At 50.0% G+C, this 71,494-nt stretch overlaps 3 protein-coding genes across 3 annotated transcripts in view; all 3 read left to right on the top strand.

Moving 5' to 3' along the window:
- LOC132219393 (phosphofurin acidic cluster sorting protein 2-like) overlaps positions 1 to 2,632 on the top strand; it is a 2,951-nt gene extending 319 nt beyond the window's left edge. The window contains 2 exon segments of the mRNA XM_059671742.1: positions 1 to 587; positions 1,181 to 2,632. The exon segment at positions 1 to 587 is cut by the window's left edge and continues 319 nt beyond it. Of these exon segments, the coding sequence (XP_059527725.1) occupies positions 1 to 587; positions 1,181 to 2,632 (2,039 nt within the window).
- A 13,435-nt stretch (positions 2,633 to 16,067) lies between these two features.
- On the top strand, positions 16,068 to 35,697 carry LOC132219264 (phosphofurin acidic cluster sorting protein 2-like). The gene is given in 5 exon segments (XM_059671643.1): positions 16,068 to 16,233; positions 18,617 to 18,678; positions 24,165 to 24,275; positions 32,528 to 33,655; positions 34,246 to 35,697. Coding segments are annotated over 5 exon segments (2,919 nt in total).
- Positions 35,698 to 39,083: 3,386 nt separating this feature from the next.
- Positions 39,084 to 68,783, top strand: LOC132219263 (phosphofurin acidic cluster sorting protein 2-like). The gene is given in 6 exon segments (XM_059671642.1): positions 39,084 to 39,092; positions 44,687 to 44,707; positions 44,804 to 44,932; positions 47,233 to 47,331; positions 65,741 to 66,690; positions 67,283 to 68,783. Coding segments are annotated over 6 exon segments (2,709 nt in total).
- Positions 68,784 to 71,494: the final 2,711 nt, after the last annotated feature.

Raw genomic sequence — 71,494 nt, 5'->3', positions numbered from 1 at the left:
TCTGGATCTCCTCCCTCTCCAGTCAGCCCATCGACGACAAGGATGGCAGCATGCAGGCCAGCCCCAAGGCCAAGTCCATGGATAGCCACATGGAGGGGACATCTGAAAGCTTCACTGAGCTGGACGCCAGCTACAATCTCACACACAAGCAGGACCTGGGGCAGCCCAAGAAGCAGCACCGATGCAGGCAACAAAACTAGAAGCAGAAAGTCATGGCACTGCTTCCCAGGTCCCACATGTCAGAAGAGGTCCTGGAGTCAGATCAGGACCCTAAGGAGCATGTCCCTGAGGTGGAGGAGGACCTGGACCTTCTCTATGACACCCTTCAGCATCCCAGCGACAGTGGCCCAGACATGGAGGACGATAGCAGCATCCTCAGCAACACCAAGCCCAAGACCAGACAGTACTTTGAAGGCCTGGCACACTGCAGCTGGCAGACGGAGACGAGGAGCTTACACAATGCCCGGAGCCAGAAGGAGCCTCCTCAGCCGGCCAACATGCCCGGGAAGACCCAGGGCCCAGGCAGCAAGCTGTTCAGTGGCAGTGCCTCTGACTCGATGGCCTACAGCACCCCACCCACCAAGGTGGTCAAGAGCTGGATCTTCTCCCAATCGAGCCAGACCATCAACCACCTGGACAAAGCCATGCCGGCCAGCACCGAGGTGGAGACCACGCATAACTTCTCTGAGGGACAGTCTGAGATCGTCTGCTCTGAGCTGGAGGTCAGCTACAATGCCGCCTACAGGCATGACCTGGACGAGGATGACTTGGACCTGGAGAAACCAATAGGAAGGAGGAGGTCCAACATCAAGCAACAGAAGTACCAGCAGAGAGTTGCAGAGTGGCTGCACAGGTACCAAATGACGCTGGAGGTCCTGGACTCGGAGCAGGAGTCTGAGGAGGAAGTCCCCGATGTGGACAAGGACCTGGCCTTTCTGTTTCAGAGCGTGGTGTGCCCCATGGACAGTGGCTCAGACATGGAGGATGATGACCGTCTCTCAACGCCCCCCCCCACCCCCCCATGCCTGAGCTCATGTCATATTCTGAAAGCCTGTCCAGCCCAGATATGGAGGAGGACGACAGAGTCCTCAGGACCCACCGGCCCAGATTATACTGTGAAAGCCTTTCAAGGGACAGTGGCTCCGACTGGGTGGCTCACAGCATGCCCAAACTTGGGGAGCAGCCGGCACAGCCTGGGGACAGCCCGGAGGCAGGGACCTCTGCCCAGGACATGATCACTAAGAGGCGCACCACCAAGACCGAGTCTCTGGTCATCCTTTCTACCAGCTCCAAGGGGAAGCAGCCCGCCCGCCGGGGCTGGAGCAGGTCCCTGAATGAGTCGGCCAACAGCCTGATCAAGGAGCGCTGCCCAGTCCCACAGAGCCAACTGCAGGTCCCCAGCAAGACTGTGTTCGACCAACTGAACCACAGCCTCATCTCCAACGATTATCTGCCCAAGAACATCATCCTCATCAACACCTCCGACAGGCAGGGGCAGTCCCTGTCGGACGTCCTGCAGCAGCACACGCGGCCCGTCGTGTGCACCGGCTCCATGGTGGATGTCCAGGAGGCCTTCAGCTCCATCATCTCCTGGATACAAAGATACCGCAACTGCAATACCGAGGCCACCATGCCAGTGAAGATCGCGGTGGCGGGGGATCAGCACTACTTCAGCACCGTGCTGCGGGTCTTTGTGGAGCAGCTGTCCCACAAGGCCCCGGACTGGCTGGACTACATGTGCTTCCTGGTCATCCCACTGGGTTCCCACCCCTTGGCCAGGTACCTGGGCTCCGTGGATTGCCGCTACCACAAACTCTTACGGGACTTGGCCTGGTGGGAACTGTTCTACCACCTGGAGGCCCAGGATGCTGTGCAGAGCATTGTGTTGAAAATCAGAGAGTACCTCACAGGGGCCAACTGTGTCCTCCAGCTGCCCATCGCAGAGGCCATGCTCATCTCTAAGCCGAAGAGCCCGGACGAGCTGTCCTCGCAGAAGTTCATTCCCTTTGTGGGGGCAGTAAAAGTTGGAAGAGTGGAGCCAATTCCAGCCACGTCAGGAGACTCAGCTGAAGCCATCCCCTCATGCTCCAATGTGCTTCTGTCCACCGCCAGGGAGGCCACACACAAGCTAATTTCCTTGTCGTCAGTGAGTGGGGGCCTGTCCTCCCCCGGCCAGAGTGTGGGTGCTGAGCTGATGGAGCTGCAGGTGGATTACTGGACGGCAGCCCAGCCCACAAACAGGAAGAGGAGCGGGGAGAAGGAAGACCTGCCTGCCACCAAAAACACACTCCGGTGCACCTTCCGGTCTCTCCAGGTCAGCAGGCTGCCCAGCAGCGGCGAGGCTGCAGCCACGCCCACAATGGCCATGACTGTGATCACCAAGGAGAAGGAAAAGAAGGTGATGTTTTTGTCGCAGAAGGACAAAGGCACGGACTTGGAGCCCAACAGGCAGTGCATCCAGGGCATCGGCCGCTTGGTCTGCTCAGCCAAGAACCAGGAGCACAGGCAGCAGGTCCTCATTGACTGCGTGGAGTGGAACGACGTGACGTTCTTCCAGCTGGCAGCCCAGTGGTCCTCCCACGTCAAGCACTTCCCAGTCTGCATCTTCGAACACAACAATTCCACCTTCTAGCCCTGCCCCTCCCCCTGCCCTTCATTCTGCCTGGGCCAAGCCCAGGAGGACCCAGCTGCTTTCTGTGAACAGTTCAGTTTACTATAGACACAGACCCTGGAAACACAGAGAAACTGTTTTGAGTTTGAATGCGCTCACAGCCTGGAACCTAAGGGAGTTGGCCTCACTCAGACCCCCAAATGCTCTGTTTAATAACCAGAAAGCTCCGGCAGGTGGGAGGTCAGGAGATGATAGTTGAGATGGAGAATCATGGAAGGTGTGTTTTGGCCTCAAGATCCCCAGCACTGTCAGTGAGAAGGGTTGTGGCCTTGGAGACCTGCCCTTCCTGGAAACCAGGGCTCAGCTTAACCATGGGCGAGGGCACCAGCTTGTGCCCAGACTCAGAGCTGGGCGGCCAGAGGCAAAGGGCTGGCCTCCCATTGGGGCATCCGGAGCACAACATGGAGGCCAGCCAGCCCAGCCTTGGACACCAGCTGCCAACCAACCAAGTGGCCCCAGCACCATCCACTTATGGTTCCCAATGAACTCCGGTCTCACATGGCGACATAACAAAAAGGAGCTGTACGGTGCAGATCACACAGGCACACGGGGTGGAAACACCGGTGCCCTCCTTGCTGAGCAGCGACCCACCTTCGTCCCTACCTCTTCAGGTTACCACAGAACATTTGCTGCCACCCAACAGCTGTACCAACTATTTACAAGGTGAGCAACCTGCCCCTCCACAGCACAGTGGTCATTTGGCCCCTTGCTGGCTGTGAACTCTCAGATCACTGCATCCCTCTGAGTGTTTGTTTCTAAGAACATGAGATGAATCAAGTAGCAACCTCATAAGGTTTTTGTATGGACACTGTAGAGTGCTCCCCTAAAGCTGTCTCTGGGTGCCCAGATAGGGGATAGTTCTGCAGCAGGGCTGTGGTTGTGCTAATTGGTCCTTTCTCTTACTCATATGTGATGCTTTCGGGACCCAGGTCTAAGCTCTTTTCTCATGTCATAAAGAGACTGGAGGTTCTGTTATGGGTCCCTGTCCTGGCTGAAGCCAGAGCAGAAACCCCAGGGCTGAGCAGTGGGGCCCAGGGTCACCCAACTATCTGTGATTGGGCTGGTTTGGGCTCATTCATTCATCAAATATATCAGAATCTTCCAGGTACAGACAAGTCTCTAGGCACTGACCATTATCCAGTGCACAGAGCAAACCCCAAGCCTGTACCATAGAGCTTCCCTCTAGTCGGCAGCGATACAGTCACAGTAGGCTGCACAGGCTCAGAGTGTCCACAGGACAGCCGATGTGATATCCTCCCGGCTTCCTCTCCCTATGGCTGCATCTTCCCGTATTGTGAAGAGGAAGGCGAACCTCTGTTCCAGCAGAAAACGTGAGTCGGTTTTGGATCAGAGCCGGGATGGGAGTATGGAGAGTGTGAATTCAAGGTGCTGGCAGAACCCTGTATCCCACACATGGTGGGATTTCTGCAAGAGGGCAGAGGTCTGAGGGCTCCTCCTAGAAAAAGGACAAGAGTCAGAGAGCTGTGCATGTGGATTCGGGTGGTGTGGGAGAGGAGTGGGAGCTCAGTGGTGAGTCAGCCTCTCAGAAAATTCATAGTCTTCCAATCCTAATCCAAGTCTGCCTGCACCCCTAATCAGGGATCATGCTCACTAATTTGGTAGGACCTCCTTAGGGCCAGCTTGGCAAGTGTACCCAGCCCTGAGGGAGTTGAGTTTCAGTGGGAGGCGAAGAACCCCACAGGGAGGCTAGTGAATTAGGCAGCAGGTAGGCGCAGGAGCCAAAGTTTGAGGTGATAGGAAGGCCCTGGGAAGTCGAGGATGGAGACAGAGTTCATTTGTTCGCTCATTGCTCAGCGATTTCTGGAGCACCTACTGTGTGCTAATGAGTGACATGAGCAGAGTGGACACCAACCCTCCCTGGCCTGATGGAGTTGACATTTCCGTGGGAAGGCATCAGAGGGGTCTGGAACACTGAGAGAGCATGTCAGATTCCCCTGAAGAAGGGGACAGGTGATTCCCTCATTGATCCAGACTCTCAGTTATGAGGGCTTTCTGCTAGCCACTCTTGGGAGACCAGGCACGTCTCTGCCAGGACTGCCAGGTTGAAGGTGGACAAGGAGTAGGTCTGGCTTCTGGACGGGCAGGAACAGCAGGCACAGGACCCCAGACTCTCTGAGTGGTGCTCTGGGAGGGCCGTGTGGAAGGAAAGGCCAGGCCTCAGACTCTGCTTTCAACTTATCTCTCTCCCCAGGGCCATCTCCTGCATCCTGGGCATCAGGCTGGACCAGCACCGCCAGAATTTCCCAGCCTGATGATGCTGTTGGCTTCCATACAGCTCAACTTTCCAGTCTCCTACCTGCCAAAGCAGGCCCAGTGCCTCCATTCACAGCGGGAGCACCTGAGCCCACTGAGGCCGAGACAGGAGGAGGAGGAGGCCTTTGGGGGGTGGTGTGGGGGAGTGTGCCTTTGGAAGGCACACAAAAGGCAGTGAGGGTGGTAACATGTCCTCTTCTTGCATCTACAGAACCAGCTCCAGAGCAACATGAGGAAAACCTTCAAGAGGCAACACCACCCTAGTGGCTTCTCCAGAGCTAGAGCCGGATCCAGGCCCAGCTTTCACTGAACTTCAAGAGGCAGAAGAACCACCTGCAGCATTGGAGCAACTCACCCCAGTTCCTGCGCGGCCTGTGGTGTCAGATCCCGGGCCACAGCGCGTGTCAGCGGCCATGGCAGAGAGGGCTCTCCCCCTACCCCCATTTAGATGCAGTGTTAGAAGCTTTCTGTTCATGTTACCTATACTTATACTTTTACTATATTTTTATGATATTTAATAACATACAGTGTACTGTAGAGAACATTTACTGAAATACTCCCAAATATTACCTTAATTTAGACTCTATAAAATTTAACCCTATAAACCCTCAAAGCTATGAGCAAGTCTGTTTTTCTGGACCCTGACCCACTCAGGGAGAACTGTCCTCACCTTCTCCACCTGCCCTTCCTGGAGCCAGGACTCTGCTTCCCAGGGAGCTGGCTCCACCCTGTGCCCAGACTCAGAGCTGGGTAGCCAGAGGCCAAGGGCTGGCCTCCCATTGGGGGCATCCTATGCTCATTATGGAGGCCTGTCAACCCAGCCCTGAGCCTCAGCTGTCAGCCAGCCAAGTGGCCCCAGCACCACTCACTCTGGATTCCAAATATTCTTGACCCTCAGAAGGCAAATATATATACATATATCTGTACTATACAAACACCCAGGAACATGGATTAGATAAACTGGTCAAATCCTTGGTGAGTAGCTTCCTGGGCAGTGTCCCCACCTTGATCCCACCCACCCTTCTGTGTTAATACAGAACATGTGCTACTAACCAATGTGTGTGGGACCCACCATGTACCAGGTGAGCCCTGCCCCTCCACAGAACCGTGGTTACTCAGCCACCTGCTGCTGTGAGTCTTCAGGTCACTGCACCTCTCTGAGTATTTGCTTCTCTGAACATGGGGAGAGCCTAGGCCCAGCCTCATAGGGTTATTGGGAGGGAGGCCCCCTTAGAAAAGGCCTGCTGGGAACCTGGACTCTGGAGAGGTGTGCTGGAGGGGGTATGGTTGTTCCTATTGGCCATTTTCTCTTCTTAAAGAAGCTTCTGCCTTATTTGTGATTCTCAGGCCTTAGGCTAAGCTGTTTTCTCTTTTGATAAAGACATTGGAGATTCCATTAGGGATCCCTGTCCTGGGTGAAGCCAGATCAGAAATCCCAGGGGTGAGCAGGGGGACCCCAGGCTCACCCAGCCTTCTGAGATGGGGGTGGTTTGGGCTCATTCATTCAGCTAATGCGCTGCCCCCAGGACCGCACTCCAGCGCTTCCTTCTAGTCAGGAGGGATTCAGTCACACTGGGCTGCTCAGGCAGGTAGCGTCCACGGGACAGTCGGTGTGACTTCTTCCTGAAAGTATCGCTGATCTACATGTATTGTGAAGCAGAAAGTGGATCTCTGGACCAGCAGAAAAAGTGAATGGGCTTTGGATCAGAGCCTTAAGGGGAGTATGGGGACTGTGACTTGGAGAAGGTGGCCACACTCAGGATCCCACATATGGTGGGATTTCTGCAAGAGCGCAGTGTTCTGAGGGCTTCTGCTAGAAAAAAGGGCAGGAGTCAGAGAGCTGTGCATGTGGAGTGGGTGGTGTGGGTGAGGAGGAGGGGATGTGGCTGCCCACACAGAGAAGACCTCCCAGAGGCTGGGCTTAGGCAGGAGCACAGAGCCGCTCAGGTCAGTGCCCAGGGCCTGCAGTAGGAGGACTTCCTGGGGAGGGGGCTTGAACTGGGACTTCAGGGATGGAGATGGGAGGTCCCATCCTTGGAAGGCACACAAAGGCAGTCATGGTGGTAACATGTTCTCCTCTTGGATCTACAGAAGCAGCTCCAGAGCAAGATCCAGAAACACTTGAAGAGGAAAGGCCAATCTGGTCCCCTCTCCTGAGCCAGAGCAGGCTCCAGGCACAGCCGTCACTGAACTTCCAGATGTGGACCCACCTGCAGCTTGTGAGCCACTCACCTCAGCTCCTTCGAAACCTCTGGTCCTGATCCTGGGCCACAGCGTGTGTCCGCTGCCATGGCAGAGAGGGCTCCCTCCCCTCCTTTATATGAAGTTTTAAAATATTTGTGTTTATCATATACATGTTTATAACTTTACTGTATTTTTCTCATACTATTCAGTAACCTAGAGTCTATTTTTTTAAAAAAATATAATTAAATACTCTTAAATAGAAACTTAATTTAAATTCTATAAAATTTAACTCTGCAATCCTTCAGAGCCTTGAGCAAGTCTGTGTCTTCTACGCCTGTGTCGTGTTACTATGAGTCATAGGTTGGGAAGAATTAGTCTCTCAGGAGCCATCTGCTCTAAGGATGTGACGTTCTTGAGGGCCAGGACAATGGGACTTTGGGGGAAATTGACTGAGGAGCTTTGGAGCAAGGACCCTTTAAGTCAGGGCTGCCCCTGGGAACCCACATTTCATTTAACTTCATCTGCCCCCATCACATGGACAAAGCACGGCGTTAAGCGCCCCCTGGCCTCCACGTTGCAGAATGCTGCAGGGTTTAACCAGCAGCAGGCAGTTCCTGAACCCTGACTGCCACCTGCACCTGGACAGAAACTCCACCTGCTCCACGCGCACTGAGCAGCATTCTGAGCATCTCCTCTGTTGGCCCACAGCACTGAAGAGGGGACAGGGAATGTCCCAGGGCCCGAGGTACACACTCATCTCCTCCACAGGCACCGCTTCCAAATCTCAGGGGTCAGAGCCTCTCTCTGCCCTCAGACCCTAGGCTCTGGTTCAGCTGGGCTTTTTCCTGAGGCTCTTCTGTCTCACCAGAGCCCAGCGGCCATTCTTTCTCACGCCCCAAGGCTGAACAAGGTTGTGGAGGCAACCTGGCTTCCCCTTTTACATCAATCCTCTTTGGTGCTCTGAACACCCCTGGTGAGGATGGACTACAGCCTTGTACGGCACCCGCCATCACACAAGCTACACTGTCTCAGGACAAATGGGTATTCACTGTGGACCACACCCAGGGTCCCTGCTCTCAAGGAGATCTGCCCTGTAGGTTGACACAGAGAGAAAGGAAATTTGAACGGAGTCTGATGAGACCTACCACTGGACCTGAGGACCATAAGCACTGAGAATGTGAGCCCATCGCAGGGACATTGCACTGGCTCTCTTTAGGATGGAGATTTCTAAACCAGAAAGATGAATAAGTATTTGTCTACCCTCTTCATCCTGATTTCACAATGGCAGCCGATGAAGGCTTGTGAAATTAAATGAGGTCTGGAAATCAGGGGGGCCGGTCTACCTTAGAGGTCCATGGTGATGGCAGTGCACTTGCGCGCACTAGCAATGGGCCTGGAGATCCAGCCGCCTGCCTTCGTGGAGCGTCTCCTTACCTTGGAAGCTCAGAACTGTGTTTTCAACAGAAGCTGTTTCCTATTTCAAATAACACTTTTCATTTTTGCTCTACTTGGCATGGTCCTTTCCTAAGTTTCACAGCCATCCTACAAACTGGGGGCAGAGGGTGTTAGAAGTGAGTGGTGGGGGCTGGAGGGAACTGGGAGGAGAAAAACGGGGGAGACAGGAGGGCAGGGCCAGGGCCTGGTATGGGACGACTGTGCTAGTGACCTATTGCTGAGAGTTACCCCACACTAGAGACTTAAGCAACACACACTTATTAGCTCACACGTCTGTTACGAGGAATCCCGCAGGGCTCAGCTGGGACTACTGTGGTCTCACCTGAGGCAGGATCTGTGTCACTGAGGGTCTGAACTCACTCGGGGGGGGGGGGGGGGGGCTTTGGGATTCAGTTTGGATGGAAGGCTTGACTTCCTCTCTATCTGTTGGTCTCATTCAGTGCCAGGCCATGTGGGTCTCTCCAGATAGCAACTCACAGCACAGAGGCTAATTCCTCAGTGTGGAGAGAGAGAGAGAGAGAGAGAGAGAGAGAGAGAACACAGGTCAGAGTGAGCAAGTGGGTAGGCACTGAATATTTAAAAAATTTTTCAGGGTGGGAAGAGACCAACCAAAGAACTTGTATGCATATATGCATAACCCAGGGACACGGAGAGTAGGGTGGTGAGGGCCTATTGTCTTCACCAATAGTGTGGGGGACAGGGATTGTCTAGAAGTGGTCAATTGGGAAAAAAGGGGACATATGTAACACTTTCAACAATAAAGATTAAAAAAATAAATAAAATGAATTTGCTTTAAAATTGTTATTCCCCCCCCCCCAAATTGACTGGAGGCAGAGAGAGGGAGAGAGAGAGAGAGAGAGAGAGAGAGAGAGAGAGAGAGAGAGAGAGACATCAATGTGTGAGAGAAGCATCAATTGGTTGCCTCCTGTATGCACCCCGATAGGGATCAAACCCACAACCTAGGTATGTGCCCTGACCAGGAACCGAACAGCAATCCTTCAGTGCACAGGATGATGCTCAACCACTCTGGCTGGGTCAGGCACTGACTTTTAGAACCAAATCATGGAGGTCGAGTTGGATCCCTTTGCCATCTTCTATGGAGTCACTACTGACACCCACACTTACGGGGAGGGCACACATTCACACCACACGATGAAGGTGCAGACCATGGGGAGTCACTGAGGAGGGAACTGGTGACCCGAGAGGTCCATGCCTTGCCCAGGATCCCAGACGGTCAGAATGCAGAGCCTGAGATAAACCCAGCTGTGTCCTCAAAGGTGAGGTCCTAGGTGCCCCCAGGTTTCCTCAGGGCTCTGGAAAAGGCTGTGCTGGTGGAATCGTGTACAGACATGGAGATGGCATGGGGGAGACGGTGTGCACTCGGCAGACTAGACAGTATTTGCTTGAAAAGGCGCCCAGATCTGGAATCACGAAGGTGCACCTCTGTCCACAAACCACCCACAGTGGACAAAGCTGAGCCCTTTATGCTGAGCTCATGCTTAAGTAGTTGTGGATCACACCCTCATTGGATAACTGGGAAACTGAATCCCGTAGTCAAGCAGGGATTGGCCCAGGTACATGACATTCAGAGTCCAGAGTTCAGGAATGCTCAGGCCTTCCAGGCCAAGGCTCCTACCTCCCACAGAGTTGGTCTGGAAATTAGAAATCCTGACACACTGGGCAGCTCCTGCCTGTTCCTCCCTATGTGGAGGCCGTTTTCTTCTGGGATCCAGAAAGCGGGCACTGGCACGTACACACACACACACACACACACACACACACACACACACACACACACACTCTAGATGTGATGACCTTGGGTGAGATTAGAAGAAAAGCAGACACAGAGGAGGTGACAACAGGAAGGAAAAAGAGGTTGGAGGCACGACCTACATGTCACTGTTCTCCTACTTTACAGCTCCTCCCCCACAGGAGCCTGAACAGCCCTAAGAAGCAGTTGCTCCATAACCCACTGTGCAGGCAGGAGATAGATGGGCCTGACAGGCGCAATGACTTATCCAGGATCAAGAAGAGGTAAGAATGAGGGTTTGAGCCGTAACCGGTTTGGCTCAGTGGATGGAGCGTCGGCCTGCGGACTGAAAGGTCCCGGGTTCGATTCCGGTCAGGGGCATGTACCTGGGTTGCGGGCACATCCCCAGTAGGAGATGTGCAGGAGGCAGCTGATCAGTGTTTCTCTCTCATTGATGTTTCTAGCTCTCTATCTTTCTACCTTCCTCTCTGTAAAAAATCAATAAAATATATTTTTTTAAAAAAAAAAAAGAATGAGGGTTTGAGTCTGAACCAAGGTCGGCTTCCTCAAGTCTGGGACCCTGGCTACACCCAGAGCTTCTAGGGGGCTGGGCAGAGGGCTGTGCTGGTGCCACTGTGTAATGATAAGGTGTTTCATGGAGAAGAGGGGTCTGCAGACAGCAGCCCACAGGACTACTTGCATAGCTGTCATGAGATGAGTGGACTCAGGGATGACAATCCCAGGTATGAGGTCACTATCCAACAGGACTTGCAACCCCCGTAACCAGGCAACCACATTTTAGCCCGCCAGGCAGCTCACTTGCCAAGAGGCATTTGCCAGAGCAAGATGTTTACTTGTTGTGCTCCCCGTGATTGGTTCTCTCGCTTCCGGAGACCCCGCAGTGAGAGCTTTTTCGGACGGCTTCGACGTTTGCTCAACCGTCGTCCCCGACGTATCTATCCACTTCCTAGCTTTTGGTCTCAGGTAACACAAGGTGACCGGGGTCAGACCCATTCAGGCCAGGCCACCTCTGTGCGCCATCCCTGTGCAGCCCACATCCCCTCCCCTTCATGTGTGGGGAAGACGGACCAGAAGGGAGAAGCCTGGGGTGGGAACAGCTTTCGGGGCAGTGGATCACCTAGGGGTCCTGCTGTGATCAGACCCCAGGACAGGGCAGGCAGGTGGAGGTGGGGTTCCAGAGGGGTCCCTTATCTGTGCCAATGGGAACCCTAGCCCTCTGACTGTCACCCCTTTTCCTCCACAGTGGAGGTCTGAGTGCATCACGATGTGTGTGTCTGGAATTGAGGGTCACATGGGTTACAGAACCAGCAAAACAGGGCTCAGAGGCTTTTCTCCTGGTGACTGGGAACTGTCTTTACAGTTCCCATTTCCAGTCCTGAGCTCCGAAGAGGAGAACGGAGAGGAGCTGACTGATGGAATCCTCAACTTCATGCCCGTGGAGGAGGCACAGTGGCCCCATACACCTTCCAGCGTGCAGCACGGCTGCAGGGTGAGTGCAGGTGCTGAGGTGACCCAGACTCCAGGGTCCATGTAGTCAAAGGGAGCCCTGGGTTCCAGAAGCTGCCCTGCTACTCCCCTAGGTCCCTCCTAGAGTCCAATTTCCAAAGGAATCTGGGGCCCGTATCCTCCCCACAACCCACTCTCACTGTCCAGCCCCTTTCAGATGAGATGCAAAGTCACTGCCCACAAAGTTTTAGGAATATCAGAAGAGAGACTTTGCTCCATTTCACGTCATGCTCAGTAAGAGTATTTGTGCATTTTTCTACAGACTCCACACCCCCCCCCCCCTTTTTAAATATATATGTCACTGATTTTTTTTTTTTACAGGGAGGAAGGGAGAGGGATAGAGAGCCAGAAACATCGATGAGAGAGAAACATTGATCAGCTGCCTCCTGCACACTCCCCACTGGGGAGGTGCCCCCAACCAAGGCACATTCTCAGGCCAGAATCGAACCTAGAACCCTTCAGTCCACAGGCCGACATTCCATCCACTGAACCAAACTGGCCAGGGCCAGACTATCCCTTTTTAATGCCCATCTCCATATGTCCATGTTGGCTTGACAATCCTTACACACCTTCTCCCACTCTTATACATCATCATGATTAATAGGGATGCTTTTCCCAAAAGGACATGGCGCTCAAGGTACCAAGTCTGTTGCTTTGCCATTTGCTGCCCTGAGGACCACATCCCTGTGGCCCCTCCAGGTCAGGGGTTGGGGCCTCCCTGGGCTGCACAACATACCGGGAGGGGTACCTGTTGTCAGGGCTGGCTATCTAGCTGTTCACTGCTGTGGGACCTGGACGTGATCCCCTCCTGTTGTCATGTCAACAGTGCTGCCCTGAACACCCCACTTGTCCTAATATCCAGACCCTCTCACCCCAGGAAAATCCTCTGTGTTCCCATCTTAGAGTGGGATGTTCTGTCAGAAATCCCAGGGTGACCTTGTTAACACAGGGAGGTGCTGTCCATCCTCTGCTAAGAAATGACTAAGACACCAATGTGTCTCATTATAACTCACCTCCAAGTCTACGTTGCCTGCCGAGAACTTTTTCTCTTGTCCATGTAGAAAACATGGAAACCTGTGCAGAAATTTTATGAGTTTATTTGAGCCCCAGTGTAGACAATTGCGGTGAAACAAAATCTCAACCGAAGGAGATAATAATGCTCTGGAGAATGGCAGCTGTGCACCTCATTTTATACATTACAATCAAAAGTGGAGACTTGTGTGGGTCCCATGAAGTGCATTGTTGATAGATGAGGGAAGCAGGAGAAAGCACAGCAGGGAAACTTCTGTCATTGGATAAAAGGTAAAATGATAGACACACACTTCCTTCACTTAGGTGTGTGCAGGGTAGTTAACAGTTAACAGTGAACTCGGTAAAAATGAGAGATGTGTGGTCTCTGCAGAGAGCAGAGCGGTGCCTGTGCTTTGAGGAGTCTGAATAAAAAGGAAAATTACTTTGACATTCCAAAAATATGTTGTTACTAGTGGCCTGGTGAACGAAATTCATGCATATTAAAAGGGAATTAATTAGAGGCAATATTTTAATATTGCTATTTGCCCTTTCTCTATAATAGAAGTGTCAGAGATGAAAGAAAATTAGTAAAATGTATATGAAAATCTCCCTCCTATCACAGTCTGGGGCGTGCCGCGGGACCCAGAGTCAAGTCCCCGCCCACCCAAGTCAAGTGCACGCCTGCAAATTGTGTAAGACCCAGACCCAGCTGGCCCTACTCCTGTCAAGCCCCAGAGGGCAGGGGGTGCAACTTTAGGTCCCCTATCAAACCCCACCAGGTGGGGGGCATGGCCTCAGGTCCCCTGGTGCAGCCTCAGGTCCCCCGGCCTGGTGCCGGGGTGGCAGACACGGTCTCAGGTCCCCCGTCAAGCCCTGCCGGGCGAGGGGCGCAGCCTCAGGTCCCCCAGCACGATGGCGTGAGGGCACAAGGGCATGACTACCATTAGCATATTAGCTCTTTCTTTATAGGAGAGATTCAAAAAGACAATAGACAGGCTCAGTTAAGATAAAGATTGACCTTTTTCAGGGAAGATGACAGCCTAGGACACCACTGCTTTGAGTTAAAAAACAACCACTTTAATTTCAGACCATCCTTTGTGGTTACTTTAGGTCTCTAAGTATGCAAGGCCGCCAGGTTAGCAAGAGGTCCCTGCAATCACTCCTGCCCCACCTCTTGCACCAATCACTGAGTGCTTGGGGTTTGGTCTGAGCTGCAGCCCCCAACCCACCTGGCAGTTTCTGAGCTGCCTCTGATGGCATGTCCCCCTCTCCCAACACAGGATAGAAATCAGACCCCCATCTCGGCACCCGCGGGCCTGGACAGCATGCCCGCCGCACTCAACACACAGGTGCCCCTGAACTTGTTTTCCACCTGGGAGGTGCAATGCTCCAGCCCCACCTGCCTGCCCAGGCTGTGTAGCCTCAGCTTAACCAAGCTGCTCATCTACAAGAAGCTGGAGAAGGAGCTCAGCGCTGTGGTGATCAGTGTAAAAATACAGGGCTCCAAAATGATCTTGAGGTCAGACGAGATTCTGCTGCCCCCTAGTGGTCATGTGAAGACCGACCTGGCACTGACCTTCTCCTTTCAGTATCCTCACAACCTAAACAGAGCAACAAACAAGCTGGAGATCCTGCTGCAGAAGAAGCAGCGTATTAACAACCAGACCATCCCGGGTTACCAGACGCTTGCCATGGGCACCATCGAAATGGCTGAAGTAATGCAGCGACCCCTCGAGGGTGGCCGGATGCTGAGCCTCCATAGCACCATCACGGAGGCCCCGGCCCCGGTGGCTGAGGTCAACATCGCCTCCCTGTCCAGCCAGCCCATCGACCCCGAGGACAGCACCCAGCGGGCCGGCCCCAAGCCCAAGTCCCGGCTTCGTTATTCAGAGATGGAATATGAAGTATTCTTGGATCAGCAGGGCAACTCTGATCCCGAGCATGGCCAGGACCAAGAGGAGGAGGACTTCGACTTTGAGGAGCCCAAAATGCTGCGCCAAAGGCTAGGAAGATCGCCACTGACCATCAGGCAGCAAGATGCCAACGATAAAGTTGGGGCATGGCTGCGCAGGTTCCCAGAGTGGGAGGAAGACCTGGACCTGCAGCAGGAGTGTTTGGAGAATGTCTTTGCGGTGGAGGACTTGGATCTGTTGTACGATTCAATACAGAACACTGACAGTGGCCCATGAGTGTCCTCAGGACCCCAAAACTGCTACTGAGAAAGGCTCTCACCATCAACACCTGCCTTTCCTGGAAGACAGGACTCTGCTTCCCGGGGAGTCCACTTCCTTGTGTGCCCGACTCAGTGCTGGCCTCCCATGGGGGCACCTGACAGAACACGGAGGCCGGTCAGCCAGCCCTGGGCCCAGCTGCCAACCAGCCCAGTGGCGCCAGCACTACCCTCTCGTGGTGTCCAATACACTCCATCCTCACGAGGCAGAACAGAAGAGAAAAACCAAGGACCAGTGTGGTACCAACAACCTGGGCTAACTGACTGGAAAGACTGGGCAAATACCAGCTGCCCACCTTCCTAGGCAGGGACCCCGCATTTGTCCCCACCTTCCCGTGCTGTTATAGAGCATTTGCTACGACAGGTGTGGGGCAAGCCATGTACCAGGTGAGTCCCTGCATCTGCACAGCACAGTGGTCAATTGGCCACCTGTTTGCTGTGAATCTTCAGGTCACTGCATGTCTCTAAGTGATTGTTCCCCCGAATGTGAGGCCCAATAGGGTTATTGTAGGTTCTCAGTGGGGTGCCTCTGGGTGCCTGGACAGTGGAGAGGTCTGCTGGAGGGGCTGTGTTTGAGCCAATTGGTCATTTTCTCTTGCTGTTGACAAAGTCTCTGCCAAATTTGTGATTCTCCTCAGGGCCCAGGGCTAAGCACTCGTCTCATTGGATAAAGAGATTGGAGATTCCATTATTGGTCCTGGTCCTGGATGAAGCCAGATCTGAAACCCCAGGGTTCAGCTATCTGAGATGGGGCAGGTTTGGGCTCATTCACTCAGCAAATATAGGAGAAGCCCTGCAAGGTATAGACATATCTCTAGGCACTGCCCATAATCCAGTGCAGAGCAGACCCCAAGCTTCTGCACCTCAGAGCTTCCTTCTAGTCGGGAGTGATTCAGTCACACTAGGCTGCACAGGCTCGTAGTGTCCACAGGAAAGCTGATGTGACGTCCTCCTGGCCTCTACCGATGGCTGCATCTTCCCGTATTGTGAAGAGGATGGTGGACCTCTGCTCCAGCAGAAAATGTGATTTGGCTTTGGATCAGAGCCGTGAGGGGAGTATGGGGCCTGAATTCAAGGTGCTGGCAGAACCCTGGATCCCACTCATGCTGGGATCTCTGCAAGAGGGCAGAGGTCTGAGGGCTTCTCCTAGGAAAAAGGGCAGGACTCAGAGAGCTGTGCATGTGGATATGGGTGGTGTGGGCGAGTGGGGAGGTCAGTGGACAGAGTGAGCCCCTCAGAAAATTCATACCTTTCTGCTTCTAATCCCAGCCCAGTCTGCACCCCTATTCAGGGACCTTGCTCACTAATCGGGTAGAACCTCCTCAGTGGCAGCTTGTCTGTTGCTCTCTTCTCATGGTAGTTAAATGTCAATGGAGGAGAAGAACCCCACAGGGCAGCTAGTGAATTAGGCAGCACGTAGGTGTAGCAGCCAAAGTTTGAGGTGTTAGGAGGTCTCTGGGCAGCCAGAGGTGCAGACGGATTATCTTTGTTCACTCATTGGTCAGCTATTCCTGGAGCACCTACTGTGTGCCAATGAGTGACATGAACAGAGTAGACACCAGCCCTCCTTGTCCTCATGGAGTTTTCATTTGGGGGAGAGGGTAGTGGGAGGGGATAGGGACACTGAGAGAGCATGTCAGGTCCCCCTGAAGAAGGGGACAGGTGGTTCCCTCATTGATCCAGAGCTGTCAGTTAGGATGGCTTTCTGCCAGCCCCTCCTGGGTGACCAGGCGCGTCTCTGCCAGGACTGCCAGACTGAAGGTGGACAAGGAGTAGGTCTGGCTTGTGGATGGGCAGGAGCAGCAGGCACAGGACCCCAGGCTCTCTGAGTGGTGCTCTGGGAGGGCTGTGGGAAGGAAAGGCCAGGCCTCAGACCCTGCTCTCTACCTATCTCTCTCCCCAGGGCCATCTCCTGCGTCCTGGGCATCTGGCTGGACCAGTACCCTGAAGATTTTTATTGGCCGCCAGAATTTCCCATCCTGATTTGGCCTCCATAGAGCTCACCTTTGCAGTCCCAGAGCTGCCAAACCAGGCCCAGCATCTCCACTCACAGCTGGAGCACCTGAGCCCACTGAGGCGGAGACACAGGAGGAGGAGAAGTGGGTGGTGTGTGTGAGGGGGACGGCACGTGGCTGGGCCACAATGAGAAGAGCTCCCAGAGGCTGGGCTTAGGCAGGAGCACAGAGCTGCTCAGGTCAGTGCCCCAGTGGCCTGTGGTCTGGAGGACTTCCTGGGGTGGGGGCTTGAGCTGGGACTTCAGTGATGGAGATGGGAGGTTCCTTCCTTGGAAGGCACACAAAAGGCAGTCATGGTGGTAACATGTTCTCTTCCTGGATCTACAGAAGCAGCTCCAGTGCAAGGTGAAGAAATATCTACAGAGGAAATGCCAACTCTGGTGCCCTCTCCTGAGCCAGAGCAGGCTCCAGGCACAGCTGTCACTGAGCTCCCAGATGTGGACCCACCTGCAGCTTGTGAGCCAGTTGCATCAGCTGCTGGGAGGCCTGTGGTCCCATGTCCTGGGAGGCAGCCTGTGTCAGCTGCCTCAGCAGAGAGGACTTCCCCTCCCCAATAATCGCAATTAAAAAATTTGTGTTTATCTTGCATTGTGGGTAAAATTCTAAGAATTTATAATACAATTAGAATTTTAGTGAATTTTTCTTACAGTATTGAGTAAAATAAAATGTATTTTAAATAAAATGTAGTAATATTATATTAAAAATAAATTTATATAAATTTTAACTATGATTCTTCAAAGTGTAAATTCCAACATCGAGTATATTCACAATTTTTCGCAGCTGTTCCATAGCATCACACTCTCCAGCTCCAGAACATTTTCAGAACCCACATCCGAGGTATGTGTCCTGACCAGGAATCAAACCTGCAACCTTTTTGTGTATGGGTGACTCTCCAGCCAACTGATGAGGCACCTGTCCAGGGCGAGAAAGAGCAATATTTTCATTTAATTTTTCATTTTGATTTAAACTGCAGTTGGGTATCTTTCACATACTTTTGGCTGATTTCTTCAGTTTGAGGCCTTTTGCCCTCTGTTCCATTGTATTGTTAGCAAATCTGAATTGTCATGGATGTCAGCTTTTTTTCATGTAAGTTGCAAATGGTTTCTCTAGCTTGCCTTTTGATGTGTGTTTTGCCAAACAGATGCATTACATTTTGGTGTGTTCAAATCTGTCTTCTCTTATCATGCTCTTTGATCTTGTCTCTCACTTTGAGTGGAAAAGATGTTTTCCATCTTATGAGGAAGATAGGCTAGGTTGTATTGTTCTCAGGAAGCCCTAAATCTCCGTGGTTTGCAGCAGCAAAGATTAATTTCATAGTCATAGTTAATTTCAGATGGATTGAAAAAGTGTTCCTGTGTTTTGGGTTGTTCATCTTTTTTTTCTTGTAAGGATGGAAGTAAGGACTTCCAAGCTCTTATATGTCACAGTGGAAACCAGAAGTCAAATATTTATTCAACAATGGCTTGTGGTGGACACGACTTCCATTTCCCCCTTTCTAGCAGCTGCCAATTTCCAGATCCAGCTGGTTCTGGGGGGTGTGGTTCAGGGCCCCAGAGTGGAGGTATCAGCAAATCTAACTGGCCAGACCACAGTGATGATGGTTGTATGTGGACATGTGACTTCAGTGAGTTTAATAAGATTCTTTATACTAGTGACCAGAAGAACATTCTGGATGTTTTCAATGAAATTAGAGCAGCCTGCGAGTGAGAGAAAGAGACAGAGCTGTTAGCCTGGAATAGTTGGGAGCCAGTGGACTGAAGGGTCTTGGGTTTGATTCCAGTCAAGGGTACATACCTCAGTTGGAGGTTAGATCCTTGGTCCTTTTCTGGGTAAGGGAAACTTATCCGTGGGTATGGCTAACAAAAACATTTTTAGTGAGAAGCATGGCACTGCCACTTGCATTAAAACCTCAGGCACGTTAGCTGAGTTCTTTAAGTCTTGTTCTTTTCATGTGAAAAATGAGTTGCAAGGATAATATTGAGTAATACAGTGCTTAACATAAGAGTTGGCATGTGGTGGGCACTCAATATATATTGCCCATCCTATCTAATAAAAGAGAAACATGGTAATTGGCGTACGACCGCTACCCTTCCCATTGGCTAATCAGCGAGATATGCAAATTAACTGCCAGCCAAGATGGCGGCCGGCAGCCAGGCAGCTTGAAACTAACATGAGGCTTGCTTGCTTCAGTGACGGAGGACTCCAACGTTCCCCGCCTGCCTTGCCGGCCTCTGAGCCTGCAGTTTCAAACATTGTAACAAATATAGATGCTTAACAAAACCCCAGAAACCAGCTTTCAGCCGGCTGGGATCTCAGAGCTGGAGTTGATACAGAGTTTCGATTATAGAACCGAAACAAACCAGATACCTGCTTTCAGGAGCGGAGGCCTAAGAGCTGGAGCCTCAGAGCTAAAGCTGGCCCTGAATAAAAAAGAAAAAAAGAAAAAAAGGAGCAGTTGGGAGCTTCAGTCACCCGCCAGCCTGAAAATACCCTTAGCCCCTCACTCAGACTGGCCAGGTACCCCAGTGGGGACCCCTACCCTGATCCAGGACACCTTTCAGGGCAATCAATCCAGCCCCCACCCATGCACCAGGCCTGTATTCTATGTAGTAAAAGGGTAATATGCCTCCCAGCACTGGGACCAGTGGAGCTGAGAGGCCTTCCGGCACCAGGAACAGTGTGACAGGGGGCAGCGCCCAAACCCCCTGATCGCCCTGCAGCTCTGTGTGTAACAGGGGGCGGGGCCACAACCCCCTCACCCCACGGGCCCTGCTCTGTGTGTGACAGGGTAGAGCCATAACCTCCCCATCGGCCCTGCCCTGAGTGTGAGTGTGGCGGCGCCTCAACCCCCTGATCGGCCCTGTTCTGTGGGTGATAGAGGGCGGTGCCCCAACCCCCTGATCCACCGTGCTCTGTGTGTGACAGGGGGTGGTGCACCAACTCCCCTATCGGCCCTACTCTGTGAGTGACAGGGGGGAGGTCCCCAACGCCCTGATGGGCCCTGCCCTGTGTGTGACAGGGGGCAGCACCCCAACCCCCTGATGGGCCCTGCTCTGTCCCTGACAGGGGGTGGCACCACAACCTCCCCATCGACCCTGCCTTGAGTGTGACAGGGGGCAGTGCCCCAACCCCCCAATTCGGCCCTACCCTGAGCGTGACTGAGGGTGGCATCGTAACCTCCCAATCCGCCCTGCTCTGTGCATGACAGGGGGCGGCGCCCCAACTCCCCAATCGGCCCTGCTCTGAGCCCGGCCAGGGGATGCACCTAGGGATTGGGCCTGCCTTCTGCCACCCGGGAGCGGGCCTAAGCCAGCAGTTCGTTATCTCCCAAGGGGTCCCAGACTGGGAGAGGGCACAGGCCGGGGAGCCCCCCCCCCCCCGAGTACACATATTTTTGTGCACGAGGCCTCTGGTTACCATTATAAATACATATGTATGTCAACAATCATCAAGTGGAAATACAAAGTGTAACATCAAAATAATCTAAAGCAGTAAGATGTTAACAGGAATTGCCCAGGGCCTTTCAACGCTCTATTTCTCCATTTAATCATAAATCATGGACTTACTCATTTCTGGATACAAAGATAAACTATTGCAAAGGCACATATTCTCCCGAATTAATCTAAAATTTACTTATCTATCTATCTATCTATCAATAAATAAAAAGAGGCAATATGCAAATTAGGCTGGGACGCCATAACAGGTCACAACCAGACAGAAGGAGGTTGCATGCGCAGGTGAGGCCCAGAGCGGAGACAGACACAGACACAGGGGGGTCGCCCAAGCCAGAGCAGACACAGGCAGGGGGGCCAGGGAGGCCTGGTGCTGGCCGAGCCACTGCGCTGGCTTGGGCAGCCCCAGAGTGGGCACAGGCATGGGGGCAGGGGGGGGCCTGGGGCAGATTCAGGTGCGGGTCCTGGCCGCCTGCGCCATGGGCCTGGCCCAACCAACGCCTGTGGTAGCCTGCAGGGTGCCTCTTCGCATGGCGGGAGGAGGGGCGCCATCTCGTTCGATTTCAATCACACGCTGGAAATGTAGTTTGAAGTAAAAATCATAACAGGATTTTGGGGAAACAAACACTGTTCTGAATTTTATCTAAAAATAAATATGGGAGAAATTGAGATGGCAGCATAGGGAACCACCGAAATTGCTGCCTCCTACAACAACTTCAAAACACAATAAACGGACAGAATGGACATCATCTAGAACTTACAGGAAGGCTGGCAGAGTGGAAATTCTACAGCTAGAAGGAAAGAGAAAAGTGCATTGAGGGTCAGGAGCTGTGGAAGTAAAGTGCAAAGGTACGGAGGCTCGAGAGTGCGCAGAAAGGGGCTGGTACCTGACGATGCGGCTTCTTTTTGAATCGGGAGGGAGTCACAAGCTTCCCGACTGCTCTGAACTCCGGTTCCGGGAAGTCTCTGGGGACCCAGGACTCATACGGGGAGAAACTGGACTGTCTGGCAGCGGGCAGAACTCGGAACGAGAGGGTGGCTTTCCCTCAGAGGTGCTTGCAGCAATTAAATTATCAGGATACTGAGACGCGCAGCCACTTAGGGCAGGGCTGAGAATCCGCCATAGTCCCTTGCTCCCCCCTTTGATTCCCTGAGACCCCGCCCCACCCAGGCTGCAGCAGAGGCTTTTGCATATGAAAGCCCTGGCCCTTTGCAACCTGAAAATTACCTAACAAACTGCAGCTGGGCCACATACCCAGAACTTCCAAGAGAAGGCCCAAGGCCCCACAGCAGCTTGCATTGCTTCACAGCTGGGCCTCATCAGGGCACCTCCAAACTCCAAAAAAGGAAGGGGAATCTGCAGTTCTCTTCATAGCTCCTGCTGGGTACCACAGTTTTTTCCACTCATCTGCTGATGGGCACTTAGGCTGATGAGCACTTAGGCTGTTTCCAAATCTTAGCTATTGTGCTTCTATGAACATAGGGGTGCATATATCCTTTCTGATTGGTGTTTCTGATTTCTTGGGATATCTTCCTAGAAGTGGAATTACTGGGTCAAATGGGAGTTCCATTTTTAATTTTTCGAAGAAGCTCCATACTGTTTTCCACAGTGGCTACACCAGTCTACGTTCCCACCAGCAGTGCACAAGTGTTCCTTTTTTTCCAGATACCCACCAGCATTTGTCCTTTCTCAATTTGTTGATGATAGCCATTCTGACAGGTGTGAGATGGTATCTCATTGTGTTTTTTAAAAATATATTTTTATTGATTTCAGAGACAGAGAAAAACATCAATGATGATAGAATCACTGATTGGCTGCCTCCTGCATGCCCCCTATTCGGGATCATTGCCCCAAACTGGGCATGTGCCCTTTACCGGAATCAAACTCAGGATCTTTCAGTCCGCAGGCCAACACCCTATCCACTGACAAAACCAGCTAGGGCTCTCGTTGTTGTTTTTATTTGCATCTCTCACATGACTATTGACTTTAAGCATGTTTTCATAAGGCCATGAGACATAGGAAAACAGAATTGTTTTTTCTTGTGACTAATAAAAAGAATTTAGTAAACTCACTGAAATCACATGTCCACAAACAACCATCATTACTGTGACAAGGCCACTGAGCTGTGCTGATACCTCTACTCTGGGGCCTTGACCACCATTACCCAGACCACCTGGATGTGGAAACTGGCAGCTGTTCGAAAGCGGGAAATGGAAGTCATGTCCCCCAAAGGCCACTGTCAAATAAAATGTCAACTTCTGGTTTACACTCTGACATATGAGCTTGGAAGTTCTTACTCTCATTCTTACAAGAAGAAAAAAGATGAACAATCCAAAAAAATAGGAACCCCTTTTAGATCCGTCAGATCATGGAAGTCACATGGCTATGAAATTAACCTTTGCTGCTGAAAACCACTGGATCCAGGCTTTGTTAACACAATACAACTTAGCACTACCATTTTTTCGTGCAAGCACACACACACACACACACACACGCGCGCACACACACACACTAGATCAAATGACTCTGGGTGGAATTAGAAGTAAAGCAGACACCGAGGAGGTGACAATAGGAAGAAAAGGAGGTTGGAGGCACTTTTGCCTGTGACAGTCCTCCTCCTACTTTATTGCTACTACCCCTCATGAGCCTGAATATCACTAAGAAGCACATGCTGCAATAATCCATTGTGCTGGCAGAGAGGAGAGAGGCTCTAACAGGCACAATGACTTATCCAGGATCAGGAAGAGGTAAGCATGAGAGGTTGAGTCTGAGCCCAGGCCTGTCTTCTCAAATCTAGTAACCTGGCCGCAGCTAGACCTTGTGGAGAGGGTGTGTTGGTGTCACTGTGTACACTGTGGGTGTTCCACGGAGAAGGTGGGTGAGCACTCAGCATCCCAGAGCACTGTCTGTAGATGTTATTAGGTGAGGGGAGTAAGGGAGGCAATCCCAGGAAGTGAGGTCACTTCCTAGTAGAACTTGGAACCCCCATAACCAGGCACCCACTTTCTAGCAACTGCCCAACCGCCACTCACTTGGCAAGAGACAGTTGACAGTTCAACATGTTCTCTTGTTGTGTTCCCAGTTATCGGGGCTCTGGTTCCCAGAGACCCTGCAGGGAGAGTTGTTCCAGACTCTGTAGACGGTTCAACTCTCATGCCCGACATCTCTGGCCGTTTTCAAGAAGATCCCCTCAGGTAAGAGAAGGTGGCCTGGGTCAGACCCATTCAGGCCAGGCCAGTCTCCTCTGTGGGCCATCCCTGTGCAGCGCACATCCCTTCCCTTCATGTGGTGGGAAGAGGAATCTGAAGGGAGAAGCGAGGGGGAGGAACAGTTTTCAGGGCAGTGGATAACGTCGAGGTCCTGCTGTGGTCACACCCCAGGGCAGGGCAGGCAGGTGGATATGGGCTTCCAGAGGGGTCCCTTATCTGTGCCATTGGGAATCCTAGCCCTCAGACTGTCCCGCCTTTTCCTCCAGTGGAGGTCTCAGCAGATCACACTATGTGTGTGTCTGGAGTGGAGGGTCACAGGGTCAGAGAACCTACAAAAACAGGGCTCTGAGGCTTTCCCCCTGGTGACTGGGAACTGTCTTTACAGAGCTCCGCACAGGAGACTGGACCGGAGCCGACAGATGGAGTCCTCAACTCCATGCCCCTGCAAGAGGCACAGATACCTGATACATCCACAAGTATGCAGCATGACCTCAGGGTGAGTGTAGGGGCCCAGTTGACCCAAACTCCAGAACCCCAGGGAGTCAACGGGACCTGAGTTCCAGAAGGCTCCCTGCTACTCCCCTGAGATCCCTCCTAATGTCCAGTTTTCAAAGGAATCTGTGTCCCCATCTCCTCCAGGTCAGGAGCTAGGTTCTCCCTGGGCTGCACAACATACCAAGCGGGGGACCTGTTATCAGGGCTGGCGATCCATCTCTTCACTGCTGTGGGACCTGGATTTTATAACCTTCTGTTGCCATGACAACGGTGCCACCCTGAACATACCACATGTCCTAATGTCCAGACCCTCCACCCCAGGAAAAGCCTCTGTGTCTCATCTTACATTGGGATGTTCTGTCAGAAATCGCACGGGTGACAATGTTAATACAAGCATGTGCTGTCTGTCCTCTGCTAAGAAAATGACCTAAGATATTAATGTGTTTCCTATTCCTCACCTGCAATTCTACTCTTCCTGCCAAGAACCTTTTCTCTTGTCAATGTGGAAAACTTTCAAAGCTGTGAAAAAGTATTGTGTGTTGTTTTGAACCAAAGTGTCAATAATTGTGGGCGGGAAAATATCAATGGGTTGAGAGAATGCTCAGAGAATGATAATTTTTCATCTTATTTTATAAGTTACAAGCAAAGTGCAGACTGATGTGGGTTACATGAAATCCATGGAGAAAGCAAAGTGGGGAAACTTCTGTGATTGGCTAAATGGTAAAATGATAGGCACATACTTCTTTTGTAATGGTGGATGTAGGATAGTTTCAAGTCAACAATGAACTCAATAACAACAAAGGGATCTCTGATCTCCCCCAGAGCACAGAAGGGTGCCTGTGCATGAGGTATCCAAACTAAGAAAAATTCCTTTGATAATCCAAAGCTATGTTATCATAGATGCAAAAGGGCCGTACACAGGCTCAGTTAAGGTAAGATTGACCTCTGTCAGGGAAGATGCCAGACTGGGACATGACTACCCACCATGAGCTCCTTTCAGTTAGTGTTTTATTTCAGACCATCCTTTGTAGTTACTTAAAGTCTCTGAGTTTGCAAGGCCTCCACGCAGGACTTCCCTGAGCTAGTCAGGTTAGCATGGGGCCCCTTTTTTCGTCCATACATATTCCTTTTGTTCATAAATTAATAGAAATTATGCATTGATGATCCATGTTAGTGTTTTGTCTTGCTGAACAATGGACCATTGGGGATGATGCAAGACTATAACCTTAAATGGCATTCAAGGTGGAATTTTTATTATTATTCAAAATAGAAAGGCAGGTGAATGGGAGACCATGAGATCCTATATGTTCTTGTTAAAAAATATTCTATATCAATTTTAAATTTTGAGCTACCATGTGCAGAGTCCTCTTGCTGCTTGTCTTAGTTTTGGTATTTTGCATCTAGTATAACATTTACATACCAGGAACAAAAGCAACAGCATTAAAGCAGTACCACCATTTAGGAATAAAACATGTCTAGTGCTAGACTGAGGGGAATAACCATCCCAACCATCCAAAAATCACTTTCCAGGTGTTATCATAATTGTTTATTAAGCTAATTATATGTTTTCCTTCTTCATCCACTGTCCCTTGTACTTATGCTATGTTTGGCTAGATGAATTAAGACTCTCTCCTCTTTCGTTATCATAATTGATCATCAGAATGTAATTGTCTAGTAGGTAGGAAAAAGTAGCAGGTATCCAAATTCAACTTTTCATATTTAATACGGGAGGGGTCTGCGGAGATAGTTATTGTTTCCATTAGAAAACCATAAGGAGGGTAACAACTATATAAAATCATCTGATGTACATTTAATCATAACAATGAAGAGATGTAGGAACAAGGTTTGAGCAGCAGTAATTTGTCAGCATCCAGGCCTTGCTGACTTCTTGTGAAAGCTGTAAGCCCCCATGGCCAGTGGTTTCTGGTCCTTGAAAAGTCTTCAATGTCCATGGTGGATGGAGGCCAGTGTCAGAGACAGATGTCCATCTGTGGTTAGGCCTCTGATAAGGTACGGTCCTTTTTAACACGTTGGAGAGAGTCTTTAATGAATGTGTTTCAATAAACAAAAATGTCCTGGTTGTAGGTTTTGGTCTTTGACGTCTTTGTCTCTCGGGAGTACTGTGAAATGAATGTCACTAATTTATCAGTCCCGATAACCTTAGTGAGTCATGGATAGTAATGTGGGATGTCTGCTTCTAGTTTTCCTTATATTTTGAAAACAAAAATTTTAAAAGTCAGCAGTATTTTAGACAGAGTCATAACAACAATAATCATCTTCACTTCATTTAGTCCCATACCCATTTTTTTGTTTATCCTGATTATTTGCCAGTATTTTCATAAATTCAGTTATTCCTTGGAGTTCTATACTTCTTCATTCAGTTCAAAGATGTGACCTGCTTAGAAACCTTAATTTAGAGTAAGTCAGAGTTATTTTCATGGATTTTTCTAAAGATGTAACATATTTGAAAATGCAGTAGAGTAAAACAATAACTTTCTATGAATGACAAAACAAAGTGGCATGGTTATAGATTTGATTATAATGCAATTGATAAAAAAAACTTTGCTTGTTTAGTAAGCTATAACATTTTAAGAGTATAATTTTTGGAAAAGAATAATTACTGTAAAATGAGAGAGCATAATATAAAATATATGTAAGTACATGTATATTTAGATTCAATACATAATTTCAATATAGAGGAACAAATAATATGTAAGATTTTAAAACATTGTCCATGGCTTCTTGTATTGAGCATTAGAAATAATTCATAAACTTCCAATGTTTGCGCCACAAATATCTGGAGTCTCACTGCCAGACGCCCTCACAGGGAACCATCCCTCTTGGCTGGACTGGTGTTGCTGACAAGTGAACTGTTACACCTGAGAGCTTCCTATTTGAACTTTTCTTTGAATCTTGGTGGGTCCCTCATACAGCAGGTTGAAATCTTTAGAACATCCATTTTAATAAAAGCATATGTCCACAAATAGATTAGTCATTTTTATTTTTTTTTATTTAGCGAAGCTTCCCATGTAATTTCAAGCATATAAAATAGGCCTAATTTAGTTTAAGAACATTCCTTCAATAAGGATACAGAACAAATCCTTAAAGTCTTCCAGGGCCCATTGGAATTAACTCAAAGTCATTCTTTTGTCTAAATTACAGTGGTTCTCAACCTTCTGGCCCTTTAAATACAGTTCCTCATGTTGTGACCCAACCATAAAATTATTTTCGTTATACTTTATAACTGTAATATTGCTACTGTTATGAATCGTAATGTAAATATCTGATATGCAGGATGGTCTTAGGCGACCCCTGTGGAAGGGTCATTCAACCGCCAAAGGGGTTGCGACCCACAGGTTGAGAACCGCTGGTTTAAAAAGTCTCTTAAACTGGAAACTTTGTGAAGGTTGCAAATATACATACACAAAAGCTTACAGCCTGGACTGTTTGTAAATCAGAATAAAGCAAACACAGACTTATGGTAATAACTCTAAAAGACATTAATCACACTTAGAAACAGTTTTAATATTAAATATTTTGTCCAGACTACAGAATTCTCCTTAATTTACATAAGTATTTAATCTTTTTAGACCAATAAAAGACTTTATACTAGTAATGCCATCTGGAGGCTGAAAATTCACCATATATACACATAGATGAACACATCACATACACACCATACACATAATTTGAATTACTAATTTTTACAGAGAAAATGCAAGAATTCTTTTTATAAAGTTAAAACTTTCACAAAATTTTATAGCCTGTACCCCCTTTTACAAACCTTTTCTCAACTCTCACAAACCTTCTTACCCATTCAGAAATAACTCTCCTTACAGAAACTTACCTTTGTCCTTTTCCTTCAAATATGACTCTCCCTACCTCAAGCCTTTCATTATCACAACTATGTAATTTCTCCAACTTACCTGGAACTTTTAACTCTTAGGAGCCTTAATTTCCCCAATGATAAGCACAAAAGGGAACAACCAGCATGCCTTAGATTGACGTTAATGAACGTATTTTATTCACAATCTCACTTCCAATAAACACATCTTCAACCAAACACAAGTCATTATATCAACAGCTGCAAATCCATTTTATAAACCTTCTGTATTAAAAAACCCCAAAGCAGGTTAACTTGCCTTGCAATAAATGTTTCAGTATTTCATGTTATTTCAAAATATCTAGTTATTCAATAACTTTCATTAAAATTTACTAATTTAGAAAGAAATAGTTGAAATAAGCTAAAGTGATTTGTGTAGTTGGGGAGGGATTTTTTTTTTTCTTTTGGGATAAGACATACCTTCCAGAGAATTGTAGTTTTATTTTAAAAAATGAACTCAGGTATTATCACTTCAAAGGTTCTGGGACTTTGGTTGCATGAAGCAAATCCTATATAATAAAAGGGTAATATGCAAATCGACCTAACGGCAGAACAGTCACTATGATGCACACTGACCACGAGGGGGTAGACACTCAACACCGAAGCTGCCCCCTTTTGGTCAGTGCACTGGGGGGGGGGGCTGGGGGGAGGTGAGGAGCGGGCCTAAGCCGTGAGTTGGACAGCCCCTGAGGCCTCCCAGACTGCTAAAGGGCGCAGGCCTGTCTAAGGGACCCCACCCCCACCCCCAGTGCACGAATGTCCTACAATGGGCCTCTAGTTATCTATAAGTTTCTGAAATGAATTAGGGGGGTGCTTTGGGGAAGGTAAAAGAATTTTGTGGGCTTTGAATTGCTTCTGCAGCCAAACCTCTGGCCCCTTGAAAACTTCATTCATAAAACAAGGATAGTCATTTTCAATACCCCAGGGACTGGGTTGCCACCCAAATGTTGGCAAGGGACTGACAAATTCATTTGTCCATTTTTGGAATGTTTCTTTCAATTTGGGAACATTTTTCTAGCTCCCAGAAAGCACACACCTCTGAGAGGTATAAAGGCTTTCAGGTATATGAAACCTCTGTCCATCTCCCTTGGGAATGAAATACAGGTTCTAGCTGCATGATAGTCTTAAAACTAATGGTGCCAATCCTCTCTATTACCCACTCTATACTGGGACCAGGTAGGTGGTGTAACAAAAGATTGGCTTCTTTCTTGAGTTTCTCAGGATCAAGTTTCTCCCACTTGGTGAATATGTACTCCATAAGAGGACTCTCAAGTCACTGTGGGCTGGTTCCGCATCTATAGAGAGACATATGAGCAAGCCCAGTGTTAGAGACATGTGTGCATGTCTCTGAGATGTCCGGAGACATTCTGAGTAGGGTGGGTACCCTGTTAAGCCATCTCTCAGGCTCTCGTGGAAGATACTAATAAAGAAAAGATGATTACCAAACCTTTGGTCAGTCTCAAGGTAGTTTCCTCATGGAAGGTTCCTTTAAAATCATTACTTTCCATTTTGGTTCAGTACCTGGTTCATTTATTCTAAATGTATAACTATTCTGGGAAAAGATATGTAGGCATCACTGATTTCATATAAAAGAAAAAAAAAACCCTCACCTATCAGGTGAATTGGGAAAGATTTGATTAGCAAACGATATATATATATATATATATATATATATATATATATATATATATCCATAACAACCCCTTGTTGAAAGGAAACAGGTTTTGATTAAAAAGCAGACATTTTTGTACAGAAGGTTTAGTCAGATGGAGAAAGCAATTAGTGGGTGTGGTTAAGAACAATAAGATAATGCCAGTATCTACAGGAGCCTTAGTAGCTTCCCTTTTTATGATAATTTCAAGTTCTCCCAAACTAACAGTGAGAAGGGGAAACACCCTTGGAGCAACCCTATGCTTCTTATGTTTGTTTACTTTTTCTAAATCCTATTTCAGTTTCCTATAATCCCTAAAGTGGGCAGACTTCTCTATATAAGTTTTCTTACAACCTTATTTAGTAATTCTCTTGCTTTTGCTCCCAGAAACCAGGAGTATATTAATTGCAATAGGTTAGAATAGCCAGGATTACACGTTCTATCAGTGACATTTCTCTGGGAGCCAATCAGGGCCATAGAGAAAATGGAGGATGATTGCTGGTTCCTCTCTGGCTGAGAGCAGCTTTTCTCCAAAGGGAGCTGGTAGAATTCCTATTCTCATTTCCCTTAAGTCAGTAGGGAGGGGTAGTGGAGGAGACAGAAGGGGAAGGAAAAGGGAAGGGAAAGAACACGTGTGGACAAGGAAGCTCAGAGAGCAAAAGATGTAGTGGACGTGCTATAGAAGGGGGAGAATGGGTTGTTAGCATTTATTCGCTTCAGGAGAGGTCAGAGATGGTCTCTAAAATTTCTCATTAATTTATTTTTTAAAAGAATTTCCGTGCTTCTCCTTAGAAGCTTCTAATTTCCATGTGAAGATATGCTTCCTATTCAGTCATTTTCATTTTGGGGCCAGCGTACTTCTAGTTTTCTTTTTTTTCCTGCAAAAAATTTATTTATTTTGGCCATTTTTCAGTTGATATTTTCAAGTTAAATCTGCCCATTTCTGTAAAGCACTTGCAAGAAAAGGCTTCCTATCAGGGGCTAATGAGGGCTGGAGTCTGGGAGGTCCTAGCCCTGGGGGCACAACTTCCCATGTTAATTACAGGTGTGTTTGTTTTTATTGTTATTGTTGTTATTTTATATTTGCAGAATCTGAGCAAGTTTTCCAGGGATGTTATGGAGTGGGTCGAAGTGTGCTGCTCTGGGTTGAGCTCCATTATGCTCACACCCCTCTTATGTGCCTCGGCTTCTCTCCCAGTTATCTAAAGCGACCTGAAGGCCTCTAGCCAGTTTGGCTCCATGGGTAGAATGCAGGCCCTGAGAGGCCCTGGGTTTGATTCAAGGTGAAGGGCATGTACCTCAGTTGCAGCTTGATCCCTGGCCCTTACTGGAGCGCCTGGGGGAGGCAACCAATCTATGTCTCTCTCATTCTCTCTCTCTGTATCTCCCCCTCCCTTCCTCTCTCTCTAAACCCATGGGGAAAATATTCTCGAGTGAGGATAAATAAATAAATAAAAATAAAAACCTCAGGAAGGGCTGGGAATGCTGGTGGACCTAACCTTCTGGGCTCTCCCCCGGAGGAGCCAGTCAATTGAATTACAGTTGAGTTGGAATTTCCCTATGGGGTTTCTGCTTGGCGTGAGGAATGACCTCTGACACCTCCACAAAGATTCTTAGTTGCTTAAGAACAGGCAAGATTCAGGTCAGAAGGAGGATGTGTGCCTTCGGAGCTGAGTAAGTTCAGCTCTCACTTATACAGTGAAGGTTTTTTGCTCAGACTCTCAGAAAGCAAATCCAAATGAAAACCCAGAGTCAAAAACCAGCCACCCATGTTTCCTCTGGTCTCTCCTTAGCCTTGATTCTGTCAACACTTAACCTTAGTTCCACCTTGTGGATTTAAAAATACAGCTGAACTAAAGTCGAACCCACTATCACAAGCAAAGGAAGGTTCTGGATTCAAGAGACAACTTAGCCAAATGCACCTGACAGGCAGGGAACTGGAGGCCCAACGGGCCCTTTGCTGGATCCCAGCACCGGGTCTGGGTCTGCAGGGCGGTCCTGTGTGACCTTTGGAATCCTGCCACAGTAAGCCAAGTAAATAGCAATGTAAGCAGCATTCAACCCTGTGCAGAATTTTTGTGAGTTTATTGGAGCCCAACTGTCAACAGTGGTCGGAAAACAAAATCTCACTGTATTGAGGTAGTGCTCCAAGAATGGCAGGATTGCACCTGCTTTTACACATACAATCAAAAGTGGAGATGTATGTGGGTCACATGAAATCCATTGCTTAGGGAGGCAGGAGAAAGCAAAGCAGGGAAATCTCTGGGATTAGATAAAAAGTAAAATGAGAGACGTATACTGCTCTCATACAGGAGCACACAGGATAGTGAGCAATGAACTCAATAGCAATGAGCAGCTTAGCTGTGCCTGTGCTCGTAGGTGACGAGAAAAAGGAAAATTCCTTTAACAATCCAAAGGTATGTTATCACAGATGCCCAAAGACAACAGACAGGCCCAGTTAAGGTAAAGATTGACCTTTGTCAGGGAAGACACTGGCCTCGCATATGACTACACACCATAAACTGTGTTTAGGTAACAAGTTTTAATTTCAGGCTAACTTTGTGGTTAATTTCGGTCTCTGAGTTTGAAAGGCCACGATGCAGGCCTTACCTGTGCGAGTCACAGATGAGCGTGTGACTATTTGTCATTTACTCTCTCCTTCGATCACCTGTGCCCCACCTCTTGCCACCAATCATGTCCCTCCTCTGTCCCACCACAGGGGGACAAACCAGCAAGTACCTGTACGCTGGAAGCAGCTGCAGCTTCCTCGCCACCTGCGGGCCTGGCCCGCCCGCCCACTGTGCTCAACACACCAGTGGCCGTGACTTTCTTCTCTACCTGGGAGGTGGACTTCTCCAGACCTGGCTGTGTGCCCAGATTGTGCAGCTTCACGTTAAAGAAGCTGGTGGTCTTGAAGGGGCTGGAGAAGGAGCTTGTCTCCTTGGTGATAGCAGTGCAGATACAGGGTGCCAAGGGCATCTTGAGATCCCATGAGATTGTGCTGCCCAGCAGCGGACCAGTGGAGACTGACCTGGCGCTGACCTTCTCCCTGGAGTACCCCCACTTCCTCAAGAGAAAAGGCAACAAGCTGCAGATCATGCTGCAGCAGAGGAAGTGCAATCACAACCGGACCATCCTGGGCTACAGGACACTGGCCACAGGGGCCGTCCACATTGCGGAGGTGATGCAGGGACCACCTGAGGGTGGCCAGGTGCTGAGCCTCAGCAGCAGGATCCAGGGGTCTTCCATCACGGTGGCTGACATCTGGATCTCCTCCCTCTCCAGTCAGCCCATCGACGACAAGGATGGCAGCATGCAGGCCAGCCCCAAGGCCAAGTCCATGGATAGCCACATGGAGGGGACATCTGAAAGCTTCACTGAGCTGGACGCCAGCTACAATCTCACACACAAGCAGGACCTGGGGCAGCCCAAGAAGCAGCAGCGATGCAGGCAACAAAACTAGAAGCAGAAAGTCATGGCACTGCTTCCCAGGTCCCACATGTCATAAGAGGTCCTGGAGTCAGATCAGGACCCTAAGGAGCATGTCCCTGAGGTGGAGGAGGACCTGGACCTTCTCTATGATACCCTTCAGCATCCCAGCGACAGTGGCCCAGACATGGAGGATGATAGCAGCATCCTCAGCAACACCAAGCCCAAGACCAGACAGTACTTTGAAGGCCTGGCACACTTCAGCTGGCAGACGGAGACGAGGAGCTTACACAATGCCCGGAGCCAGAAGGAGCCTCCTCAGCCGGCCAACATGCCCGGGAAGACCCAGGGCCCAGGCAGCAAGCTGTTCAGTGGCAGTGCCTCTGACTCGATGGCCTACAGCACCCCACCCACCAAGGTGGTCAAGAGCTGGATCTTCTCCCAATCGAGCCAGACCATCAACCACCTGGACAAAGCCATGCCGGCCAGCACCGAGGTGGAGACCACGCATAACTTCTCTGAGGGACAGTCTGAGATCGTCTGCTCTGAGCTGGAGGTCAGCTACAATGCCGCCTACAGGCATGACCTGGACGAGGATGACTTGGACCTGGAGAAACCAATAGGAAGGAGGAGGTCCACCATCAAGCAACAGAAGTACCTGCAGAGAGTTGCAGAGTGGCTGCACAGGTACCAAATGACGCTGGAGGTCCTGGACTCGGAGCAGGAGTCTGAGGAGGAAGTCCCTGATGTGGACAAGGACCTGGCCTTTCTGTTTCAGAGCGTGGTGTGCCCCATGGACAGTGCCTCAGACATGGAGGATGATGACCGTCTCCCAACCCCCCCCCCCCCATGCCTGAGCTCATGTCATATTCTGAAAGCCTGTCCAGCCCAGATATGGAGGAGGACGACAGAGTCCTCAGGACCCACCGGCCCAGATTATACTGTGAAAGCCTTTCAAGGGACAGTGGCTCCAACTGGGTGGCTCACAGCATGCCCAAACTTGGGGAGCAGCCGGCACAGCCTGGGGACAGCCCGGAGGCAGGGACCTCTGCCCAGGACATGATCACTAAGAGGCGCACCACCAAGACCGAGTCTCTGGTCATCCTTTCTACCAGCTCCAAGGGGAAGCAGCCCGCCCGCCGGGGCTGGAGCAGGTCCCTGAATGAGTCGGCCAACAGCCTGATCAAGGAGCGCTGCCCAGTCCCACAGAGCCAACTGCAGGTCCCCAGCAAGACTGTGTTCGACCAACTGAACCACAGCCTCATCTCCAACGATTATCTGCCCAAGAACATCATTCTCAACAACACCTGCGACAGGCAGGGGCAGTCCCTGTCGGACGTCCTGCAGCAGCACACGCGGCCCGTCGTGTGCACCGGCTCCATGGTGGATGTCCAGGAGGCCTTCAGCTCCATCATCTCCTGGATACAAAGGTACCGCAACTGCAAGACCGAGGCCACCATGCCAGTGAAGATCGCGGTGGCAGGGGATCAGCACTACTTCAGCACCGTGCTGCAGGTCTTTGTGGAGCAGCTGTCCCACAAGGCCCCGGACTGGCTGGACTACATGTGCTTCCTGGTCATCCCGCTGGGTTCCCACCCCTTGGCCAGGTACCTGGGCTCCGTGGATTGCCGCTACCACAAACTCTTACGGGACTTGGCCTGGTGGGAACTGTTCTACCACCTGGAGGCCCAGGATGCTGTGCAGAACATTGTGTTGAAAATCAGAGAGTACCTCACAGGGGCCAGCTGTGTCCTCCAGCTGCCCATCGCAGAGGCCATGCTCATCTCTAAGCCGAAGAGCCCGGACGAGCTGTCCTCGCAGAAGTTCATTCCCTTTGTGGGGGCAGTAAAAGTTGGAAGAGTGGAGCCAATTCCAGCCACGTCAGGAGACTCAGCTGAAGCCGTCCTCTCATGCTCCAATGTGCTTCTGTCCACCGCCAGGGAGGCCACACACAAGCTAATTTCCTTGTCGTCAGTGAGTGGGGGCCTGTCCTCCCCCGGCCAGAGTGTGGGTGCTGAGCTGATTGAGCTGCAGGTAGATTACTGGACGGCAGCCCAGCCCAAAAACAGGAAGAGGGGCGGGGAGATAGAAGACCTGCCTGCCACCAAAAACACACTCCGGTGCACCTTCCGGTCTCTCCAGGTCAGCAGGCTGCCCAGCAGCGGCGAGGCTGCAGCCACGCCCACAATGGCCATGACTGTGATCACCAAGGAGAAGGAAAAGAAGGTGATGTTTTTGTCGCAGAAGGACAAAGGCACGGACTTGGAGCCCAACAGGCAGTGCATCCAGGGCATCGGCCGCTTGGTCTGCTCAGCCAAGAACCAGGAGCACAGGCAGCAGGTCCTCATTGACTGCGTGGAGTGGAACGACGTGACGTTCTTCCAGCTGGCAGCCCAGTGGTCCTCCCACGTCAAGCACTTCCCAGTCTGCATCTTCGAACACAACAATTCCACCTTCTAGCCCTGCCCCTCCCCCTGCCCTTCATTCTGCCTGGGCCAAGCCCAGGAGGACCCAGCTGCTTTCTGTGAACAGTTCAGTTTACTATAGACACAGACCCTGGAAACACAGAGAAACTGTTTTGAGTTTGAATGCGCTCACAGCCTGGAACCTAAGGGAGTTGGCCTCACTCAGACCCCCAAATGCTCTGTTTAATAACCAGAAAGCTCCGGCAGGTGGGAGGTCAGGAGATGATAGTTGAGATGGAGAATCATGGAAGGTGTGTTTTGGCCTCAAGATCCCCAGCACTGTCAGTGAGAAGGGTTGTGGCCTTGGAGACCTGCCCTTCCTGGAAACCAGGGCTCAGCTTAACCATGGGCGAGGGCACCAGCTTGTGCCCAGACTCAGAGCTGGGCGGCCAGAGGCAAAGGGCTGGCCTCTCATTGGGGCATCCGGAGCACAACATGGAGGCCAGCCAGCCCAGCCTTGGACCCCAGCTGCCAACCAACCAAGTGGCCCCAGCACCATCCACTTATGGTTCCCAATGAACTCCGGTCTCACATGGCGACATAACAAAAAGGAGCTGTACGGTGCAGATCACACAGGCACACGGGGTGGAAACACCGGTGCCCTCCTTGCTGAGCAGCGACCCACCTTCGTCCCTACCTCTTCAGGTTACCACAGAACATTTGCTGCCACCCAACAGCTGTACCAACTATTTACAAGGTGAGCAACCTGCCCCTCCACAGCACAGTGGTCATTTGGCCCCTTGCTGGCTGTGAACTCTCAGATCACTGCATCCCTCTGAGTGTTTGTTTCTAAGAACATGAGATGAATCAAGTAGCAACCTCATAAGGTTTTTGTATGGACACTGTAGAGTGCTCCCCTAAAGCTGTCTCTGGGTGCCCAGATAGGGGATAGTTCTGCAGCAGGGCTGTGGTTGTGCTAATTGGTCCTTTCTCTTACTCATATGTGATGCTTTCGGGACCCAGGTCTAAGCTCTTTTCTCATGTCATAAAGAGACTGGAGGTTCTGTTATGGGTCCCTGTCCTGGCTGAAGCCAGAGCAGAAACCCCAGGGCTGAGCAGTGGGGCCCAGGGTCACCCAACTATCTGTGATTGGGCTGGTTTGGGCTCATTCATTCATCAAATATATCAGAATCTTCCAGGTACAGACAAGTCTCTAGGCACTGACCATTATCCAGTGCACAGAGCAAACCCCAAGCCTGTACCATAGAGCTTCCCTCTAGTCGGCAGCGATACAGTCACAGTAGGCTGCACAGGCTCAGAGTGTCCACAGGACAGCCGATGTGATATCCTCCCGGCTTCCTCTCCCTATGGCTGCATCTTCCCGTATTGTGAAGAGGAAGGCGAACCTCTGTTCCAGCAGAAAACGTGAGTCGGTTTTGGATCAGAGCCATGAGGGGAGTATGGAGAGTGTGAATTCAAGGTGCTGGCAGAACCCTGTATCCCACACATGGTGGGATTTCTGCAAGAGGGCAGAGGTCTGAGGGCTCCTCCTAGAAAAAGGACAAGAGTCAGAGAGCTGTGCATGTGGATTCGGGTGGTGTGGGAGAGGAGTGGGAGCTCAGTGGTGAGTCAGCCTCTCAGAAAATTCATAGTCTTCCAATCCTAATCCAAGTCTGCCTGCACCCCTAATCAGGGATCATGCTCACTAATTTGGTAGGACCTCCTTAGGGCCAGCTTGGCAAGTGTACCCAGCCCTGAGGGAGTTGAGTTTCAGTGGGAGGCGAAGAACCCCACAGGGAGGCTAGTGAATTAGGCAGCAGGTAGGCGCAGGAGCCAAAGTTTGAGGTGATAGGAAGGCCCTGGGAAGTCGAGGATGGAGACAGAGTTCATTTGTTCGCTCATTGCTCAGCGATTTCTGGAGCACCTACTGTGTGCTAATGAGTGACATGAGCAGAGTGGACACCAACCCTCCCTGGCCTGATGGAGTTGACATTTCCGTGGGAAGGCATCAGAGGGGTCTGGAACACTGAGAGAGCATGTCAGATTCCCCTGAAGAAGGGGACAGGTGGTTCCCTCATTGATCCAGACTCTCAGTTAGGAGGGCTTTCTGCTAGCCACTCTTGGGAGACCAGGCACGTCTCTGCCAGGACTGCCAGGTTGAAGGTGGACAAGGAGTAGGTCTGGCTTCTGGACGGGCAGGAACAGCAGGCACAGGACCCCAGACTCTCTGAGTGGTGCTCTGGGAGGGCCGTGTGGAAGGAAAGGCCAGGCCTCAGACTCTGCTTTCAACTTATCTCTCTCCCCAGGGCCATCTCCTGCATCCTGGGCATCAGGCTGGACCAGCACCGCCAGAATTTCCCAGCCTGATGATGCTGTTGGCTTCCATACAGCTCAACTTTCCAGTCTCCTACCTGCCAAAGCAGGCCCAGTGCCTCCATTCACAGCGGGAGCACCTGAGCCCACTGAGGCCGAGACAGGAGGAGGAGGAGGCCTTTGGGGGGTGGTGTGGGGGAGTGTGCCTTTGGAAGGCACACAAAAGGCAGTGAGGGTGGTAACATGTCCTCTTCTTGCATCTACAGAACCAGCTCCAGAGCAACATGAGGAAAACCTTCAAGAGGCAACACCACCCTAGTGGCTTCTCCAGAGCTAGAGCCGGATCCAGGCCCAGCTTTCACTGAACTTCAAGAGGCAGAAGAACCACCTGCAGCATTGGAGCAACTCACCCCAGTTCCTGCGCGGCCTGTGGTGTCAGATCCCGGGCCACAGCGCGTGTCAGCGGCCATGGCAGAGAGGGCTCTCCCCCTACCCCCATTTAGATGCAGTGTTAGAAGCTTTCTGTTCATGTTACCTATACTTATACTTTTACTATATTTTTATGATATTTAATAACATACAGTGTACTGTAGAGAACATTTACTGAAATACTCCCAAATATTACCTTAATTTAGACTCTATAAAATTTAACCCTATAAACCCTCAAAGCTATGAGCAAGTCTGTTTTTCTGGACCCTGACCCACTCAGGGAGAACTGTCCTCACCTTCTCCACCTGCCCTTCCTGGAGCCAGGACTCTGCTTCCCAGGGAGCTGGCTCCACCCTGTGCCCAGACTCAGAGCTGGGTAGCCAGAGGCCAAGGGCTGGCCTCCCATTGGGGGCATCCTATGCTCATTATGGAGGCCTGTCAACCCAGCCCTGAGCCTCAGCTGTCAGCCAGCCAAGTGGCCCCAGCACCACTCACTCTGGATTCCAAATATTCTTGACCCTCAGAAGGCAAATATATATACATATATCTGTACTATACAAACACCCAGGAACATGGATTAGATAAACTGGTCAAATCCTTGGTGAGTAGCTTCCTGGGCAGTGTCCCCACCTTGATCCCACCCACCCTTCTGTGTTAATACAGAACATGTGCTACTAACCAATGTGTGTGGGACCCACCATGTACCAGGTGAGCCCTGCCCCTCCACAGAACCGTGGTTACTCAGCCACCTGCTGCTGTGAGTCTTCAGGTCACTGCACCTCTCTGAGTATTTGCTTCTCTGAACATTGGGAGAGCCTAGGCCCAGCCTCATAGGGTTATTGGGAGGGAGGCCCCCTTAGAAAAGGCCTGCTGGGAACCTGGACTCTGGAGAGGTGTGCTGGAGGGGGTATGGTTGTTCCTATTGGCCATTTTCTCTTCTTAAAGAAGCTTCTGCCTTATTTGTGATTCTCAGGCCTTAGGCTAAGCTGTTTTCTCTTTTGATAAAGACATTGGAGATTCCATTAGGGATCCCTGTCCTGGGTGAAGCCAGATCAGAAATCCCAGGGGTGAGCAGGGGGACCCCAGGCTCACCCAGCCTTCTGAGATGGGGGTGGTTTGGGCTCATTCATTCAGCTAATGCGCTGCCCCCAGGACCGCACTCCAGCGCTTCCTTCTAGTCAGGAGGGATTCAGTCACACTGGGCTGCTCAGGCAGGTAGCGTCCACGGGACAGTCGGTGTGACTTCTTCCTGAAAGTATCGCTGATCTACATGTATTGTGAAGCAGAAAGTGGATCTCTGGACCAGCAGAAAAAGTGAATGGGCTTTGGATCAGAGCCTTAAGGGGAGTATGGGGACTGTGACTTGGAGAAGGTGGCCACACTCAGGATCCCACATATGGTGGGATTTCTGCAAGAGGGCAGTGTTCTGAGGGCTTCTGCTAGAAAAAAGGGCAGGAGTCAGAGAGCTGTGCATGTGGAGTGGGTGGTGTGGGTGAGGAGGAGGGGATGTGGCTGCCCACACAGAGAAGACCTCCCAGAGGCTGGGCTTAGGCAGGAGCACAGAGCCGCTCAGGTCAGTGCCCAGGGCCTGCAGTAGGAGGACTTCCTGGGGAGGGGGCTTGAACTGGGACTTCAGGGATGGAGATGGGAGGTCCCATCCTTGGAAGGCACACAAAGGCAGTCATGGTGGTAACATGTTCTCCTCTTGGGTCTACAGAAGCAGCTCCAGAGCAAGATCCAGAAACACTTGAAGAGGAAAGGCCAATCTGGTCCCCTCTCCTGAGCCAGAGCAGGCTCCAGGCACAGCTGTCACTGAACTTCCAGATGTGGACCCACCTGCAGCTTGTGAGCCACTCACCTCAGCTCCTTCGAAACCTCTGGTCCTGATCCTGGGCCACAGCGTGTGTCCGCTGCCATGGCAGAGAGGGCTCCCTCCCCTCCTTTATATGAAGTTTTAAAATATTTGTGTTTATCATATACATGTTTATAACTTTACTGTATTTTTCTCATACTATTCAGTAACCTAGAGTCTATTTTTTAAAAAAATATAATTAAATACTCTTAAATAGAAACTTAATTTAAATTCTATAAAATTTAACTCTGCAATCCTTCAGAGCCTTGAGCAAGTCTGTGTCTTCTACGCCTGTGTCGTGTTACTATGAGTCATAGGTTGGGAAGAATTAGTCTCTCAGGAGCCATCTGCTCTAAGGATGTGACGTTCTTGAGGGCCAGGACAATGGGACTTTGGGGGAAATTGACTGAGGAGCTTTGGAGCAAGGACCCTTTAAGTCAGGGCTGCCCCTGGGAACCCACATTTCATTTAACTTCATCTGCCACCATCACATGGACAAAGACGGCGTTAAGCGCCCCCTGGCCTCCACGTTGCAGAATGCTGCAGGGTTTAACCAGCAGCAGGCAGTTCCTGAACCCTGACTGCCACCTGCACCTGGACAGAAACTCCACCTGCTCCACGCGCACTGAGCAGCATTCTGAGCATCTCCTCTGTTGGCCCACAGCACTGAAGAGGGGACAGGGAATGTCCCAGGGCCCGAGGTACACACTCATCTCCTCCACAGGCACCGCTTCCAAATCTCAGGGGTCAGAGCCTCTCTCTGCCCTCAGACCCTAGGCTCTGGTTCAGCTGGGCTTTTTCCTGAGGCTCTTCTGTCTCACCAGAGCCCAGCGGCCATTCTTTCTCACGCCCCAAGGCTGAACAAGGTTGTGGAGGCAACCTGGCTTCCCCTTTTACATCAATCCTCTTTGGTGCTCTGAACACCCCTGGTGAGGATGGACTACAGCCTTGTACGGCACCCGCCATCACACAAGCTACACTGTCTCAGGACAAATGGGTATTCACTGTGGACCACACCCAGGGTCCCTGCTCTCAAGGAGATCTGCCCTGTAGGTTGACACAGAGAGAAAGGAAATTTGAACGGAGTCTGATGAGCCCTACCACTGGCCCTGAGGACCATAAGCACTGAGAATGTGAGCCCATCGCAGGGACATTGCACTGGCTCTCTTTAGGATGGAGATTTCTAAACCAGAAAGATGAATAAGTATTTGTCTACCCTCTTCATCCTGATTTCACAATGGCAGCCGATGAAGGCTTGTGAAATTAAATGAGGTCTGGAAATCAGGGGGGCCGGTCTACCTTAGAGGTCCATGGTGATGGCAGTACACTTGCGCGCACTAGCAATGGGCCTGGAGATCCAGCCGCCTGCCTTCGTGGAGCGTCTCCTTACCTTGGAAGCTCAGAACTGTGGTCTCAACAGAAGCTGTTTCCTATTTCAAATAACACTTTTCAGTTTGGCTCTACTTGGCAAGGTCCTTTCCTAAGTTTCACAGCCATCCTACAAACTGGGGGCAGAGGGTGTTAGAAGTGAGGGGTGGGGGCTGGAGGGAACTGGGAGGAGAAAAACGGGGGAGACAGGAGGGCAGGGCCAGGGCCTGGTATGGGACGACTGTGCTAGTGACCTATTGCTGAGAGTTACCCCACACTAGAGACTTAAGCAACACACACTTATTAGCTCACACGTCTGTGACGAGGAATCCCGCAGGGCTCAGCTGGGACTTCTGTGGTCTCACCTGAGGCAGGATCTGTGTCACTGAGGTTCTGAACTCACCCCCGGGGGGGGGGGGCGGCCTTTGGGATTCAGTTTGGATGGAAGGCTTGACTTCCTCTCTATCTGTTGGTCTCATTCAGTGCCAGGCCATGTGGGTCTCTCCAGATAGCAACTCACAGCACAGAGGCTAATTCCTCAGTGTGGAGAGAGAGAGAGAGAGAGAGAGAGAGAGAGAGAGAGAGAGAGAGAGAGAGAGAGTGGGAGAACACAGGTCAGAGTGAGCAAGTGGGTAGGCACTGAATATTTAAAAAATTTTTCAGGGTGGGAAGAGACCAACCAAAGAACTTGTATGCATATATGCATAACCCAGGGACACAAGAGTAGGGTGGTGAGGGCCTATTGTCTTCACCAATAGTGTGGGGGACAGGGATTGTCTAGAAGTGGTCAATTGGGAAAAAAGGGGACATATGTAACACTTTCAACAATAAAGATTAAAAAAATAAATAAAATGAATTTGCTTTAAAATTGTTATTCCCCCCCCCCCAAATTGACTGGAGGCAGAGAGAGGGAAAGAGAGAGAGAGAGAGAGAGAGAGAGAGAGAGAGAGAGAGAGAGAGAGAGACATCAATGTGTGAGAGAAGCATCAATTGGTTGCCTCCTGTATGCACCCCGATAGGGATCAAACCCACAACCTAGGTATGTGCCCTGACCAGGAACCCAACAGCAATCCTTCAGTGCACAGGATGATGCTCAACCACTCTGGCTGGGTCAGGCACTGACTTTTAGAACCAAATCATGGAGGTCGAGTTGGATCCCTTTGCCATCTTCTATGGAGTCACTACTGAAACCCACACTTACGGGGAGGGCACACATTCACACCACACGAGGAAGGTGCAGACCATGGGGAGTCACTGAGGAGGGAACTGGTGACCCGAGAGGTCCATGCCTTGCCCAGGATCCCAGACGGTCAGAATGCAGAGCCTGAGATAAACCCAGCTGTGTCCTGAAAGGTGGGGTCCTAGGTGCCCCCAGGTTTCCTCAGGGCTCTGGAAAAGGCTGTGCTGGTGGAATCGTGTACAGAAATGGAGATGGCATGGGGGAGATGGTGTGCACTCGGCAGACTAGACAGTATTTGCTTGAAAAGGCGCCCAGATCTGGAATCACGAAGGTGCACCTCTGTCCACAAACCACCCACAGTGGACAAAGCTGAGCCCTTTATGCTGAGCTCATGCTTAAGTAGTTGTGGATCACACCCTCATTGGATAACTGGGAAACTGAATCCCGTAGTCAAGCAGGGATTGGCCCAGGTATATGACATTCAGAGTCCAGAGTTCAGGAATGCTCAGGCCTTCCAGGCCAAGGCTCCTACCTCCCACAGAGTTGGTCTGGAAATTAGAAATCCTGACACACTGGGCAGCTCCTGCCTGTTCCTCCCTATGTGGAGGCCGTTTTCTTGTGGGATCCAGAAAGCGGGCACTGGCACGTACACACACACACACACACACACACACACACACACACACACACACTCTAGATGTGATGAGCTTGGGTGAGATTAGAAGAAAAGCAGACACAGAGGAGGTGACAACAGGAAGGAAAAAGAGGTTGGAGGCACGACCTACATGTCACTGTTCTCCTACTTTACAGCTCCTCCCCCACAGGAGCCTGAACAGCCCTAAGAAGCAGTTGCTCCATAACCCACTGTGCAGGCAGGAGAGAGATGGGCCTGACAGGCGCAATGACTTATCCAGGATCAAGAAGAGGTAAGAATGAGGGTTTGAGCCATAACCGGTTTGGCTCAGTGGATGGAGCGTCGGCCTGCGGACTGAAAGGTCCCGGGTTCGATTCCGGTCAGGGGCATGTACCTGGGTTGTGGGCACATCCCCAGTAGGAGATGTGCAGGAGGCAGCTGATCGGTGTTTCTCTCTCATCCATGTTTCTAGCTCTCTATCTTTCTACCTTCCTCTCTGTAAAAAATCAATAAAATATATATTTTTTTAAAAAAAAATGAGGGTTTGAGTCTGAACCAAGGTCGGCTTCCTCAAGTCTGGGACCCTGGCTGCACCCAGAGCTTCTAGGGGGCTGGGCAGAGGGGTGTGCTGGTGCCACTGTGTAATGATAAGGTGTTTCATGGAGAAGAGGGGTCTGCAGACAGCAGCCCACAGGACTACTTGCATAGCTGTCATGAGATGAGGGGACTCAGGGATGACAATCCCAGGTATGAGGTCACTATCCAATAGGACTTGCAACCCCCGTAACCAGGCAACCACATTTTAGCCCGCCAGGCAGCTCACTTGCCAAGAGGCATTTGCCAGAGCAAGATGTTTTCTTGTTGTGCTCCCCGTGATTGGTTCTCTCGCTTCTGGAGACCCCGCAGTGAGAGCTTTTTCGGACGGCTTCGACGTTTGCTCAACCGTCGTCCCCGACGTATCTATCCACTTCCTAGCTTTTGGTCTCAGGTAACACAAGGTGACCGGGGTCAGACCCATTCAGGACAGGCCACCTCTGTGCGCCATCCCTGTGCAGCTCACATCCCCTCCCCTTCATGTGTGGGGAAGAGGGACCAGTAGGGAGAAGCCTGGGGTGGGAACAGCTTTCGGGGCAGTGGATCACCTAGGGGTCCTGCTGTGATCACACCCCAGGACAGGGCAGGCAGGTGGAGGTGGGGTTCCAGAGGGGTCCCTTATCTGTGCCAATGGGAACCCTAGCCCTCAGACTGTCACCCCTTTTCCTCCACAGTGGAGGTCTGAGTGCATCACGGTGTGTGTGTCTGGAATTGAGGGTCACATGGGTTACAGAACCAGCAAAACAGGGCTCAGAGGCTTTTCTCCTGGTGACTGGGAACTGTCTTTACAGTTCCCATTTCCAGTCCTGAGCTCCGAAGAGGAGAACGGAGAGGAGCTGACTGATGGAATCCTCAACTTCATGCCCGTGGAGGAGGCACAGTGGCCCCATACACCTTCCAGCGTGCAGCACGGCTGCAGGGTGAGTGCAGGTGCTGAGGTGACCCAGATTCCAGGGTCCATGTAGTCAAAGGGAGCACTGGGTTCCAGAAGCTGCCCTGCTACTCCCCTAGGTCCCTCCTAGAGTCCAATTTCCAAAGGAATCTGGGGCCCGTATCCTCCCCACAACCCACTCTCACTGTCCAGCCCCTTTCAGATGAGATGCAAAGTCACTGCCCACAAAGTTTTAGGAATATCAGAAGAGAGACTTTGCTCCATTTCACGTCATGCTCAGTAAGAGTATTTTTGCATTTTTCTATAGACTCCACCTCCCCCCTTTTTAAATATATACGTCACTGATTTTTTTTTTTTACAGGGAGGAAGGGAGAGGGATAGAGAGCCAGAAACATCGATGAGAGAGAAACATCGATCAGCTGCCTCCTGCACACTCCCCACTGGGGAGGTGCCCCCAACCAAGGCACATTCTCAGGCCAGAATCGAACCTAGAACCCTTCAGTCCACAGGCCGACGTTCCATCCACTGAGCCAGGGCCAGACTGGCCAGACTATCCCTTTTTAATGCCCATCTCCATATGCCCATGTTGGCTTGAGAATCTTTACACACCTTCTCCCACTCTTATACATCATCATGATTAATAGGGATGCTTTTCCCAAAAGGACATGGCGCTCAAGGTACCAAGTCTGTTGCTTTGCCATTTGCTACCCTGAGGGCCACATCCCTGTGGCCCCTCCAGGTCAGGGGTTGGGGCCTCCCTGGGCTGCACAACATACCGGGAGGGGTACCTGTTGTCAGGGCTGGCTACCTAGCTGTTCGCTGCTGTGGGACCTGGACGTGATCCCCTCCTGTTGTCATGTCAACAGTGCTGCCCTGAACACCCGACTTGTCCTAATATCCAGACCCTCTCACCCCAGGAAAAGCCTCTGTGTTCCCATCTTAGAGTGGGATGTTCTGTCAGAAATCCCAGGGTGACCTTGTTAACACAGGGAGGTGCTGTCCATCCTCTGCTAAGAAATGACTAAGACACCAATGTGTCTCATTATAACTCACCTCCAAGTCTACGTTGCCTGCCGAGAACCTTTTCTCTTGTCCATGTAGAAACATGGAAACCTGTGTAGAATTTTTGTGTTTATTTGAGCACCAGTGTAGACAATTGCGGTGAAGCAAAATCTCAACCAAAGGAGATAATAATGCTCTGGAGAATGGCAGCTGTGCACCTCATTTTATACAATACAATCAAAAGTGGGCAGTTGTGTGGGTCCCATGAAGTGCACTGTTGATAGATGAGGGAAGCAGGAGAAAGCACAGCAGGGAAATCTCTGGGCCTGGATAGGAGGTGAATTGATAGACACGCACTTCTTTTACTGAGGTGTGTGCAGTGTAGTTAACAGTCAACAGTGAACTCGGTAACAATGAGAGATGTGTGGTCTCTGCAGAGAGCAGAGCGGTGCCTGTGCTGTGAGGAGTCTGAATAAAAAGGAAAATTACTTTGACATTCCAAAAATATGTTGTTACTAGTGTCCTGGTGCACGAAATTCATGCATATTAAAAGGGAATTAATTAGAGGCAATATTTTAATATTGCTATTTGCCCTTTCTCTATAATAGAAGTGTCAGAGATGAAAGAAAATTAGTAAAATGTATATGAAAATCTCCCTCCTATCACAGTCTGGGGCGTGCCGCGGGACCCAGAGTCAAGTCCCCACCCACCCAAGTCAAGTGCAAGCCTGCAAATTGTGTAAGACCCAGACCCAGCTGGCCCTACTCCTGTCAAGCCCCACAGGGCAGGGGGTGCAACCTTAGGTCCCCTATCAAACCCCACCAGGTGGGGGGCATGGCCTCAGGTCCCCTGGTGCAGCCTCAGGTCCCCCGGCCTGGTGCCGGGGTGGCAGACACGGTCTCAGGTCCCCCGTCAAGCCCTGCCGGGCGAGGGGCGCAGCCTCAGGTCCCCCAGCACGATGGCGTGAGGGCACAAGGGCATGACTACCATTAGCATATTAGCTCTTTCTTTATAGGAGAGATTCAAAAAGACAATAGACAGGCTCAGTTAAGATAAAGATTGACCTTTTTCAGGGAAGATGACAGCCTAGGACACCACTGCTTTGAGTTAAAAAACAACCACTTTAATTTCAGACCATCCTTTGTGGTTACTTTAGGTCTCTAAGTATGCAAGGCCGCCAGGTTAGCAAGAGGTCCCTGCAATCACTCCTGCCCCACCTCTTGCACCAATCACTGAGTGCTTGGGGTTTGGTCTGAGCTGCAGCCCCCAACCCACCTGGCAGTTTCTGAGCTGCCTCTGATGGCATGTCCCCCTCTCCCAACACAGGATAGAAATCAGACCCCCATCTCGGCACCCGCGGGCCTGGACAGCATGCCCGCCGCACTCAACACACAGGTGCCCCTGAACTTGTTTTCCACCTGGGAGGTGCAATGCTCCAGCCCCACCTGCCTGCCCAGGCTGTGTAGCCTCAGCTTAACCAAGCTGCTCATCTACAAGAAGCTGGAGAAGGAGCTCAGCGCTGTGGTGATCAGTGTAAAAATACAGGGCTCCAAAATGATCTTGAGGTCGGACGAGATTCTGCTGCCCCCTAGTGGTCATGTGAAGACCGACCTGGCACTGACCTTCTCCTTTCAGTATCCTCACAACCTAAACAGAGCAACAAACAAGCTGGAGATCCTGCTGCAGAAGAAGCAGCGTATTAACAACCAGACCATCCCGGGTTACCAGACGCTTGCCATGGGCACCATCGAAATGGCTGAAGTAATGCAGCGACCCCTCGAGGGTGGCCGGATGCTGAGCCTCCATAGCACCATCACGGAGGCCCCGGCCCCGGTGGCTGAGGTCAACATCGCCTCCCTGTCCAGCCAGCCCATCGACCCCGAGGACAGCACCCAGCGGGCCGGCCCCAAGGCCAAGTCCCGGCTTCGTTATTCAGAGATGGAATATGAAGTATTCTTGGATCAGCAGGGCAACTCTGATCCCGAGCATGGCCAGGACCAAGAGGAGGAGGACTTCGACTTTGAGGAGCCCAAAATGCAGCGCCAAAGGCTAGGAAGATCGCCACTGACCATCAGGCAGCAAGATGCCAACGATAAAGTTGGGGCGTGGCTGCGCAGGTTCCCAGAGTGGGAGGAAGACCGTGACCTGCAGCAGGAGTGTTTGGAGAATGTCTTTGCGGTGGAGGACTTGGATCTGTTGTACGATTCAATAGAGAACACTGACAGTGGCCCATGAGTGCCCTCAGGACCCCAAAACTGCTACTGAGAAAGGCTCTCACCATCAACACCTGCCTTTCCTGGAAGACAGGACTCTGCTTCCCGGGGAGTCCACTTCCTTGTGTGCCCGACTCAGTGCTGGCCTCCCATGGGGGCACCTGACAGAACACGGAGGCCGGTCAGCCAGCCCTGGGCCCAGCTGCCAACCAGCCCAGTGGCGCCAGCACTACCCTCTCGTGGTGTCCAATACACTCCATCCTCACGAGGCAGAACAGAAGAGAAAAACCAAGGACCAGTGTGGTACCAACAACCTGGGCTAACTGACTGGAAAGACTGGGCAAATACCAGCTGCCCACCTTCCTAGGCAGGGACCCCGCATTTGTCCCCACCTTCCCGTGCTGTTATAGAGCATTTGCTACGACAGGTGTGGGGCAAGCCATGTACCAGGTGAGTCCCTGCATCTGCACAGCACAGTGGTCAATTGGCCACCTGTTTGCTGTGAATCTTCATGTCACTGCATGTCTCTAAGTGATTGTTCCCCCGAATGTGAGGCCCAATAGGGTTATTGTAGGTTCTCAGTGGGGTGCCTCTGGGTGCCTGGACAGTGGAGAGGTCTGCTGGAGGGGCTGTGTTTGAGCCAATTGGTCATTTTCTCTTGCTGTTGACAAAGTCTCTGCCAAATTTGTGATTCTCCTCAGGGGCCAGGGCTAAGCACTCGTCTCATTGGATAAAGAGATTGGAGATTCCATTATTGGTCCTGGTCCTGGATGAAGCCAGATCTGAAACCCCAGGGTTCAGCTATCTGAGATGGGGCAGGTTTGGGCTCATTCACTCAGCAAATATAGGAGAAGCCCTGCAAGATATAGACATATCTCTAGGCACTGCCCATAATCCAGTGCAGAGCAGACCCCAAGCTTCTGCACCTCAGAGCTTCCTTCTAGTCTGGAGCGATTCAGTCACACTAGGCTGCACAGGCTCCTAGTGTCCACAGGAAAGCTGATGTGACCTCCTTCGGGCCTCTACCGATGGCTGCATCTTCCCGTATTGTGAAGAGGATGGTGGACCTCTGCTCCAACAGAAAATGTGATTGGCTTTGGATCAGAGCCATGAGGGGAGTATGGGGCCTGAATTCAAGGTGCTGGCAGAACCCTGGATCCCACTCATGGTGAGATCTCTGCAAGAGGGCAGAGGTCTGAGGGCTTCTCCTAGGAAAAAGGGCAGGACTCAGAGAGCTGTGCATGTGGATATGGGTGGTGTGGGCGAGTGGGGAGGTCAGTGGACAGAGTGAGCCCCTCAGAAAATTCATACCTTTCTGCTTCTAATCCCAGCCCAGTGTGCACCCCTATTCAGGGACCTTGCTCACTAATCCGGTAGAACCTCCTCAGTGGCAGCTTGTCTGTTGCTCTCTTCTCATGGTAGTTAAATGTCAATGGAGGAGAAGAACCCCACAGGGCAGCTAGTGAATTAGGCAGCACGTAGGTGTAGCAGCCAAAGTTTGAGGTGTTAGGAGGTCTCTGGGCAGCCAGAGGTGCAGACGGATTATCTTTGTTCAGTCATTAGTCAGCTATTCCTGGAGCACCTACTGTGTGCCAATGAGTGACATGAACAGAGTAGACACCAGCCCTCCTTGTCCTCATGGAGTTTTCATTTGGGGGAGAGGGTAGTGAGAGGGGATAGGGACACTGAGAGATCATGTCAGGTCCCCCTGAAGAAGGGGACAGGTGGTTCCCTCATTGATCCAGAGCTGTCAGTTAGGATGGCTTTCTGCCAGCCCCTCCTGGGTGACCAGGCGCATCTCTGCCAGGACTGCCAGACTGAAGGTGGACAAGGAGTAGGTCTGGCTTGTGGATGGGCAGGAGCAGCAGGCACAGGACCCCAGGCTCTCTGAGTGGTGCTCTGGGAGGGCTGTGGGAAGGAAAGGCCAGGCCTCAGACCCTGCTCTCTACCTATCTCTCTCCCCAGGGCCATCTCTTGCATCCTGGGCATCTGGCTGGACCAGTACCCTGAAGATTTTTATTGGCCGCCAGAATTTCCTGTCCTGATTTGGCCTCCATAGAGCTCACCTTTGCAGTCCCAGAGCTGCCAAACCAGGCCCAGCATCTCCACTCACAGCTGGAGCACCTGAGCCCACTGAGGCGGAGACACAGGAGGAGGAGAAGTGCGTGGTGCGTGTGAGGGGCAGGGGATGGGGCTGGGCCACAATGAGAAGAGCTCCCAGAGGCTGGGATTAGGCAGGAGCACAGAGCTGCTCAGGTCAGTGACCCAGTGGCCTGCAGTCTGGAGGACTTCCTGGGGTTGGGGCTTGAGCTGGGACTTCAGTGATGGAGATGGGAGGTTCCTTCCTTGGAAGGCACACAAAAGGCAGTCATGGTGGTAACATGTTCTCTTCCTGGATCTACAGAAGCAACTCCAGAGCAAGATGAAGAAATATCTACAGAGGAAATGCCAACTCTGGTGCCCTCTCCTGAGCCAGAGCAGGCTCCAGGCACAGCTGTCACTGAGCTCCCAGATGTGGACCCACCTGCAGCTTGTGAGCCAGTTGCATCAGCTCCTGGGAGGCCTGTGGTCCCATGTCCTGGGAGGCAGCCTGTGTCAGCTGCCTCAGCAGAGAGGACTTCCCCTCCCCAATAATCACAATTAAAAAATTTGTGTTTATCTTGCATTGTGGGTAAAATTCTAAGAATTTATAATTCAATTAGAATTTTAGTGAATTTTTCTTACAGTACTGAGTAAAATAAAATGTATTTTAAATAAAATGTAGTAATATTATATTAAAATAAATTTATATAAATTTTAACTATGATTCTTCAAAGTGTAAATTCCAACATCGAGTATATTCACAATTTTTCGCAGCTGTTCCATAGCATCACACTCTCCAGCTCCAGAACATTTTCAGAACCCACATCCGAGGTATGTGTCCTGACCAGGAATCAAACCTGCAACCTTTTTGTGTATGGGTGACTCTCCAGCCAACTGATGAGGCACCTGTCCAGGGCGAGAAAGAGCAATATTTTCATGTAATTTTTCATTTTGATTTAAACTGCAGTTGGGTATCTTTCACATACTTTTGGCTGATTTCTCCAGTTTGAGGCCTTTTGCCCTCTGTTCCATTGTATTGTTAGCAAATCTGAATTGTCATGGATGTCAGCTTTTTTTCATGTAAGTTGCAAATGGTTTCTCTAGCTTGCCTTTTGATGTGTGTTTTGCCAAACAGATGCATTACATTTTGATGTGTTCAAATCTGTCTTCTCTTATCATGCTCTTTGATCTTGTCTCTCACTTTGAGTGGAAAAGATGTTTTCCATCTTATGAGGAAGATAGGCTAGGTTGTATTGTTCTCAGGAAGCCCTAAATCTCCGTGGTTTGCAGCAGCAAAGATTAATTTCATAGTCATAGTTAATTTCAGATGGATTGAAAAAGTGTTCCTGTGTTTTGGGTTGTTCATCTTTTTTTTCTTGTAAGGATGGAAGTAAGGACTTCCAAGCTCTTATATGTCACAGTGGAAACCAGAAGTCAAATATTTATTCAACAATGGCTTGTGGTGGACACGACTTCCATTTCCCCCTTTCTAGCAGCTACCAATTTCCAGATCCAGCTGGTTTTGGGGGGTGTGGTTCAGGGCCCCAGAGTGGAAGTATCAGCAAATCTAACTGGCCAGACCACAGTGATGATGGTTGTATGTGGACATGTGACTTCAGTGAGTTTAATAAGATTCTTTATACTAGTGACCAGAAGAACATTCTGGATGTTTTCAATGAAATTAGAGCAGCCTGTGAGTGAGAGAAAGAGAGAGAGCTGTTAGCCTGGAATAGGTGGGAGCCAGTGGACTGAAGGGTCTTGGGTTTGATTCCAGTCAAGGGTACATACCTCAGTTGGAGGTTAGATCCTTGGTCCTGGTCTGGGGAAGGGAAACTTATCCGTGGGTATGACTAACAAAAACATTTTTAGTGAGAAGCATGGCACTGCCACTTGCATTAAAACCTCAGGCACGTTAGCTGAGTTCTTTAAGTCTTGTTCTTTTCATGTGAAAAATGAGTTGCAAGGATAATATTGAGTAATACAGTGCTTAACATAAGAGTTGACATGTGGTGGGCACTCAATATATATAGCCCATCCTATCTAATAAAAGAGAAACATGGTAATTGGCGTACAAACGCTACCCTTCCCATTGGCTAATCAGCGAGATATGCAAATTAACTGCCAGCCAAGATGGCGGCCGGCAGCCAGGCAGCTTGAAACTAACATGAGGCTTGCTTGCTTCAGTGACGGAGGACTCCAACGTTCCCCGCCTGCCTTGCCGGCCTCTGAGCCTGCAGTTTCAAACATTGTAACAAATATAGATGCTTAACAAAACCCCAGAAACCAGCTTTCAGCCGGCTGGGATCTCAGAGCTGGAGTTGATACAGAGTTTCGATTATAGAACCGAAACAAACCAGATACCTGCTTTCAGGAGCGGAGGCCTAAGAGCTGGAGCCTCAGAGCTAAAGCTGGCCCTGAATAAAAAAGAAAAAAAGAAAAAAAGGAGCAGTTGGGAGCTTCAGTCACCCGCCAGCCTGAAAATACCCTTAGCCCCTCACTCAGACTGGCCAGGTACCCCAGTGGGGACCCCTACCCTGATCCAGGACACCTTTCAGGGCAATCAATCCAGCCCCCACCCATGCACCAGGCCTGTATTCTATGTAGTAAAAGGGTAATATGCCTCCCAGCACTGGGACCAGTGGAGCTGAGAGGCCTTCCGGCACCAGGAACAGTGTGACAGGGGGCAGCGCCCAAACCCCCTGATCGCCCTGCAGCTCTGTGTGTAACAGGGGGCGGGGCCACAACCCCCTCACCCCACGGGCCCTGCTCTGTGTGTGACAGGGTAGAGCCATAACCTCCCCATCGGCCCTGCCCTGAGTGTGAGTGTGGCGGCGCCTCAACCCCCTGATCGGCCCTGTTCTGTGGGTGATAGAGGGCGGTGCCCCAACCCCCTGATCCACCGTGCTCTGTGTGTGACAGGGGGTGGTGCACCAACTCCCCTATCGGCCCTACTCTGTGAGTGACAGGGGGGAGGTCCCCAACGCCCTGATGGGCCCTGCCCTGTGTGTGACAGGGGGCAGCACCCCAACCCCCTGATGGGCCCTGCTCTGTCCCTGACAGGGGGTGGCACCACAACCTCCCCATCGACCCTGCCTTGAGTGTGACAGGGGGCAGTGCCCCAACCCCCCAATTCGGCCCTACCCTGAGCCTGACTGAGGGTGGCATCGTAACCTCCCAATCCGCCCTGCTCTGTGCATGACAGGGGGCGGTGCCCCAACTCCCCAATCGGCCCTGCTCTGAGCCCGGCCAGGGGATGCACCTAGGGATTGGGCCTGCCTTCTGCCACCCGGGAGCGGGCCTAAGCCAGCAGGTCGTTATCTCCCAAGGGGTCCCAGACTGGGAGAGGGCACAGGCCGGGGACCCCCCACCCCCCCCGAGTACACATATTTTTGTGCACGAGGCCTCTGGTTACTATTATAAATACATATGTATGTCAACAATCATCAGGTGGAAATACAAAGTGTAACATCAAAATAATCTAAAGCAGTAAGATGTTAACAGGAATTGCCCAGGGCCTTTCAACGCTCTATTTCTCCATTTAATCATAAATCATGGACTTACTCATTTCTGGATAGAAAGATAAACTATTGCAAAGGCACATATTCTCCCGAATTCATCTAAAATTTACTTATCTATCTATCTATCAATAAATAAAAAGAGGCAATATGCAAATTAGGCTGGGACGCCATAACAGGTCACAACCAGACAGAAGGAGGTTGCATGCACAGGTGAGGCCCAGAGCGGAGACAGAGACAGACACAGGGGGGCCGCCCAAGCCAGAGCAGACACAAGCAGGGGGGCCAGGGGGACCTGGTGCTGGCCGAGCCACTGCGCTGGCTTGGGCAGCCCCAGAGTGGGCACAGGCATGGGGGCAGGGGGGGGCCTGGGGCAGATTCAGGTGCGGGTCCTGGCCGCCTGCGCCATGGGTCCGGCCCAACCAACGCCTGTGGTAGCCTGCAGGGTGCCTCTTCGCATGGCGGGAGGAGGGGCGCCATCTCGTTCGATTTCAATCACACGCTGGAAATGTAGTTTGAAGTAAAAATCATAACAGGATTTTGGGGAAACAAACACTGTTCTGAATTTTATCTAAAAATAAATATGGGAGAAATTGAGATGGCGGCATAGGGAACCACCGAAATTGCTGCCTCCTACAACAACTTCAAAACACAATAAAAGGACAGAACGGACATCATCCAGAACTTACAGGAAGGCTGGCGGAGTGGAAATTCTACAGCTAGAAGGAAAGAGAAAAGTGCATTGAGGGTCAGGAGCTGTGGAAGTAAAGTGCAAAGGTACGGAGGCTCGAGAGTGCGCGGAAAGGGGCTGGTACCTGACGATGCGGCTTCTTTTTGAATCGGGAGGGAGTCACAAGCTCCCGACTGCTCTGAACTCCGGTTCCGGGAAGTCTCTGGGGACCCAGGACTCATACAGGGAGAAACTGGACTGTCTGGCAGCAGGCAGAACTCAGAACGAGAGGGTGGCTTTCCCTCAGAGGTGCTTGCAGCAATTAAATTATCAGGACACTGAGACGCGCAGCCACTTAGGGCAGGGCTGAGAATCCGCCATAGTCCCTTGCTCCCCCCTTTGATTCCCTGAGACCCCGCCCCACCCAGGCTGCAGCAGAGGCTTTTGCATATGAAAGCCCTGGCCCTTTGCAACCTGAAAATTACCTAACAAACTGCAGCTGGGCCACAGACCCAGAACTTCCAAGAGAAGGCCCAAGGCCCCACAGCAGCTTGCATTGCTTCACAGCTGGGCCTCATCAGGGCACCTCCAAACTCCAAAAAAGGAAGGGGAATCTGCAGTTCTCTTCATAGCTCCTGCTGGGTACCACAGTTTTTTCCACTCATCTGCTGATGGGCACTTAGGCTGATGAGCACTTAGGCTGTTTCCAAATCTTAGCTATTGTGCTGCTATGAACATAGGGGTGCATATATCCTTTCTGATTGGTGTTTCTGATTTCTTGGGATATCTTCCTAGAAGTGGAATTACTGGGTCAAATGGGAGTTCCATTTTTAATTTTTCGAAGAAGCTCCATACTGTTTTCCACAGTGGCTGCACCAGTCTACGTTCCCACCAGCAGTGCACAAGTGTTCCTTTTTTTCCAGATACCCACCAGCATTTGTCCTTTCTTCATTTGTTGATGATAGCCATTCTGACAGGTGTGAGATGGTATCTCATTGTGTTTTTTAAAAATATATTTTTATTGATTTCAGAGACAGAGAAAAACATCAATGATGATAGAATCATTGATTGGCTGCCTCCTGCATGCCCCCTATTCGGGATCATTGCCCCAAACTGGGCATGTGCCCTTTACCGGAATCAAACTCAGGACCTTTCAGTCCGCAGGCCAACACCCTATCCACTGACAAAACCAGCTAGGGCTCTCGTTGTTGTTTTTATTTGCATCTCTCACATGACTATTGACTTTAAGCATGTTTTCATAAGGCCATGAGACATAGGAAAACAGAATTGTTTTTTCTTGTGACTAATAAAAAGAATTTAGTAAACTCACTGAAATCACATGTCCACAAACAACCATCATTACTGTGACAAGGCCACTGAGCTGTGCTGATACCTCTACTCTGGGGCCTTGACCACCATTACCCAGACCACCTGGATGTGGAAACTGGCAGCTGTTCGAAAGCGGGAAATGGAAGTCATGTCCCCCAAAGGCCATTGTCAAATAAAATGTCAACTTCTGATTTACACTCTTACATATGAGCTTGGAAGTTCTTACTCTCATTCTTACAAGAAGAAAAAAGATGAACAATCCAAAAAAATAGGAACCCCTTTTAGATCCGTCAGATCATTGAAGTCACATGGCTATGAAATTAACCTTTGCTGCTGCAAACCACTGGATCCAGGCTTTGTTAAGACAATACAACCTAGCACTACCAGTTTTTCGTGCAAGCACACACACACATGCACACACACACACACACACACACACACTAGATCAAATGACTCTGGGTGGAATTAGAAGTAAAGCAGACACGGAGGAGGTGACAATAGGAAGAAAAGGAGGTTGGATGCACTTTTGCCTGTGACAGTCCTCCTCCTACTTTATCGCTACTCTCCCTCATGAGCCTGAATATCACTGAGAAGCACATGCTGCAATAATCCATTGTGCAGGCAGAGAGGAGACAGGCTCTAACAGGCACACTGACTTATCCAGGATCAGGAAGAGGTAAGAATGAGAGGTTGAGTCTGAGCCCAGGCCTGTCTCCTCAAATCTAGTGCCCTGGCTGCAGCTAGACCTTGTGGAGAGGGTGTGTTGGTGTCACTGTGTACACTGTGGGTGTTCCATGGAGAAGGTGGGTGAGCAGTCAGCATCCCAGAGCACTGTCTGTAGATGTTATTAGGTGAGGGGAGTAAAGGAGGCAATCCCAGGAAGTGAGGTCACTTCCTAGTAGAACTTGGAACCCCCATAACCAGGCACCCACTTTCTAGCAACTGCCCAACCGCCACTCACTTGGCAAGAGACAGTTGACAGTTCAACATGTTCTCTTGTTGTGTTCCCAGTTATCGGGGCTCTGGTTCCCGGAGACCCTGCAGGGAGAGTTGTTCCAGACTCTGTAGACGGTTCAACTCTCGTGCCCGACATCTCTGGCCGTTTTCAAGAAGATCCCCTCAGGTAAGAGAAGGTGGCCTGGGTCAGACCCATTCAGGCCAGGCCAGTCTCCTCTGTGGGCCATCCCTGTGCAGCGCACATCCCTTCCCTTCATGTGATGGGAAGAGGAATCTGAAGGGAGAAGCGAGGGGGAGGAACAGTTTTCAGGGCAGTGGATAACGTAGAGGTCCTGCTGTGGTCACACCCCAGGGCAGGGCAGGCAGGTGGAGATGGGCTTCCAGAGGGGTCCCTTATCTGTGCCATTGGGAATCCTAGCCCTCAGGCTGTCCCGCCTTTTCCTCCAGTGGAGGTCTCAGCAGATCACACTATGTGTGTGTCTGGATTGGAGGGTCACAGGCTCAGAGAACCTACAAAAACAGGGCTCTGAGGCTTTCCCCCTGGTGACTGGGAACCGTCTTTACAGAGCTCCGCACAGGAGACTGGACCGGAGCCGACAGATGGGGTCCTCAACTCCATGCCCCTGCAAGAGGCACAGATACCTGATACATCCACAAGTATGCAGCATGACCTCAGGGTGAGTGTAGGGGCCCAGTTGACCCAAACTCCAGAACCCCAGGGAGTCAACGGGACCTGAGTTCCAGAAGGCTCCCTGCTACTCCCCTGAGATCCCTCCTAATGTCCAGTTTTCAAAGGAATCTGTGTCCCCATCTCATCCAGGTCAGGAGCTAGGTTTTCCCTGGGCTGCACAACATACCAAGAGGGGGACCTGTTATCAGGGCTGGCGATCCATCTCTTCACTGCTGTGGGACCTGGATTTTATAACCTTCTGTTGCCATGACAACGGTGCCACCCTGAACATACCACATGTCCTAATGTCCAGACCCTCCACCCCAGGAAAAGCCTCTGTGCCTCATCTTACATTGGGATGTTCTGTCAGAAATCGCACGGGTGACACTGTTAATACAAGCATGTGCTGTCTGTCCTCTGCTAAGAAAATGACCTAAGATATTAATGTGTTTCCTATTCCTCACCTGCAATTCTACTCTTCCTGCCAAGAACCTTTTCTCTTGTCAATGTGGAAAACTTTCAAAGCTGTGAAAAAGTATTGTGTGTTGTGTTGAACCAAAGTGTCAATAATTGCGGGAAGGAAAATATCAATGGGTTGAGAGAATGCTCAGAGAATGACAAATTTTCATCTTATTTTATAAGTTACAAGCAAAGTGCAGACTTATGTGGGTTACATGAAATCCATGGAGAAAGCAAAGTGGGGAACTTCTGTGATTGGCTAAATGGTAAAATGATAGGCACATACTTCTTTTGTAATGGTGGATGTAGGATAGTTTCAAGTCAACAATGAACTCAATAACAACAAAGGGATCTCTGATCTCCCCCAGAGCACAGAAGGGTGCCTGTGCATGAGGTGTCCAAAATAAGAAAAATTCCTTTGATAATCCAAAGCTATGTTATCATAGAGGCAAAAGGGCCGTACACAGGCTCAGTTAAGGTAAGATTGACATTTGTCAGGGAAGATGCCAGACTAGGACATGACTACTCACCATGATTTCCTTTCAGTTAGTGTTTTAATTTCAGACCATCCTTTGTAGTTACTTAAAGTCTCTGAGTTTGCAAGGCCTCCACGCAGGACTTCCCTGAGCTAGTCAGGTTAGCATGGGGCCCCTTTTTTCGTCCATACATATTCCTTTTGTTCATAAATTAATACAAATTATGCATTGATGATCCATGTTAGTGTTTTGTCTTGCTGAGCAATGGACCATTGGGGATGATGCAAGACTATAACCTTAAATGGCATTCAAGGTGGAATTTTTATTATTATTCAAAATAGAAAGGCAGGTGAATGGGAGACCATGAGATCCTATATGTTCTTGTTAAAAAATATTCTATATCAATTTTAAATTTTGAGCTACCATGTGCAGAGTCCTCTTGCTGCTTGTCTTAGTTTTGGTATTTTGCATCTAGTATAACATTTACATACCAGGAACAAAAGCAACAGCATTAAAGCAGTACCACCGTTTAGGAATAAAACATGTCTAGTGCTAGACTGAGGGGAATAACCATCCCAACCATCCAAAAATCACTTTCCAGGTATTATCATAATTGTTTATTAAGATAATTATATGTTTTCCTTCTTCATCCACTGTCCCTTGTACTTATGCTATGTTTGGCTAGATGAATTAAGACTCTCTCCTCTTTCGTTATCATAATTGATCATCAGAATATAATTGTCTAGTAGGTAGGAAAAAGTAGCAGGTATCCAAATTCAACTTTTATATTTAATAAGGGGGGGTCTGGGGAGATAGTTATTGTTTCCATTAGAAAACCATAAGGAGGGTAATAACAATATAAAATCATCTGATGTACATTTAATCATAACAATGAAGTGATGTAGGAACAAGGTTTGAGCAGCAGTAATTTGTCAGCATCCAGGCCTTGCTGACGTCTTGTGAAAGCTGTAAGCCCCCATGGCCAGTGGTTTCTGGTCCTTGAAAAGTCTTCAATGTCCATGGTGGATGGAGGCCAGTGTCAGAGACAGATGTCCATCTGTGGTTAGGTCTCTGATAAGGTACGGTCCTTTTTAACACGTTGGAGAGTGTCTTTAATGAATGTGTTTCAATAAACAAAAATCTCTTGGTTGTACGTTTTGGTCTTTGACATCTTTGTCTCTTGGGAGTACTGTGAAATGAATGTCACTAATTTATCAGTCCCGATAACCTTAGTGAGTCATGGATAGTAATGTGGGATGTCTGCTTCTAGTTTTCCTTATATTTTGAAAACAAAAATTTTAAAAGTCAGCAGTATTTTAGACAGAGTCATAACAACAATAATCATCTTCACTTCATTTAGTCCCATACCCATTTTTTTGTTTATCCTGATTATTTGCCAGTATTTTCATAAATTCAGTTATTCCTTGGAGTTCTATACTTCTTCATTCAGTTCAAAGATGTGACCTGCTTAGAAACCTTAATTTAGAGTAAGTCAGAGTTATTTTCATGGATTTTTCTAAAGATGTAACATATTTGAAAATGCAGTAGAGTAAAACAATAACTTTCTATGAATGACAAAACAAAGTGGCATGGTTATAGATTTGATTATAATGCAATTGATAAAAAAAACTTTGCTTGTTTAGTAAGCTTTAACATTTTAAGAGTATAATTTTTGGAAAAGAATAATTACTGTAAAATGAGAGAGCATAATATAAAATATATGTAAGTACATGTATATTTAGATTCAATACATAATTTCAATATAGAAGAACAAATACTATGTAAGATTTTAAAACATTGTCCATGGCTTCTTGTATTGAGCATTAGAAATAATTCATAAACTTCCAATGTTTGCGCCACAAATATCTGGAGTCTCACTGCCAGACGCCGTCACAGGGAACCATCCCTCTTGGCTGGACTGGTGTCGCTGACAAGTGAACTGTTACACCTGAGAGCTTCCTATTTGAACTTTTCTTTGAATCTTGGTGGGTCCCTCATACAGCAGGTTGAAATCTTTAGAACATCCATTTTAATAAAAGCATATGTCCACAAATAGATTAGTCATTTTTATTTTTTTTTATTTAGCAAAGCTTCCCATGTAATTTCAAGCATATAAAATAGGCCTAATTTAGTTTAAAAACATTCCTTCAATAAGGATACAGAACAAATCCTTGAAGTCTTCCAGGGCCCATTGGAATTAACTCAAAGTCATTCTTTTGTCTAAATTACAGTGGTTCTCAACCTTCTGGCCCTTTAAATACAGTTCCTCATGTTGTGACCCAACCATAAAATTATTTTCCTTGCTACTTTATAACTGTAATATTGCTACTGTTATGAATCGTAATGTAAATATCTGATATGCAGGATGGTCTTAGGTGACCCCTGTGGAAGGGTCATTCAACCGCCAAAGGGGTTGGGACCCACAGGTTGAGAACCGCTGGTTTAAAAGTCTCTTAAACTGGAAACTTTGTGAAGGTTGCAAATATACATACACAAAAGCTTACAGCCTGGACTGTTTGTAAATCGAAATAAAGCAAACACAGACTTATGGTAATAACTCTAAAAGACATTAATCACACTTAGAAACAGTTTTAATATTAAATATTTTGTCCAGACTACAGAATTCTCCTTAATTTACATAAGTATTTAATCTTTTTAGGCCAATAAAAGACTTTATACTAGTAATGCCATCTGGAGGCTGAAAATTCACCATATATACACATAGATGAACACATCACATACACACCATACACATAATTTGAATTACTAATTTTTACAGAGAAAATGCAAGAATTCTTTTTATAAAGTTAAAACTTTCACAAAATTTTATAGCCTGTACCCCCTTTTACAAACCTTTTCTCAACTCTCACAAACCTTCTTACCCATTCAGAAATAACTCTCCTTACAGAAACTTACCTTTGTCCTTTTCCTTCAAATATGACTCTCCCTACCTCAAGCCTTTCATTATCACAACTATGTAATTTCTCCAACTTACCTGGAACTTTTAACTCTTAGGAGCCTTAATTTCCCCAATGATAAGCACAAAAGGGAACAACCAGCATGCCTTAGATTGACGTTAATGAACGTATTTTATTCACAATCTCACTTCCAATAAACACATCTTCAACCAAACACAAGTCATTATATCAACAGCTGCAAATCCATTTTATAAACCTTCTGTATTAAAAAACCCCAAAGCAGGTTAACTTGCCTTGCAATAAATGTTTCAGTATTTCATGTTATTTCAAAATATCTAGTTATTCAATAACTTTCATTAAAATTTACCTAGTTAGAAAGAAATAGTTGAAATAAGCTAAAGTGATTTGTGTAGTTGGGGAGGGATTTTTTTTTTTTTTTTCTTTTGGGATAAGACATACCTTCCAGAGAATTGTAGTTTTATTTTAAAAAATGAACTCAGGTATTATCACTTCAAAGGTTCTGGGACTTTGGTTGCATGAAGCAAATCCTATATAATAAAAGGGTAATATGCAAATCGACCTAACGGCAGAACAGTCACTATGATGCACACTGACCACGAGGGGGTAGACACTCAACACCGGAGCTGCCCCCTTTTGGTCAGTGCACTGGGGGTCGGGGGTTGGGGGGAGGTGAGGAGCGGGCCTAAGCCGTGAGTTGGACAGCCCCTGAGGCCTCCCAGACTGCTAAAGGGCGCAGGCCTGTCTAAGGGACCCCACCCCCACCCCCAGTGCATGAATGTCCTACACTGGGCCTCTAGTTATCTATAAGTTTCTGAAATGAATTAGGGGGGTGCTTTGGGGAAGGTAAAAGAATTTTGTGGGCTTTGAATTGCTTCTGCAGCCAAACCTCTGGCCCCTTGAAAACTTCATTCATAAAACAAGGATAGTCATTTTCAATACCCCAGGGACTGGGTTGCCACCCAAATGTTGGCAAGGGACTGACAAATTCATTTGTCCATTTTTGGAATGTTTCTTTCAATTTGGGAACATTTTTCTAGCTCCCAGAAAGCACACACCTCTGAGAGGTATAAAGGCTTTCAGGTATATGAAACCTCTGTCCATCTCCCTTGGGAATGAAATACAGGTTCTAGCTGCATGATAGTCTTAAAACTAATGGTGCCAATCCTCTCTATTACCCACTCTATACTGGGACCAGGTAGGTGGTGTAACAAAAGATTGGCTTCTTTCTTGAGTTTCTCAGGGTCAAGTTTCTCCCACTTGGTGAATATGTACTCCATAAGAGGACTCTCAAGTCACTGTGGGCTGGTTCCGCATCTATAGAGAGACATATGAGCAAGCCCAGTGTTAGAGACATGTGTGCATGTCTCTGAGATGTCCGGAGACATTCTGAGTAGGGTGGGTACCCTGTTAAGCCATCTCTCAGGCTCTCGTGGAAGATACTAATAAAGAAAAGATGATTACCAAACCTTTGGTCAGTCTCAAGGTAGTTTCCTCATGGAAGGTTCCTTTAAAATCATTACTTTCCATTTTGGTTCAGTACCTGGTTCATTTATTCTAAATGTATAACTATTCTGGGAAAAGATATGTAGGCATCACTGATTTCATATAAAAGAAAAAAAAACCCTCACCTATCAGGTGAATTGGGAAAGATTTGATTAGCAAACGATATATATATATATATATATATATATATATATATATATATATATATATATATATCCATAACAACCCCTAGTTGAGAGGAAACAGGTTTTGATTAAAAAGCAGACATTTTTGTACAGAAGGTTTAGTCAGATGGAGAAAGCAATTAGTGGGTGTGGTTAAGAACAATAAGATAGCGCCAGTATCTACAGGAGTCTTAGTAGCTTCCCTTTTTTACGATAATTTCAAGTTCTCCCAAACTAACAGTGAGAAGGGGAAACACCCTTGGAGCAACCGTATGCTTCTTATGTTTGTTTACTTTTTCTAAATCCTATTTCAGTTTCCTATAATCCCTAAAGTGGGCAGACTTCTCTATAGAAGTTTTCTTACAAGCTTATTTAGTAATTCTCTTGCTTTTGCTCCCAGAAACCAGGAGTATATTAATTGCAATAGGTTAGAATAGCCAGGATTACACATTCTATCAGTGACATTTCTCTGTGAGCCAATCAGGGCCATAGAGAAAAAGGAGAAAGATTGCTGGTTCCGCTCTGGCTGAGAGCAGCTTTTCTCCAAAGGGAGCTGGTAGAATTCCTATTCTCATTTCCCTTAAGTCAGTAGGGAGGGGTAGTGGAGGAGACAGAAGGGGAAGGAAAAGGGAAGGGAAAGAACACGTGTGGACAAGGAAGCTCAGAGAGCAAAAGATGTAGTGGACGTGCTATAGAAGGGGGAGAATGGGTTGTTAGCATTTATTCGCTTCAGGAGAGGTCAGAGATAGTCTCTAAAATTTCTCATTAATTTATTTTTTAAAAGAATTTCCGTGCTTCTCCTTAGAAGCTTCTAATTTCCATGTGAAGATATGCTTCCTATTCAGTCATTTTCATTTTGGGGCCAGCATACTTCTAGTTTTCTTTTTTTTCCTGCAAAAAATTTATTTATTTTGGCCATTTTTCAGTTGATATTTTCAACTTAAATCTGCCCATTTCTGTAAAGCACTTGCAAGAAAAGGCTTCCTATCAGGGGCTAATGAGGGCTGGAGTCTGGGAGGTCCTAGCCCTGGGGGCACAACTTCCCATGTTAATTACAGGTGTGTTTGTTTTTATTGTTATTGTTGTTATTTTATATTTGCAGAATCTGAGCAAGTTTTCCAGGGATGTTATGGAGTGGGTCGAAGTGTGCTGCTCTGGGTTGAGCTCCATTATGCTCACACCCCTCTTATGTGCCTCGGCTTCTCTCCCAGTTATCTAAGGCGACCTGAAGGCCTCTAGCCAGCTTGGCTCCATGAGTAGAATGCAGGCCCTGAGAGGTCCTGGGTTTGATTCAAGGTGAAGGGCATGTACCTCAGTTGCAGCTTGATCCCTGGCCCTTACTGGAGCGCCTGGGGGAGGCAACCAATCTATGTCTCTCTCATTCTCTCTCTCTGTATCTCCCCCTCCCTTCCTCTCTCTCTAAACCCATGGGGAAAATATACTCGAGTGAGGATAAATAAATAAATAAAAATAAAAACCTCAGGAAGGGCTGGGAATGCTGGTGGACCTGACCTTATGGGCTCTCCCCCGGAGGAGCCAGTCAGGTGAATTACAGTTGAGTTGGAATTTCCCTATGGGGCTCCTGCTTGGCGTGAGGAATGACCTCTGACACCTCCACAAAGATTCGTAGTTGCTTAAGAACAGGCAAGATTCAGGTCAGAAGGAGGATGTGTGCCTTCGGAGCTGAGTAAGTTCAGCTCTCACTTACACACTGAAGGTTTTTTGCTCAGACTCTCAGAAAGCAAATCCAAATGAAAACCCAGAGTCAAAAACCAGCCACCCATGTTTCCTCTGGTCTCTCCTTAGCCTTGATTCTGTCAACACTTAACCTTAGTTCCACCTTGTGGATTTAAAAATACAGCTGAACTAAAGTCGAACCCACTATCACAAGCAAAGGAAGGTTCTGGATTCAAGAGACAACTTAGCCAAATGCACCTGACAGGCAGGGAACTGGAGGCCCAACGGGCCCTTTGCTGGATCCCAGCACCGGGTCTGGGTCTGCAGGGCGGTCCTGTGTGACCTTTGGAATCCTGCCACAGTAAGCCAAGTAAATAGCAATGTAAGCAGCATTCAACCTGTGCAGAATTTTTGTGAGTTTATTGGAGCCCAACTGTCAACAGTGGTCGGAAAACAAAATCTCACTGTATTGAGGTAGTGCTCCAAGAATGGCAGTATTGCACCTGCTTTTACACATACAATCAAAAGTGGAGATGTATGTGGGTCACATGAAATCCATTGCTTAGGGAGGCAGGAGAAAGCAAAGCAGGGAAATCTCTGGGATTAGATAAAAAGTAAAATGAGAGACGTATACTGCTCTCATACAGGAGCACACAGGATAGTGAGCAATGAACTCAATAGCAATGAGCAGCTTAGCTGTGCCTGTGCTCGTAGGTGACGAGAAAAAGGAAAATTCCTTTAACAATCCAAAGGTATGTTATCACAGATGCCCAAAGACAACAGACAGGCCCAGTTAAGGTAAAGATTGACCTTTGTCAGGGAAGACACTGGCCTCGCATATGACTACACACCATAAACTGTGTTTAGGTAACAAGTTTTAATTTCAGGCTAACTTTGTGGTTAATTTCGGTCTCTGAGTTTGAAAGGCCACGATGCAGGCCTTACCTGTGCGAGTCACAGATGAGCGTGTGACTATTTGTCATTTACTCTCTCCTTCGATCACCTGTGCCCCACCTCTTGCCACCAATCATGTCCCTCCTCTGTCCCACCACAGGGGGACAAACCAGCAAGTACCTGTACGCTGGAAGCAGCTGCAGCTTCCTCGCCACCTGCGGGCCTGGCCTGCCTGCCCACTGTGCTCAACACACCAGTGGCCGTGACTTTCTTCTCTACCTGGGAGGTGGACTGCTCCAGACCTGGCTGTGTGCCCAGATTGTGCAGCTTCACGTTAAAGAAGCTGGTGGTCTTGAAGGGGCTGGAGAAGGAGCTTGTCTCCTTGGTGATAGCAGTGCAGATACAGGGCGCCAAGGGCATCTTGAGATCCCATGAGATTGTGCTGCCCAGCAGCGGACCAGTGGAGACTGACCTGGCGCTGACCTTCTCCCTGGAGTACCCCCACTTCCTCAAGAGAAAAGGCAACAAGCTGCAGATCATGCTGCAGCAGAGGAAGTGCAATCACAACCGGACCATCCTGGGCTACAGGACACTGGCCACAGGGGCCGTCCACATTGCGGAGGTGATGCAGGGACCACCTGAGGGTGGCCAGGTGCTGAGCCTCAGCAGCAGGATCCAGGGGTCTTCCGTCACGGTGGCTGACATCTGGATCTCCTCCCTCTCCAGTCAGCCCATCGACGACAAGGATGGCAGCATGCAGGCCAGCCCCAAGGCCAAGTCCATGGATAGCCACATGGAGGGGACATCTGAAAGCTTCACTGAGCTGGACGCCAGCTACAATCTCACACACAAGCAGGACCTGGGGCAGCCCAAGAAGCAGCAGCGATGCAGGCAACAAAACTAGAAGCAGAAAGTCATGGCACTGCTTCCCAGGTCCCACATGTCAGAAGAGGTCCTGGAGTCAGATCAGGACCCTAAGGAGCATGTCCCTGAGGTGGAGGAGGACCTGGACCTTCTCTATGACACCCTTCAGCATCCCAGCGACAGTGGCCCAGACATGGAGGACGATAGCAGCATCCTCAGCAACACCAAGCCCAAGACCAGACAGTACTTTGAAGGCCTGGCACACTTCAGCTGGCAGACGGAGACGAGGAGCTTACACAATGCCCGGAGCCAGAAGGAGCCTCCTCAGCCGGCCAACATGCCCGGGAAGACCCAGGGCCCAGGCAGCAAGCTGTTCAGTGGCAGTGCCTCTGACTCGATGGCCTACAGCACCCCACCCACCAAGGTGGTCAAGAGCTGGATCTTCTCCCAATCGAGCCAGACCGTCAACCACCTGGACAACACCATGCCGGCCAGCACCGAGGCGGAGGCCACGCATAACTTCTCTGAGGGACAGTCTGAGATCGTCTGCTCTGAGCTGGAGGTCAGCTACAATGCCGCCTACAGGCATGACCTGGACGAGGATGACTTGGACCTGGAGAAACCGATAGGAAGGAGGAGGTCCACCATCAAGCAACAGAAGTACCTGCAGAGAGTTGCAGAGTGGCTGCACAGGTACCAAATGACGCTGGAGGTCCTGGACTCGGAGCAGGAGTCTGAGGAGGAAGTCCCCGATGTGGACAAGGACCTGGCCTTTCTGTTTCAGAGCGTGGTGTGCCCCATGGACAGTGGCTCAGACATGGAGGATGATGACCATCTCCCAACCCCCCCCCCCCATGCCTGAGCTCATGTCATATTCTGAAAGCCTGTCCAGCCCAGATATGGAGGAGGACGACAGAGTCCTCAAGACCCACCGGCCCATATTATACTGTGAAAGCCTTTCAAGGGACAGTGGCTCTGACTGGGTGGCTCACAGCATGCCCAAACTTGGGGAGCAGCCGGCACAGCCTGGGGACAGCCCGGAGGCAGGGACCTCTGCCCAGGACATGATCACTAAGAGGCGCACCACCAAGACCGAGTCTCTGGTCATCCTTTCTACCAGCTCCAAGGGGAAGCAGCCCGCCCGCCGGGGCTGGAGCAGGTCCCTGAATGAGTCGGCCAACAGCCTGATCAAGGAGCGCTGCCCAGTCCCACAGAGCCAACTGCAGGTCTACAGCAAGACTGTGTTCGACCAACTGAACCACAGCCTCATCTCCAACGATTATCTGCCCAAGAACATCATCCTCATCAACACCTCCGACAGGCAGGGGCAGTCCCTGTCGGACGTCCTGCAGCAGCACACGCGGCCCGTCGTGTGCACCGGCTCCATGGTGGATGTCCAGGAGGCCTTCAGCTCCATCATCTCCTGGATACAAAGATACCGCAACTGCAATACCGAGGCCACCATGCCAGTGAAGATCGCGGTGGCGGGGGATCAGCACTACTTCAGCACCGTGCTGCGGGTCTTTGTGGAGCAGCTGTCCCACAAGGCCCCGGACTGGCTGGACTACATGTGCTTCCTGGTCATCCCACTGGGTTCCCACCCCTTGGCCAGGTACCTGGGCTCCGTGGATTGCCGCTACCACAAACTCTTACGGGACTTGGCCTGGTGGGAACTGTTCTACCACCTGGAGGCCCAGGATGCTGTGCAGAACATTGTGTTGAAAATCAGAGAGTACCTCACAGGGGCCAGCTGTGTCCTCCAGCTGCCCATCGCAGAGGCCATGCTCATCTCTAAGCCGAAGAGCCCGGACGAGCTGTCCTCGCAGAAGTTCATTCCCTTTGTGGGGGCAGTAAAAGTTGGAAGAGTGGAGCCAATTCCAGCCACGTCAGGAGACTCAGCTGAAGCCGTCCCCTCATGCTCCAATGTGCTTCTGTCCAACGCCAGGGAGGCCACACACAAGCTAATTTCCTTGTCGTCAGTGAGTGGCGGCTTGTCCTCCCCCGGCCAGAGTGTGGGTGCTGAGCTGATGGAGCTGCAGGTGGATTACTGGACGGCAGCCCAGCCCCAAAACAGGAAGAGGGGCGGGGAGATAGAAGACCTGCCTGCCACCAAAAACACACTCCGGTGCACCTTCCGGTCTCTCCAGGTCAGCAGGCTGCCCAGCAGCGGCGAGGCTGCAGCCACGCCCACAATGGCCATGACTGTGATCACCAAGGAGAAGGAAAAGAAGGTGATGTTTTTGTCGCAGAAGGACAAAGGCACAGACTTGGAGCCCAACAGGCAGTGCATCCAGGGCATCGGCCGCTTGGTCTGCTCAGCCAAGAACCAGGAGCACAGGCAGCAGGTCCTCATTGACTGCGTGGAGTGGAACGACGTGACGTTCTTCCAGCTGGCAGCCCAGTGGTCCTCCCACGTCAAGCACTTCCCAGTCTGCATCTTCGAACACAACAATTCCACCTTCTAGCCCTGCCCCTCCCCCTGCCCTTCATTCTGCCTGGGCCAAGCCCAGGAGGACCCAGCTGCTTTCTGTGAACAGTTCAGTTTACTATAGACACAGACCCTGGAAACACAGAGAAACTGTTTTGAGTTTGAATGCGCTCACAGCCTGGAACCTAAGGGAGTTGGCCTCACTCAGACCCCCAAATGCTCTGTTTAATAACCAGAAAGCTCCGGCAGGTGGGAGGTCAGGAGATGATAGTTGAGATGGAGAATCATGGAAGGTGTGATTTGGCCTCAAGATCCCCAGCACTGTCAGTGAGAAGGGTTGTGGCCTTGGAGACCTGCCCTTCCTGGAAACCAGGGCTCAGCTTAACCATGGGCGAGGGCACCAGCTTGTGCCCAGACTCAGAGCTGGGCGGCCAGAGGCAAAGGGCTGGCCTCCCATTGGGGCATCCGGAGCACAACATGGAGGCCAGCCAGCCCAGCCTTGGACCCCAGCTGCCAACCAACCAAGTGGCCCCAGCACCATCCACTTATGGTTCCCAATGAACTCCGGTCTCACATGGCGACATAACAAAAAGGAGCTGTACGGTGCAGATCACACAGGCACACGGGGTGGAAACACCGGTGCCCTCCCTGCTGAGCAGCGACCCACCTTCGTCCCTACCTCTTCAGGTTACCACAGAACATTTGCTGCCACCCAACAGCTGTACCAACTATTTACAAGGTGAGCAACCTGCCCCTCCACAGCACAGTGGTCATTTGGCCCCTTGCTGGCTGTGAACTCTCAGATCACTGCATCCCTCTGAGTGTTTGTTTCTAAGAACATGAGATGAATCAAGTAGCAACCTCATAAGGTTTTTGTATGGACACTGTAGAGTGCTCCCCTAAAGCTGTCTCTGGGTGCCCAGATAGGGGATAGTTCTGCAGCAGGGCTGTGGTTGTGCTAATTGGTCCTTTCTCTTACTCATATGTGATGCTTTCGGGACCCAGGTCTAAGCTCTTTTCTCATGTCATAAAGAGACTGGAGGTTCTGTTATGGGTCCCTGTCCTGGCTGAAGCCAGAGCAGAAACCCCAGGGCTGAGCAGTGGGGCCCAGGGTCACCCAACTATCTGTGATTGGGCTGGTTTGGGCTCATTCATTCATCAAATATATCAGAATCTTCCAGGTACAGACAAGTCTCTAGGCACTGACCATTATCCAGTGCACAGAGCAAACCCCAAGCCTGTACCATAGAGCTTCCCTCTAGTCGGCAGCGATACAGTCACAGTAGGCTGCACAGGCTCAGAGTGTCCACAGGACAGCCGATGTGATATCCTCCCGGCTTCCTCTCCCTATGGCTGCATCTTCCCGTATTGTGAAGAGGAAGGCGAACCTCTGTTCCAGCAGAAAACGTGAGTCGGTTTTGGATCAGAGCCGGGATGGGAGTATGGAGAGTGTGAATTCAAGGTGCTGGCAGAACCCTGTATCCCACACATGGTGGGATTTCTGCAAGAGGGCAGAGGTCTGAGGGCTCCTCCTAGAAAAAGGACAAGAGTCAGAGAGCTGTGCATGTGGATTCGGGTGGTGTGGGAGAGGAGTGGGAGCTCAGTGGTGAGTCAGCCTCTCAGAAAATTCATAGTCTTCCAATCCTAATCCAAGTCTGCCTGCACCCCTAATCAGGGATCATGCTCACTAATTTGGTAGGACCTCCTTAGGGCCAGCTTGGCAAGTGTACCCAGCCCTGAGGGAGTTGAGTTTCAGTGGGAGGCGAAGAACCCCACAGGGAGGCTAGTGAATTAGGCAGCAGGTAGGCGCAGGAGCCAAAGTTTGAGGTGATAGGAAGGCCCTGGGAAGTCGAGGATGGAGACAGAGTTCATTTGTTCGCTCATTGCTCAGCGATTTCTGGAGCACCTACTGTGTGCTAATGAGTGACATGAGCAGAGTGGACACCAACCCTCCCTGTCCTGATGGAGTTGACATTTCCGTGGGAAGGTATCAGAGGGGTCTGGAACACTGAGAGAGCATGTCAGATTCCCCTGAAGAAGGGGACAGGTGGTTCCCTCATTGATCCAGACTCTCAGTTATGAGGGCTTTCTGCTAGCCACTCTTGGGAGACCAGGCACGTCTCTGCCAGGACTGCCAGGTTGAAGGTGGACAAGGAGTAGGTCTGGCTTCTGGACGGGCAGGAACAGCAGGCACAGGACCCCAGACTCTCTGAGTGATGCTCTGGGAGGGCCGTGTGGAAGGAAAGGCCAGGCCTCAGACTCTGCTTTCAACTTATCTCTCTCCCCAGGGCCATCTCCTGCATCCTGGGCATCAGGCTGGACCAGCACCGCCAGAATTTCCCAGCCTGATGATGCTGTTGGCTTCCATACAGCTCAACTTTCCAGTCTCCTACCTGCCAAAGCAGGCCCAGTGCCTCCATTCACAGCGGGAGCACCTGAGCCCACTGAGGCTGAGACAGGAGGAGGAGGAGGCCTTTGGGGGGTGGTGTGGGGGAGTGTGCCTTTGGAAGGCACACAAAAGGCAGTGAGGGTGGTAACATGTCCTCTTCTTGCATCTACAGAACCAGCTCCAGAGCAACATGAGGAAAACCTTCAAGAGGCAACACCACCCTAGTGGCTTCTCCAGAGCTAGAGCCGGATCCAGGCCCAGCTTTCACTGAACTTCAAGAGGCAGAAGAACCACCTGCAGCATTGGAGCAACTCACCCCAGTTCCTGCGCGGCCTGTGGTGTCAGATCCCGGGCCACAG

This window comes from Myotis daubentonii, chromosome 16, assembly GCF_963259705.1.
Source record: "Myotis daubentonii chromosome 16, mMyoDau2.1, whole genome shotgun sequence".
Lineage (NCBI taxonomy): Eukaryota > Metazoa > Chordata > Mammalia > Chiroptera > Vespertilionidae > Myotis > Myotis daubentonii.
Note: the sequence above shows the minus strand (reverse complement) of the source record. Positions and strands in the feature narration are given on the sequence as shown.